At 35.6% G+C, this 72,089-nt stretch overlaps 2 protein-coding genes across 2 annotated transcripts; both read left to right on the top strand.

The window, feature by feature from the left end:
• Positions 1 to 43,891: 43,891 nt before the first annotated feature.
• Positions 43,892 to 44,446, top strand: LOC145114208 (uncharacterized). Its single transcript, XM_079050201.1, has one exon. The coding sequence runs from the start codon at positions 43,892 to 43,894 to the stop codon at positions 44,444 to 44,446; it is 555 nt and encodes a 184-aa protein (XP_078906327.1).
• An 8,279-nt stretch (positions 44,447 to 52,725) lies between these two features.
• LOC145134484 (Protein kinase superfamily protein) lies at positions 52,726 to 55,267 on the top strand. Its single transcript, XM_079069350.1, has one exon. It carries the CDS (start codon positions 53,144 to 53,146, stop codon positions 55,088 to 55,090), a length of 1,947 nt encoding a protein of 648 aa, XP_078925476.1. The 5' UTR covers positions 52,726 to 53,143; the 3' UTR covers positions 55,091 to 55,267.
• Positions 55,268 to 72,089: the final 16,822 nt, after the last annotated feature.

The following is a 72,089-nucleotide window of genomic DNA, read 5'->3' as shown; positions in this document are numbered from 1 at the left end:
AACCTAATAACAATACAAGTAGATTGTCGGTGTTGCTCGTCTCTCTTTAAATTTTCCAAATCCCACCGGTGCTTAGCTTCTTTCTCTCCCAGGCTAAATGCCCATTTCTTGAATGATTTATTTATAAATTCATAATGAAGTTAAAGAATAATAAAATAGAGAAAGTAAAAAAACAATGTTCTTGTTTTTCCTTACATATAGTATATTGTCTTGTGAATTATGTTTATCACTCTATCACTTAGTTTTATAGCTTTAGTTTTTCAGTGTTTGGTATAGAGGGGTTAGAATAGAGCATTAGCAAATTTTAGGGTGGGGGTGGGAGAGGGCAGCAATGGACTTCCCATTTTTTGGCTTTTAATATTAATATAATATAATACTATGAATATGTCGTTCGTGCTCTCCTTCTTTCTGTTAGCCATCTAGACGGTAAATGTTTTGGTTAGAGGTTGGGATTTACATTTGATTAGATGTTTGAATGCATGACTAACAAAACTCCTCTCCGCACCAGAATCGAAGAGAATGCATGCATAAGAGTTGTCAAGGAGGAACGTACCCGTAACAACGGTAGGATCAGCGACTGCTTCCTCTTGGCCCATCGCCAGCACTCTTCTTGTATTGCCACCAGTTGTTGCCTTGGGGCAGTTTCTCCTGAAGTGCCCAACCTCTCCACAGCCATAGCAGGCTTGACCAGCACCCGCCCTAGGAGCCTGGTTGGTTGGTTGAACAGGTGTCTTGCAGTATCGAGCCGTGTGTCCCTTCTTTCCATAATTGTTGCATTTCAATTCACGGCAGGGTCCGTGATGATGAAAGTTACACTTGTTGCACAGAGGTAGGTTTCCAGCATAGCCACCGGTAGGAGCTTGGGTGGTTGGAACAGTAGTAGGAGCAGCAGTAGGAGTAGTAGCAGTGTGGACTGCTACTGTTTGTTGCTTATTGGAGGGTTCCTGAGGAGACTGGCCCTTGCGTTTGTTCTAAAATCTCTTCTTCTTCTCGCCACTCTCCTTCTGTGGCTCGGCGACCGCTGATGCCTCATCCAGATCGATCCCATGGTCGATCAGAGTCCGTTCCAGATCCTTGGCGCTCTCAAACGTGGCCGGTCTAGCAGCAAGACATTTCCTTTGGTTGGTTGTGTCAGTCCCCAGATGTACCTCTCGATTTTCTTGCTTTCCGGGGTGACCATTCCCGGATAGAGGAGAGCCAGATCACAGAATCTAGCGGTGTAGGCAGCGATGTCGGAACCCTTCATCTTCAAGTTCCAGAGTTCGTGTTCCAACTTCTGCACTTCGCCCCTCGGGCAGTACTCCGCAAGCATGAGCTCCTTCAGTCTTTCCCAACCCATGGCATTAGCCACTGGCAGGGTTAGGGTTTTGACTCGACCATTCCACCAGGTCAAGGCTCTGTCGGTGAAGGTGCAGGCGGCGAACTTCACCTTGTTGGCTTCGGAACAGACGCAAATTTCGAAGATGGATTCAATCTTCTCGAACCATCGAGTTAGAGCGATAACACCTCCATTTCCGTCGAAGGGCTTGGGTTTTGTGGTCATGAAGTCCTTGTAGGAACACTCCTTTTGATGTCCCTGACTTCCATCTTGCCATTGGGGGTCGGTTCCACCTCCAGCCCCACCAGAGTTTACTTGTGCCATTGTTGCGGTTACGGCGGCGGTAACTGCTGCCTGGAACATGACGGGATCGAACTGAGGGGGTGGTGGTGGTGGTGGGGTGTCGTCATTTCTTCTGATGGGTCTTGGTCGGGGAGGCATCTTGTTCTAGAAACAATCAGGAAGAAGAGGATGGTAAGTCCTCGAGATATATATATATATATATATATATATATATATATATATATAACAAGATATATCTCATCCTGATAATAAAAGTATACTACCGAGCGATAAGCACAGAAAGGTTACTAACACAAGTAAGTTAGCGCTTAAGGGGAAAGTGGTATCAACACTTGGAATGAATCTGTATACTGAATTTGGCTCTAGCTAAAATACTCCTATAGTATTTTATGTCGGATGTTTTTGTTCTTGGTAAGTTTTAGGCTTGCTGTAACACCACAGTCACTCCCAAGCACATGTTGGTCATGTATCGAATGAATATAGTTGATCAGGCTATATTGACCTTAGACATGATTACATAACTGCCCAGGCTTAACCGCAGCGTCCCAACATCCAAATACTTTTGTTTCGTTCTATCTATGACTCTGGTTCTGTTATGTATGCATACTAGTATACTTGTTACAAAATACTTTATATTTCGAAAATATACTTTTAGTTTAGAGCACTTAGGCCCCTTAGTGTTTATAGTTGTATACCACGTAAGGTTCGGTATACTAGTTCGCTATAAACAAGGGCTCTGATACCAATCTGTCACACCCCGAAAACCGAAATGGCGGAAACGTTATGGGGTGGAGGAGGTCATGTATAGCATCACAACCAATGAATAATAGCAATCATAGCAACACAACCATTACAATGAATATTAAAGTAAAAATGTTTACATCAATTTGGAATTTGTCTGAAACTTGTTTGAATTACATCAGATAAGTTGTATGAATATAAGCATAAAACTCTTATTGCTCCAACTCCTCAAAAATCCAGCAGGTACCTGTCTACTGATTTCCTGAGAATACAAGCATTTTGAAAGAATATCAGCATAAAGCTGGTGAGTTCATAAGCGGTAGTAAGCGGTAGTTTGTAATGAAAACTTGTTGATGAGCTTGTAAAAGTGTTTGTATAGTTTCAAGAAAATCCGATATTTTCTTTAATGAGAATGTAGTGTTTTCAATTATGTATAAAACCATGAATGTTTGTTACTGAAAACTGTAGTGATGTGCGAAAATAATACTTCGTGTGACTAGCTAATGCTAATCATGATGTATAAGTATTTCGTACGTGAAACCATTGTATGTTCAGTTCTGTTTGAAAACCCTGAAAGTTCTCCAGTTGTAGTGTGTATTAGTTCTATTTAGTATAAATAAAACTGTTGAAGAGTGCCAGGTTGTAAACTAAAGGTGATTTATACATAATGTGCGTCGTATAACCATACTTGATATGACTAGAGACCTTTCCAACGTTCTTCAGGCGTCGAGTTAAATGACATTTGTACACCCCAGGCGTGCCCGCCTAACTGTAGTTGTGACAACCCGGAAACTTCAATCTTGTACCCTTAGTCAATTCAATCAATATTCAACTTGTTTTTCTGATTTCTGGAGCTAATTAAGGGTTCGTTTAAGTGTTCTAAGCTTGTATATAACCAAGGTTGAGTTTAGGAATGAGTCAGAGTGTTGAATAGTGAGAAAATCGGGCCATACACACCTCTTGGAGGAGTGTACGGCCGTACACATGGGTGTGCAGCCGCACACCCACTCCCTGGCAGCACACACTCTTTTGGGCAGCACCCTCACTCCTATATAAAGGGTAGACCCCTTTCCTTTCATTCCTTTAACACCTTGGCAGCACACAACACCATTTCTCTCAAGCTTCTTCAACCACAAACCCTCCCAAGGCTTCAAAAACGTGAGTAATCCATCCCTTAACTTGTTGTGCATGAAGAACCTCTTGATCTAGGCCTTGAATCATGAAAGTCCCGTCATGTTCTTCATCTCTTTGAAGGAGTGCGGCAGCACACTCCTGTGTGCGGCCATACACACACACCATAGGACCACAAACCCATTTCTAAGACCCAAAACTTGTACTACAACCAAGTATGAGCGTAGGACACTTCATGGATGCAAGTATGGACCTTGAAAACACCTCAAAGGCACCTTTCCATCATGAGTGTACGGCCGCACACCCATTGGGCCGCACACCAATGGCCGTACACACCTTTAAGGTGGCCATACACCTCCCTCATGCAATCCTTTGAGGTCCTAACACTTAGTGCAAGTAGTCCCAAGTTCTTGGAGTGGTTCTTCATCACATCTAGTGGTGAAATACCATCATTTGACTCCTTTATGTGTCATTACTTGTTGATTAGGATCAAATCGTGTTCAAGGCTTCACTTGAACATCCCGCATTTCTGTATCGATCCTTCATTCAAATCACCCGAGGTGAGTTCATACCCCACGCTTTTTCCGAGTTTTTCATGTTTTCAGGGGGGGAATACAAGCAAAAGTACAAGGAAACTCGTGCTCAAAATATATTATTTTGTTTAAGATAATCATATTTCAGTATGCTTTTAACACGGAAAACAGTTTTACCAACCGATTAAGAAATCAACACGTAGAAACAATTTTCAAAAATAGAACAATGAACTCGTGAATCATGTAGTAAAATGTATTATTTTATAAAGGATTCATGCAAATCATAAACAGGATTTTCTGTATTATTACTTCTAAATTGTTAGGCTAAGTTTGAGACACGTCCTTGGTAACACCCCCACAGAATCAGGGTGTAGGACTAGCACTTGTGACCAGAGTCTCTTGTAGGGAGAGCGTGACTGTTGTGTATAGATCTATACGGGACTGACAATCCCGCACCTCACTGCTAGCTACAGTCGGACCGGCAGGTCTGCGGGTGACAAAGTCATTAAGGATACAGGCCGTTGCGGGCTATATCCAGTTAGTTATGGTCATGAAACTCAAAACCTAGGTAGCAGAGATTTACTTTTGTAATAATGATTCAAATGAACTAACCTCAAAGTAATAACTGATTTAATTACTGAGAGGGTATTAATAATAATATCTTCAGGACTTAGTTCATCACGGTTTTCTTTTATTTAGTTTTAAGACTAATATACCTCTCTGGGTGTAACCAGGGTTTTTAAAAGAAAACTGCTTTTATCAACACGAGTATGGTAGATACTTGCAAACCTCAGTTTAAAACGGATAATCAACCATCACCCTTTAGGGAAAATATAGGATTTTCCCGGGATAAACCGGCAAATTCAAAACGGATTGTTTTACAACCAACGAATATTCATATTCATTCCACGACTCCTTGGATTGTACATGCCATGTATGAATCTGGAAGTCATGGAAGGAATGGTTTTTCAAACATGCTTTTCATAAGAAAATATAGGATTTTCTTGAGGAACACTTTTCAAAAGAATCCAAGAACATTTTTCCACCAAAACTAAATGCTTATGAACTCACCAGCTTTATGCTGATATTCTTCAAAACTGCTTGTATTCTCAGGGAATTAGTAGACAGGTACTTCCAAGGGTTCGGAGAAGTCGGAGCGTTAGAGTCACGTCTTTACTATTTTACTTTTGATATGAACAAAACTATGTAGTAAACAATGTAAACCTTTTTCGTATATGTATTCGATGTCTGGTTGTGTTTACTATGCTTGCTATGATACAATTGTTATGATACTACGCATGACGTCCTCCGCCCCGGAACGATTCCGCCATCACGGTTTCGGGGTGTGACAGATTGGTATCAGAGCCCTTGTTTATAGCGAACTAAGTATACCGAACCTTACATGGTATACAACTATAAATACTAAGGGGCATAAGTGCTCTAAACTAAAAAGTATACTTTCAAAAATACAAGTATTTTTTTATATATAAGTATACCCGAGTATCATAATCCGTGTCGTAAGTAGAACAAAACAAAAGTATTTGGATGTTGGACATTGCGGTTAAACCTGGGCATTTATGTAATCATGTCTAGGGTTAATATAGCCTGCTCAACTATATTCATTCGAGACATGACCAACATGTGCTTGGGAGTGACTATGGTGTTGCAGCAAGCCTAAAAACTTACCAAAAACATCTCACATAAAATACTATAGGAGTATTTTAGCTAGAGCCAAACTCAGTATATAGAATCACTCCAAGTGTTGCTACCTCTTCTTTCCTAAGCGATAACTTACTTGCATTAGTAACCTTCCTGTGCTTACCGCTTGGTAGAACACTTTTATCATCAGGATGAAATATATCTCGTTTCATATATCTTGAGGACTTACCATCCTCTTCTTCCTGATTGTTTCTAGAAAAAGATGCCTCCTCGACCAAGACCCAACAGAAGGGACAAAACTCCGCCACCACCACCACCTCCCCAGTTCGACCCCGTCATGTTCCAGGCAGCAGTTACCGCCGCTGTAACCGCAGCAATGGCACAAGTAAACTCTGGTGGGGCTGGAGGTGGAACCAATCCGCAAAGACAAGACGGAAGTCAGGGCCATCAAAAGGAGTGTTCCTACAAGGACTTCATGACTGCAAAACCCAAGTCCTTCGATGGAAACGGAGGATTCATCGCTCTGACTCGATGGTTTGAGAAGATCGAATCCATCTTCGAAATCTGTGCCTGTTCCGAAGCAAACAAGGTGAAGTTCGCCGCCTGCACCTTCACCGACAGAGCCTTGACCTGGTGGAATGGTCGACTCAAAACCCTAACCCTACCGGTGGCTAATGCCATGGGTTGGGAAAGACTGAAGGAACTCATGCTTGCAGAATACTGCCCGAGGGGCGAAGTGCAAAAGTTGGAGCACGAACTTTGGAACTTGAAGATGAAGGGTTCTGACATCGCCGCCTACACTGCTAGGTTCTGTGACTTGGCACTCCTCTGTCCGGGAATGGTCACCCCGGAAAGCAAGAAAATCGAGAGGTACATCTGGGGGCTGACACAACCAACCAAAGGAAATGTCTTGGCTGCGAGGCCGACCACATTTGAGAGTGCCAAGGATCTGACTCAAACTCTGATCGATCATGGAGTCGATCTTGACGAGGTGACGGCTGCTCCTGCACCACAGAAAGAGAGTAGTGGGAAGAAGAGATTTCGAAACAAGCGCAAGGGCCAGTCTTCTGAGGAGCCCTCCAAGAAGCAACAAATAGTGGCAGTCCAGGCTGCTACTACTCCTGCTACTACTCCTGCTGCAGTCCCCGTTACTTCAACAAACCCCAGTCGCTACGCTGGAAAACTACCTATGTGCAACAAGTGCAACTACCATCATCAAGGACAGTGCCGGGAGATGTCGTGCACCAGCTGTGGCAAGAAGGGACACACAACTCGATTTTGCAAAGGACCAGTCCAACCAACCAATCAGGCTCTTGGGGCGGGTGCTGGCCAAGCCTGTTATGGCTGTGGAGAGGTGGGGCACTTCAAGAGAGATTGTCCCAAGGCAAAAACGGGTGGCAATGCAGGAAGGGTGCTGGCAATGGGCCAGGAGGAAGCGGTCGCTGATCCTACCGTTGTTATGGGTACGTTCCTCCTTGACAACTCTCATGCATGCATTCTTTTCGATTCTGGTGCGGAGAGGAGTTTTGTTAGCCATGCATTCAAACATTTAATCAAATGTAAATCCCAACCTTTAACCAAAACGTTCACCGTCGAGATGGCTAATGGAAAGAAAGAGAGCGCGAACGATATATTCATAGGCTGTACTCTTACCTTAGGAAATCATTCCTTTCCTATCGATCTTATGCCTGTATCTATTAAGAGTTTCGATGTCATTATCGGTATGGATTGGTTGAGCCCCAATCATGCTGATATCCTTTGTTTCGAAAAAGCTATTCGCCTAAACCTTCCCTCCGGCGAAACCCTCGTGATTTATGGTGATAAACTCAGTTCGAACCTTCGTATCATCTCGTGCATCAAAGCTCAGAAGTACCTGCGGAAGGAATGCCATGCGTTTCTAGCTCATGTTGTTGATGAGACACAAAAGAGTAAAGACCTTGGGAGCATCCCCGAAGTCTGCAACTTTCCTGACGTCTTTCCTGAAGATCTCCCAGGAATTCCTCCCGAGCGTCAAGTCGAGTTTCGTATCGACTTAATCCCCAGAGCTACTCCTGTAGCTAAGTCTCCTTACCGTTTAGCGCCAGCAGAAATGCAAGAATTATCTAGCCAGCTCAATGAGCTGATCAGCAAAGGGTTCATAAGGCCAAGTTCCTCACCCTGGGGAGCTCCGATCTTATTTGTGAAAAAGAAAGATGGATCCTTTCGGATGTGTATTGACTACCGAGAACTGAACAAGCTGACCATCAAGAACCGATATCCCTTACCTAGAATTGACGATCTCTTCGACCAACTTCAGGGAGCAAGTTATTTCTCAAAGATCGATCTAAGATCAGGGTACCATCAGTTGCGAGTCCACGAGAATGATGTGCCCAAGACACCATTCCGAACTCGCTATGGACACTACGAATTTGTAGTAATGCCCTTTGGTCTGACCAACGCACCGGCAATATTCATGGACCTGATGAATCGAGTGTGCCGCCCTTTCCTGGATAAATTTGTAATCGTGTTCATTGATGATATACTTGTCTATTCACGGAGCGAGAACGATCATAAACAGCATTTGAGGCAGGTGCTGGATACATTAAGGGCGGAGAAGCTATATGCAAAATTTTCAAAGTGTGAGTTCTGGATCAGGAAGGTGAATTTCCTCGGTCACGTGATTAGCAAGGAAGGCATACACGTGGACCCTTCCAAGATCAAAGCGATAGAGAATTGGTCTGCACCAAAGACACCCACAGAAATCCGACAATTCTTGGGTCTCGCGGGCTATTATCGCAGGTTTATCCAAAACTTCTCCAGAATCGCTAAGCCTCTAACTACCATAACACAGAAAGGTGTAACCTTTAGTTGGGGAGTCCAGCAAGACACTGCATTTCAAACATTGAAGAAGGCCCTATGCAGCGCACCTATCTTGTCTCTACTCGAAGGGACGGAAGACTTTGTGGTCTATTGTGATGCGTCCAATCAGGGCCTAGGCTGTGTACTCATGCAGCGAGGAAAGGTCATCGCCTACGCCTCGAGACAGTTGAAAACGCACAAGGTCAATTACACAACTCACGATTTAGAGTTGGGAGCAGTGGTCTTTGCGTTAAAGATCTGGAGACATTACCTCTATGGAACCAAGTGCACAATCTTCACCGGCCATAAGAGCCTGCAGCACATCTTTGATCAGAAGGAGTTAAACATGAGACAGCGACGATGGGTAGAGCTACTCAGTGACTACGAGTGCGAAATTCGCTACCATCCCGACAAGGCCAATATGGTAGCAGATGCCCTCAGCCAAAAGGAGCATTCAAGACGTAAGGTGAAGGCACTAACAATGACCATCCGTTCCCATCTGTCCGCGCAAATCAGAGAGGCTCAGCTGGAAGCTTTAAAACCCGAGAACATGGCAGATGAAGCTTTGCGGGGAATGGACAAGAATTTGGAGGTCAAGGGAGACGGAGTGTACTCCTTCATGAACCGGATCTGGACTCCAAAGTTTGGCGGGTACAGAGAGGTTGTTATGAATGAGGCTCATAAGACGAAATACTCCGTTCACCCAGGGTCGGATAAGATGTACTTGGATCTCAAGCAGCTCTATTGGTGGCCAAACATGAAAGCAGAAATTGCAACCTTTGTGGGCAAGTGCTTGACTTGCGCCAAGGTGAAGGTGGAGTATCAGAAGCCCTCAGGTTTACTTCAGCAGCCAGAAATACCTGAGTGGAAGTGGGAAATGATAACAATGGATTTTATCACTAAGTTACCTAGATCCCCGAGTGGGCACGACGCCATCTGGGTAATTGTCCATCGGTTGACAAAATCCGCCCACTTCCTGCCAATCAAAGAAAACTTCAAAATGGAGAGACTCACGCAGATCTACATTCGAGAGATAGTTCGCCTTCACGGGGTACCTGTATCCATTATCTCCGACTGAGACAGCAGGTTCACCTCTAGGTTCTGGCAATCACTTCAGAAGGCTCTTGGAACTAAGTTGGATATGAGCACAACTTATCATCCTCAGACCGACGGTCAAAGTGAGAGGACAATTCAGACATTGGAAGATATGTTGTGAGCCTGCGTCATCGACTTCGGCGCGTCATGGGACACTCATCTTCCTTTGGTTGAATTTTCCTACAACAACAGCTATCATACGAGCATCAAGGTTGCGCCGTTTGAAGCCCTCTATGGCCGCAAATGCAGATCCCCTATGTGTTGGGCTGAAGTGGGTGACACACAGCTAGCCAGGGGTCAAATCCCCGACAGCACTCTCACTGGTCCCGAGATTATCCGAGAGACGACTGAAAAGATCGTGCAAATCCGAGAACGACTGAAAGCCTCTCGAGATAGACAAAAGAGCTACGCCGATAAACGACGAAAACCCTTGGAATTCCAGGTCGGTGACCGCGTTCTTCTGAAGGTCTCGCCTTGGAAAGGCATGATACGTTTCGGAAAGCGTGGAAAGCTAAACCCAAGGTACATTGGACCATTTTGATCCTTGCTAGGATCGGCCCCGTAGCATACAAACTCCAGTTACTGCGAGAGCTCAACAACATCCATCCTGTCTTCCACGTGTCGAACCTAAAGAAGTGTCTGTCCGATGAGACACTTGTGATCCCTCTCGACGAGATCGAATTGGACGAGGGTCTGCACTTCGTGGAAGAACCTGTCGAAATCATGGATCGGGAAGTCAAGCGTACGAAACAGAGTCGCATCCCGATAGTGAAGGTCCGTTGGAATGCCAAGTGGGGTCGTGAATTCACTTGGGAGCGCGAGGATTCAATAAAGCAAAAGTATCCTCATCTCTTTCCAAGTTCATGATTTGTACTCTATTCTTGAATTTCGGGACGAAATTCCCTCTAACGGGGGGATGATGTCACAACCCAGAAACTTCAATCTTGTACCCTTAGTCAATTCAATCAATATTCAACTTGTTTTTCTGATTTCTGGAGCTAATTAAGGGTTCGTTTAAGTGTTCTAAGCTTGTATATAACCAAGGTTGAGTTTAGGAATGAGTCAGAGTGTTGAATAGTGAGAAAATCGGGCCATACACACCTCTTGGAGGAGTGTACGGCCGTACACATGGGTGTGCAGCCGCACACCCACTCCCTGGCAGCACACACTCTTTTGGGCAGCACCCTCACTCCTATATAAAGGGTAGACCCCTTTCCTTTCATTCCTTTAACACCTTGGCAGCACACAACACCATTTCTCTCAAGCTTCTTCAACCACAAACCCTCCCAAGGCTTCAAAAACGTGAGTAATCCATCCCTTAACTTGTTGTGCATGAAGAACCTCTTGATCTAGGCCTTGAATCATGAAAGTCCCGTCATGTTCTTCATCTCTTTGAAGGAGTGCGGCAGCACACTCCTGTGTGCGGCCATACACACACACCATAGGACCACAAACCCATTTCTAAGACCCAAAACTTGTACTACAACCAAGTATGGTAGATACTTGCAAACCTCAGTTTAAAACGGATAATCAACCATCACCCTTTAGGGAAAATATAGGATTTTCCCGGGATAAACCGGCAAATTCAAAACGGATTGTTTTACAACCAACGGATATTCATATTCATTCCACGACTCCTTGGATTGTACATGCCATGTATGAATTTGGAAGTCATGGAAGGAATGGGTTTTCAAACATGCTTTTCATAAGAAAATATAGGATTTTCTTGAGGAACGCTTTTCAAAAGAATCCAAGAACATTTTTCCACCAAAACTAAATGCTTATGAACTCACCAGCTTTATGTTGATATTCTTCAAAACTGCTTGTATTCTCAGGGAATTAGTAGACAGGTACTTCCAAGGGTTCGGAGAAGTCGGAGCGTTAGAGTCACGTCTTTACTATTTTACTTTTGATATGAACAAAACTATGTAGTAAACAATGTAAACCTTTTTCGTATATGTATTCGATGTCTGGTTGTGTTTACTATGTTTGCTATGATACAATTGTTGTGATACTACGCATGACGTCCTCCGCCCCGGAACGATTCCGCCATCACGGTTTAGGGGTGTGACAGTAGCTAGCAGTTCAGGTGCGGGATTGTCAGTCCCGAATAGATCTATTCACAAATCTCACGCTCTCCCTCCAGGAGACTCTGGTTATACTATGATAGGATTTATCCCTGTACACCTAAGGGTACAGTATTGAAGTAGTGCCTCACAGTATCGTACAATCTAGTTTACATGTAGTGTAGTAGCGTTCTACCATAGTGAAAATCCGTATGTAGTGATAATTACAGTTATGAATACCATGATAAAGTAGTGATGTAAACTATAAACTACTTCTGTCTTAGTGCATATGTTTAGTAGTGAAAGTTTCTGTACTTGTTATGTTTAGAAAATCCCAAACTATACCGATTATAGTTTGCATGTATAACGTAGTGAATAGCGTGTCCGGAAAACTATGCAATTTTAGTGAAAACGACCCTTATGCTCAACACAGTACAAAAGGGTTAAAGTATGAGAATTGCATAAGTTTTATATTATTGAAAGCATTTATGTTTAGCTTGTATTCCACCCCTGAAAACATTAAAAACATGGAAAATGTAGGGGTATGAACTCACAGTTTGACGTAAGACCTGAGCGTAAGGTCGGTGTGGATGCTGAGTGTCAACTGATGTTTCGTACGCAAGCGGATGTGTAAGAGGCTTGGAATGATGTTTTTAGCCACCAAGAACTAGTGTGTGTTCTTGGTGTTCTTGGTGAGAGAGAAGATATTTTGAAGATCCTTGAGCAAAACTCGAAAATTGTAGAGAGAGAGTAGAGAGAGAAAGTCCTTTGAGTGCTTAAAGCTTGAAATGAAAGCCACTCATCCCTTATATAGGTGTGAGTTTTCGGCGAAGGGGCTGAATTTCGACGCAGAGCTTTTTGGTTGTTAAGTTATAGCAGCACTCAGCAACATCCAACAACTCCAGTCCTTCTGGTTTGCACTAAAGTGGCTTAAGTAGCCAGGGTTGGATTTGGTTCATTCAAAAATGGATTTTTTTAAAGGTTTTTATGTCATTTCATATTTAAGGATATTAACAAAAAGATGTCACTTTTAGGAATAAGATATATGGTTAAAGTCATAAAAGTTATTACTTCTACGACATTATTATGTCTTAACCACAACTTTTATTTTTGTTTCCTATTTACTATTATATTTTGCATAACTTTTCATTTTTTATTGCGAGAGTTTTTTTTTTTTTTTGGTACATATTTTGTTTCATATTGTTTATGAATTACAAACTTTTTATATTAATTTATTTTATAATTATAATTATACTTTATTTCTTTTATCTTAAGCTTTGCAGGACTTATAAATAAGGTTTGTGAAAAACTTTATTATAATTGTAATATTATAAGTTTTTTGATTTGTCGAGCTAAAATTAATATGACATTAAAAGACTTAGTGAAAAAGTTTTTGATATATTCATCTTAAACTAAGATGCCCATAAAAAATGAATGTGTGATTAGGGACTAATTTTTTTCCAAAATTTAAGAAAACAACTATGATATTCTTGAAGAGCAAATCGCAAATTCACAATAATACCTTTTTGGCATAAAGCTAACGTAAACTCTCGCGATAATCCAATATTTTTTAATAATAAGCAAAGTTGTTATAGATATTTTCATAAACAAAACAAATATTACAATACACAATGTGAACAACCATGAGTAAGATAACATTTGTAAATTTATATTCTTTTTTCTTCGGACTACTTTTTTTGTTACTCTTTAACACTAACTATATTTCCTTCAATTTTCACTGTTTATAATATTATATTATAAATGAAACATTTTTCTTTTCACCATATTCATTTGAAACTTCCATTTTTTTCAATTTCTTTTTAATAATAATTATAAGTTGGTTAATAAGGTTAAATAAATATCAAACCTAAAGTGTAATCATATATAAACTAAATTTCAATATTAAAATAATATATTACTTCTACTTATAAAGTTATGTTTTTTAACTTTTAACATATTATACTTAATTTATTAGTTTTAATATATTATTCGATGTAAACCATTATCACTTTATAGATACAATTTTGGAACAATTTGGATAAAATACTAAAATTATTAATTTGAATATAACATTACAGAGTCAACTTAAATATAAATTTTAGTTTAACTTAAACAACCCAAAAAATATTTTATAAATAGTTAAAAGTGATTAATTGTAGTGTCTTTCTAATAATGATTATAAGTTGGTTAATAAGGTTAAACAAATATCAAACCTAAGGTATAATCATAAATATACTAAATTTCAATTTTAAAATAATATTTTTACTTCTATTTATAAAGTTATGTCTTTAACTTTTAACATATTATACTTAATTTATTAGATTTAATATGTTGTTGTATATAATCCATTATCAGTTTAAAGCTACAACTTTTGAACAATTTAGACAAAATACTTAAATTGTTAATTTAAATATAACATTACAATATCAACTTAAATATAAATTTCAGTTTCACTTAAAAAACCAAAGAATATTTTGTAAGTAGTTAAAACTTATAAATTGTAGTGATAAATGCAAAAACTAAATTGTAATCTCAATTTAACTAAAATATTTCCTAAAAATATTTTTATAATCGTTAAAAGTTTTCAAATAAGTAGCTTAAAATAATATACAATAACAATAGTTAAAAATAACTCTATATAAATGATTATATTGTTACTTTTAAAATCAAAAAACAAAGTTTGATATTTTAAATAATTATAATGATAGAAATTAAAACATTAAGCAAATAAATTTTAAAAAATTAATTAACAATAACAACTATAAATAACATTAAACCATATATTATATTTAATTTTATTAATGTGTAACTCACAGGTAGAAGTCATTCAAACGATTGAGATTATGCAGTTATAATAAATGTATATATTATAATATAATTCAAAATAATCAATATATTATATCAATTTAGTATACGAATTGTTATATCAAATTTAACAACAACGTTATTGCTATATATATATATATATATATATATATATATATATATTAAAGACTTCAACTATATATGTGTTTATTCGCAACGCGCGGGCATTCGTCTAATATTTCATATATGAGTGTATTTCAAGAAGAAAATATTTATATTTTTATCATTGTTAGTTTCTCACCTATCCATCTCAAGCATTTATAGTATTTTCGCTTCCTTTTTATTAAAATATCACATTAACCATAGTTGAAAATTATGGAATTTAACTATAATATACTTTTTAGCTAGAATTTATACGTACAAACCTTGAAATAAACCTTCCAGAAACTTCTACCATGGTTCTACACACTCAATGACAAAAGTAATGGAGCTTTCACATCACAATGATGTCTTTAGATTTTACCATTTCTTAAGCTTGACGGATTGGGGTGTAGTCTCACCACGGTGGCAAGGGAACGCCGCTCTGCGGTCTAGCCGCAATGTGGTAAACTTTGGCCGCAGATCTCTCTCTCTCTCTCTCTCTCTCTCCATATAGATTCAAAGCGATAAAATGAGAAAATATGAGTTGACGTCTACGTGACGTAGGAGAGAGTGCGGTTTCTTTGGCACCCCTTATCAACATCTTCCTTCTACACATAGGGGGCGTTGAGGGGTGGGAAAGTGGGCAGCTGCACAGAGCCTAATTTTTTTTATTATTTAATTTTATTTAAAATAACAACTTATAATAACGACGATGACCCTTTTTTTCTTGTTCGTCTTGGGCCTTTGAGTATATTTAAATCCTCAGGACCGGTCCTGCTTCTACACAATGTTGATATATATATATATATATATATATATATATATATATATATATATATATATATATATATATATATATATATATATGTAGAGAGAGAGAGAGAGAGTTCAATTGAGAAAAAAAAGGTTGAGAATGAGTGAATCATTCTCAATCATACATTTATTTTACCGCAAAACACTTAGGCGTACCGGCGGAAATGGATAACGGATACACATGTGTTTTCTAACCATACATGTTTCCTTAAACTATGCTAATCATTACCTTAATATACTCAAAAACATTTTTTTTTTGTTTTTTTGATTTTTAGAAAGCTATTTTTATCGAATAATTATTTTAAATATATCAAAATTCATAATTTTTTAATCTCTATAAATAGACATCCATATTGATATGGTTTAAGATAAAATAATTTTTTTTAGAGTTTTAGCTCTCATTATTCATAAGTGAATAAAAATTCATCAGATTTTTATTACAGTACATTCGTTATTCACTTATGAATAAAACGTATGCTTAATTTTTTTTATAGTTTGAGTATCGTTCATATATGAATATAACACGTAATAAAGTTTTCTTACTTAAAATATATTTTTTACATCATATTTCGTTATATTTATATTTATATATGAATAAAACGTATATTAGTTGTCATCATATTTTATATTCATATATGAATAAAACATTTATCAGATTTTTGTTATAGTTATGTTGTTATTTATATATGAATAAGTAGTATAAATGATATTTAAACCGTAAAAAAAATTAAAAATATTTTTTTATTCATAAGTAAATAATGAATGCACTGTAGTAAAAATCTGATGCATTTCTATTCACTTATGAATAACGATAACTGAAACTATAAAAAAAAAATTTAATTTATCTTATAACTATATCAATATAGATATCTATTTGTAAAAAATAAAAAATTATGAATTTTGATATATTTAAAAATCATTTTTCGATAAAAATAGCTGCTTAAAAATTAAAAAACGAAAAAAAACTATGTTTTTGAATATATTTAGGTAATGATTAACATAGTTTAAGGAAACATGTTTTGTTGGAAAACACATGTGTATTTCTTTTCCATTTCCGTCGGTACCATAGTGACTTTTGCGGCAAAAATAAATGAGTGGCTGAGAATGATTCCTCAATTCTCAACCTTTTTTATTTTTTCTCAATTGGATTTACCCCCCCCTCTCTCTCTCTCTCTCTCTATATATATATATATATATATATATATATATATATATATATATATATATATATATATATATATATATATATATATATATATATATATATATATATATATATAGGGAAAGGTTATTTGGAAAACAAAAAAACCTAAAAAAACCCTAAAAATTATAAAAATGCATAAAAAAATACCAAGACATCACAAAACTTTTTTTTGAATTTTTTATCAAAAAATCGCAGCATTTTTTACAATTTCGCTGAAAAAAAAATAAAAAATCAATTTTTTTTTTCTGTAAAAAAAAAAAATTTTCAAATTTTTTTTTCAGCGATTTTGACCTAAAAGTTGCGATTTTTTGATAAAAAAAATTCAAAAAAAAGTTTAGTGATCTCTAAGTATTTTTTTTATGCATTTTAATGATTTTTAGGGTTTTTTGTTTTCCATAGAACATATATATATATATATATATATATATATATATATATATATATACATCCGGTAAGAAATTTTTTTTGGTAGGAAGGTAATAAGTTTTTTTTTCTACATATTTTTTTGACGAACAAAATAAATGAATCACTAGATAATTCATTTGTAAGATGATTCACAAGAAAAAATTCCCAAAAAAACATCTTTATGATTCATTTTTAAGTAAATTAAAAAAAAATTTATTTTTATGACAATTTTAGTGAATAACAACGAAATAATTGTATAAATAAATCATCGAGATGTTTTTTTGAGAATTTTTTCTTATGAATCATCTTACAAATGAATCATGTAATGATTCATTTTGTTTGTTCGCGAAAAAAATATGTAGAAAAAAAACTTTTTACCTTCCTACCAAAAATTTCCTTATTATTTGATCTTGACTCTATATATATATATATATATATATATATATATATATATATATATATATATATATATAATGAAAAAAAAACCTTTAAAAAGAATAAGATAAAGAACGATCGATAAGGTTAATATATAATTATGAATTAATACATTCTCCACTTTAAATTAAATCGGGGATGCAACACAAACATTTTATGGGCTAGGCATCATCAAATGTTCAATGGCAATAACTTTCGTGAAGAATTTAAGCACAAACCTATCGAAACATTTGCTTCGTATATTTATGAACATGAGTGTTTCCCTCCACACAATTTATATACCCAACTTAATGCAAATTTCTAACTTAATGCAGGGGAGGAGCTACTATGTAGCCCAGGGTAGCCCGGGCAACCCCTCCAATTTTCCCGTTAAATATAAATTTCGTGTTTTTTTTTTTCTAAAATCCTTCATTAATCTGTCTGCAATCCATCACAAAGTCTGATAATTATAAATTTAGTGTAAATTCACCGGTTTAGTGACGATTTTGTGACAGAAACTTCTTTCGGAAACATTTTTTTAGTAATGCAACCGCTAAAGATTTTGTGCAGCCCCTAGTTTTTCTTTTTGGATCTGCCACTGATTATTAATGCACATAGTTTGTTGTATATATTTCCGATTGTGAGCGTCTCCCATGCAATCGTTCGTATCCCCAACCTAATGTGAATCGCTAACTAAATGCGAACAATATTGTTTTATGCTATATTTTGTGTATATAGTTCGTTGTAAAAGTTGTTTTGGATGATCCATACATACATGTGAAATGTTGATTAATCATAATGGTGCATTCACTTAAGACGTGTGGAATAACTATTGATGTATGTATATCTTAAGGCTAAAAGGAGTGGTAACACTTTTAGCATGTTGTCACATAGGATTTTTTAGTTTTTTTTATGGCACATAGGCTTAGCATGTTTTGCATAAAAAAGTAGGGAGTGGAAGTGTGACAATTTAATAGGTTTAATTTTGAAGAAAAAAAATTAAAATGTATAAAGAAATACAAATTAACCAATCACAACACACATTCATACTTTCTCTCTCCTCTCTCTTCTCACCACACACATAGCACCCCTTTCTTAGCACCTTCCTTAGCATAAGGTAGGAAGTGGTATAACATATTTAACATTTTCTTTGACACCTCCCTTAACACCTCCACTCCCTTTAGCCTAATAATCTATCTTCCCTCCACTTTCACCTACTACCACCAAATCAACTTCCTGCATCACATCTACTCCTTCCGGCCCAATTTCTACCTTCCATATATATACATGTTTTTAAGTAAAAAATTAACTAAACTAGTTGTGCGACCCGTATGTTATCCGGGTTGAATAAAACAAAAATATTAAATATGAATGGTTAAACAAAAATTTATTTAGATTTGAAATTTAAAATTTAAAAGGAAACATATTAAATACTATATGAGTAGTAATATTGTAATTTATTAGTTATTTTTAATCAAGACAATTATTAATTGAGGTGTAGATATGATGTATTAATTAAGAAAATATAAAAAAAATGAGAAAATGACAAATGGAAAAACATTTTTATTCAGAAATACCAAAAAATGACATGTGTCCAAGTTAATGAGAAGATGACATGTGCCAAAATTATTTTTATTTATTAGGGAGGATATGTTATATAACTAGGTGTGAAACCCGTATGTTATACGGGTTTGATAAAACAAAAAATTAAATATAAAAATTTAAACAAAAATTTATTTAAATTTAAAATATTAGATTTGAAATTTAAAATTTAAAATTTAAAATTTGAATTTAAAAGGAAACACATTAAATACTATATGAATACTAATATTATAATTTATTAGTTATTTTCAATTAAGACAATTATTAATTGATGTGTAAATATGAGGTGTTAATTTAAAAAAATATAAAAATAAATGACAAAATGACAAATGGAAAAAAAATATTTAATCAAAAATACCAAAAAATGACATGTGTTAAAGTTAATGAGAGAGTGACATTTGGCAACATTATTTTCATTTATTAGGAAGGATATGGCCAAGAACGCAAGATTATCCCACATTTCTCAGTATCCCTACAAAATGGAAAAACAATGTTTTTTTATTTTGTAAAATGGCAAAACGTTTGACCATTTCGCAATACTTTATATCATATGCAGTGGACCTTCGAAATGTATATTTTTTGGTGTCAATGTGAAATAGCAAAACGATATTGTTTTGATTATTTTGCAATGTCGTGTAACATATTTTGCAGTGGCTTGCAAAATCCATGGTCTCTAGGTAATTGACTTAATCGTTGACTAATTTTATGAAAAAAGAAACTAGAATAAAAAAAACCTTAAGAGTTAAGACTAGTGGCTGGTTTTGCTTTTTCTTTTTTCAAAATGGGCCAAAAAAGTGTTTGGGATTACATGTATTGGTCTCTTGCTCATTTTGACCTAAGTAATAAATAAACTTGTATAAGATATAATTAGTGTTTTTCAGATAAATCAAATACTTTAAACCATTTGGCCAATTAACATAACTAATAAATTATAACTAAAAGTTAAAGGAGTTTGAAACATATAGCATATTGGGGACATGGGTACAAATATATTTGTCGAACAATTTGGCAGGGGAAGCATGGGGGCACAATGTATTGTATGTATGAATGAAAATGAAAGTATCCCACAGTGTGGTGGGGCGCACAGTCCATATGATTAATCTACTACACATCTTAGTGGAACCACTTGTTGCATCATATGAATGAACTTGGTGTTTTTATTATTTATGTTGCTAAATTTTTTTTTTTTATAAAACATGTATTAAAATTAAGACAAAACTTCAAAAATGGTCCCTGTGGTTTTCAAAAATATCAAGTTTAGTCCCTAAGTTCAAAAAACCTCACAGATGGTCCCTGTGGTTTCAAAACTTTTAACAAATAGTCTTTTTCGTTAACTCCGTTAGCTTTTGGCCGTTAAGTGAAGGGTATTTCTGTCATTTCACTGTCATAGGGACCATTTATGAACATTTGTCTTATTTAAAAAAAAACTAATTATTTAATATTAAAGGCTCTCTCTCTCTCTCTCTCTCTCTCTCTCTCTCTTGGTGCTTGTTTCAGCAAGAACACCAAAACCACCACTCTTAAGCCTGCTTCCCCCCAATCCGACCTCAAATCGAGCCCTCAACAACCACAGAACACGAAGAATGATCAACAGGTTTTGAAGAAGGAAATTTTCGTCATCAAACACCAAATCAACCATGAACTCAAAAGACACGACGATGAAGACGACCCCAATGCGTTAAACCCTAGTTCTACCGCTGGCGACGCTCAATCTCAGAGTTCAGGAGGAGCCGGAGTAATTCCTCCGGATCTCAAAACCCTAATCGCGGAAGAAGATACTCTCGTTCCAAGAGGAGCTTCGATTCCGATTTGGACACCAGTTTGAAGAATGACGATGGTGATGATGATAAGACTGAAAACGATGAGGCACTGCACAACCACCACCACCGGCACAGGGAGGAGGTTAGGGTTTCGTCTCCTTCTAGAATGCGACGCCACAGGTCTTGCAGTAAAGAAAGAATAATAAGTATATCCCCTAGTAGGAGGTCTGAGTTACCTTTTCGTAGTCTAAACATCGGGGCGACCGACGTCGGCAGTACCAATAGGCCGGCGAAGATGGTTTCAGTTCCGGTAACTAACAAGAGCAACAATGGTGGTGCCTAACAACCAAATACCAGTACAGTGAAGAGGATTCACGTTAAGCAAAATGTATCTCCGACGAGGACACACCTTCAGGTTTTCACCGACAACCCAAGCCAAGAGCAAATCGACAGAGGGGAGACTGATCCTTTGCGTTATAGAAGGAAATCGTTAGCAGAGATTGACAACAACGCCGGTAGAACTCCACAGTCCAGCAACCCAAAAATGGTTGCGATGGTTCCTCCAAGAACTCGAAGGTTATCTCGTGATCTAGACATGAATACAGAAACGATATCTGATCCTACTCCACCATCTTACGCTAGTTTGCTCTCTTCTTTGAAAGAAACCATGGACTATGATTGATGGTGGTGACAGGGTAGAAGTAAGGTGAAGGGAACGAAAATGGAGGTAGGAGATACTTATTTTACTGTTGAACAATCGAAATAAAAGGGTTGCTGAAGGGAAGGGATGACGGTGGATCTGTGTGTTTTGATCGGAGTAGAGGCATGAAATCACTTACCTTGGTCGGTGTCACCTGGTGGTGATGATGGTAGAAGGAGCAGATAACAACTTCGATTCTAATGGAGAAGGTGGTTCGATGTTTTTGAGAGAGAGAGAGAGAGAGAGAGAGAGAGGAGAGAGAGAGAGAGAGAGGGTGGGACCCTTTAATATTAAATAATTAGTTTTTTTTAAATAAGACAAATCTTCATAAATGGTCCCTGTGGCAGTGAAATGACAGAAATACCCTTCACTTAACGACCAAAAGCTAATGGAGTTAACGAAAAGGACTATTTGTTAAAAGTTTTGAAACCACAGGGACCATCTGTGAGGTTTTTTGAACTTAGGGACTAAACTTGATATTTTTGAAAACCACAGAGACCATTTTTGAAGTTTTGTCTAAAATTAACGTTCCTCGTATAGATTAATATTAAAAAATAACAACCAATAATATTTAATTTGTTTGTTGGGGCACTTATCTTCTAGTTGTATTTAATAATACATTTTTTAGGTAATTAGGCATAGTGTTATACCTCCCCCGAAAGGGTGCGAGGTGTTGAGGTTGTCATCGGGAACACCATGTCGCCTTGGGCGGCCCCTCTCCCTATTGTCCTTCCTTTTTTCTCTTGCCTGTGAATTAGGATTTGTATATTGCTTTTAAAAGATGAAAGATAAGTATAACATGGTATGTAGATGGTAGGGGAGTGATGTAGAGCAAAAAAAGTGGATGATGAAAAATAAGTATAACACATGGTCTAAGTGGATTTAATAAAAGATGAGTATAACACATGATTTAATTGGATTTGAATCGGGTAATTTTGTCATTCTGGATGTCATTTAGACATAAGTGAACAAATTATGTCAAATTGGATGTTATAGTGCACACAATGTAGGATTCGACACCAATTTATCTGGTTGAAATCTACTCCAATAATGTTACGGGAATCCAAAATATTGTTTATTAGTCTATTGAGTATAGTTTAAAAAATAGTTTATATTTAACAAAAATAACCAGCTTATTATTTTATCTTCTTTTTGAAAAGTAACCATTGTGTTTGGAATGACCATTTTGGACCAGACCAAAATAGGCCACGCCCATTACTGTAGCCCAATGTTATATATATATGTGCTCCACACCAAAAAATCTGGAATAAACATTTTGAATTTTGAAATTCTGAAGCTCGTGTTACCCGCGTTTCGGACAGAGTTTTTACTATGGATTCATCAAATTAACTGAGTTCTACTCTTTAAGCTACTTGCATTATAGTTTACAAACAATTATATGTATTCCGGACTGCGTAGATCATGTCCGAAATACGAAGAACAAGTCCGAAATATATATTTTATGTATTTTTTTGTTTTAGACATATAATACGCATATAAATAACTTAAAATCTGTTTAACACCATTTTTAGTCAGTAAATAAGTCTACATTAGACATTACAACTTACAAGGGATTTCGGAATGGTAGTATCACTCCAGAATACCAAGAACATAGTTCGGAATATGAAGATTAATTCCAAAATGATGTTCTGGAATAAACCTGGAATAAAAAATCATTATTTATTTTTTAGTTTATGATATTGTTAAATAACGTGTATTAGTCTGAAGACGAATTTGCTTGGATGCTGTTAAAAAAAGTGGGTTTTATAGACGAAGAAATTGTATTCCATTTACAAAAACTTTCAGAATTGCGTCCGATAAAGGTAAAACCAAATTTAAAATGTTTTATTAAAATTTTTATTTTATTTTTATGGTAATATATTAAAATGTTGTTGGAATTTATTTTTGCAGATAAAAAAACAAGATGTTGAGTTAGAAAAAAAAAATAAACCACTAAAGGCACCTATTAGAGAAATTACAATGTACTACCAAGTGACTTGAATTAGTATGAGGTGGGAGGAATTGGAGATGCATATGAGGTTGATTTGGAGAAGAGAACTTGCTCATGTAGGTTATGGCAACTCAATTGATATGGTTGTGTCCATTCTGTTGCTAATGTAGTATATCTTAATAGGCATGTGGAGGATTATGTGGACAAATTTTCAATAGCAATACCTACATGAAATCATATAGGAATAGAAATTGAATACACACCACCTTTACCCCATGTGAGTAGAAGGATGCCTGGAAGACCAACTATTAAAAGGAAGATGGATGGCACAAAAAATAATGGCAGAACACAGACAAAGAAGAGTAAGAAGTCAACTGCCAATAATGGCACCAAGAAGGTTTCCAAAAGTGGAAAGGGGGTATCAAGTGCAATATTTTCAAGCAACCGGGTCACAATAAAGCAACTTGTTCAGTTGGAAGACCCCATAAGCTAATTGTTAAGAAGAAATGGAAACAAAATGTTAATGTTAACCAGAAAGAGGATGTAATACACTAAAACCACTTCAATTGTTAGTTGTTTCTCATTTATTACATACCCATATTTTTCCATTCTATACAGGTTGAAGGAGAACTCCAGGAAGATATACAATTCACCCCATTTGAGGTGGTAGAAACTCAAACACAGGCAAGACAAGTTCAAGCTAAGGTGGATTTACATGAATTGTCTGATGAGGTGCTACTTGAAGAGGCATTAAATGAGGTGGATGTTCAAGAGGCAGTAGTGGAGGTGGGCGTTCAAGACACAGCAGAGGAGGTGCAAGTTCCAGAGGTCCCAGTAGTACCACACATTTCTGACTTGTTGAAGAGTATGAGAAAAAGAAAGTCGAATAGAATCTTGAAGTTGAAGTTGGGTAAAAGAGTTGGTAATGATGGTGATCCAGGGAATTCAAAGGAAAAATCTCTAAATATAGAGTAACATAGTTTTTGGTAATGTGGTCATAATTGGTTGTTTGTCATTTAAGAAAGTTGGTTGTCTAAATTGGAATGTTTGTATGAAAGATGTTTTATTGTAGGACAATGGTCTTTATCATGTAACAAAGTATGTTGCCTAAATTGGAATGTTTTAGTTTCTTTCTATGAAAGTTGTTTTAATTTACTTCCAATGAATTTATCATGTTAGAAACTTGGTTGCCTAATTTATTGCAGGCATGCATACGAATGGGCAATTTGGTACATTAACAATATTTGTGCATGATATAGATGCACCAAAACTATGTGGTCCCAATTGTTTAATAATTACTCGCTTTCTGCACATTTAAAGGGAGCATAGTGGTCCACTCCTACATATTCCATGTACTGATACACACTTTCACAAACAAAATAAGTTTAAATAATACAACATTAGTCATTATAATAAGGTCAAGACAACTTTCCAAGTACACTTTTCAAGTACAATTTCCATTAACTTACATAGAGGAGTATCTTACAAACATATTTCTAGGACCAAAACACTACCCAATTATCCAGAAGCTTACATTAAACCCACCACCATAATCTAACAAAAGGCATGCATATTGGTTGGAATTATACATCAACCGTACAAAAGACATGCATATTGGTTGGAATTTTTACATCAACCAAACAAAAGACTTAAAAGTTATGTCATCACTTCCATAACTTTATAAAACACCAAACCAACCTTACAAACAAGCAGATACAAAGAAACACAATCCACATCAAGCACATCTTCAACCTTGCAATGCTAGCTTCATGCTTAACCACCAACCTTTCCAACTTAGCAACTCTTTTGTCGTTCTTGGCCTTGACAATCAAACCCTGCAACGACTCCAATTCCTACATTATGCCATACAACTTCTCCTTGTAGTATCCTGGTTGTAGCCAATCATATATCCAATGGAAGAACCTATAACTCATCCTTTCGGTCATCTATCGAAGTCAAAAAGCAAAATAATAATCAAACATCTAAAATCGATCATGAAAGTTCAAACATCAAAGAAATTAACAAATGTTAGCTCAAAAAATCACAGATCAAACATCGCAAGTCACAAAACATCATTGAAAATTCAAACATCAAAGAAATTTAACAAATGTTAGCTCAAAAAATCACAGATCAAACATCGCAAGTCACCAAATATCATTGATCAAGATTTCAACAAACCTAAACATCATAAATTAGAATCATACATGACATGTACCAAAATCGAAGTTAGCTTTTATCATATTCTAAAGAAATAAACAATATTGCTCAGATCAGAGATTACTAGTGAGTTGGGACAATTCAAAAAGCGGCGTGTAGGGTTTTTTGTTGTCCACAATGTCCTTTGTAGCGCTTCCAAGTCACAGTGACATTTCTGCACTTCGTCCTCGCTACCAAAGTGAGGAACGGTTGAGTTGTAGAAAGAATACGACAACATTGTGCAAGAATGGTTTTGATAGTTGTTAGGGTTTTTACGGTTTCGAATACGTGAATAAATGTGAAGGATTGTGTCGATTAAGGGTTTCAATTAATAACCCATGATGTCGTGTCTTACACGAGGGATGAAGCTTCCATGTCAGCCTTGTCAACAAAGCATCGGAACCAGCCGAACCTTTAAAATTGAGGATAAAGGTGTAATTAACAAGTAATTTGAAAGTTAAAGGATTAATTGTGCAAAAAAATAAGGGACAAAGCCTAAAGTCTGTTGTGCTACAGTGTCAATTTCCCATTTATTTTAAAGTATGAATCTTTTTTGTTACTCATTTCCTTATTCAATAGTTCAATGTGTATTAAACTTCAAATCCTTTATTACCACTTGACATGAACATTGAACTCAAAATTCATAGTATGTCAACTATAAGTACCTGGATTTTCTCATATAATATTCTAGGGATTATCAGAGTTTTCTATAAAAATTGCGAAATTCTATCACTCAAAAACAATTTACATCCCAAGTTAATATCGAGTTTACAATAAAATCATACTCATCATTTAAAGCAACAAGAAAAAACTAAGAATAAAAACTACTTCCAGTCCAAGTCCTCGTGCTCCTATCTCCTCTCGTACAACGGCTACTACCTGAACCTGCAATACATGAAAAATCTACAATATCATATCACAAGTTTGGTGAGTTATATGGTGCTCTGTTTTCATGCAATCATACTCTACTTCTATCTTTCTTTACTTTCATACTCTACCATTCTGTCATCTTCTTCTCATACTCTTACTATATTTCACCTTATGCCTTATCATCTCTTCATTACTTCACATGCTCGTCTCACCTCATGTTTTCTCTCCAATCTATCTTTACCTCTTCTCGGGCTCTTACTGAGTCTTCATCTCATCTCCTAACCTTCTCTTATTCTATATACACCTCTTCTCACCTCATCCCATGTTGTAACACCCCGGTTTTCAGGTATTTTCAAATTCATCCCTTGGTTTAAATTATAAGTCAATTTGATCCCTAAGTCCAAGAATTATACATTGAAGCGCTAGTGGCATTTTGGTAATTTTGAGATGGATAAGTAGGCTAAGCGTACATGTGTGTACGATGCGCGTACTCACGTCAGAAGGAAACCCTAAATTTTAGTGTTTGAAGGGTATTTAGGCATCATGTTGGCTAATTTCCTTTCCACCTTTCACCTCCACTCCGTTGGAACGTTTTGCAAACCCTAATCTTTGAGTGTGCCTTTTTGAGCTCTAGTGTGTTCTTTTTGGTGTGTTCTTGGTGTGCTAGAGGAAGAAGAAGATCCTTGGGGAAGCTTTGGTGAAGGAGAAACTTGCAGATCTAGGATTTCTACCTTCTTAAGAAGCTCCAAAAGGTATAAAGCTTCAATCTTTCCTTGTTTTCTTTTAGATCTTGCCATGGGGGAAATCTATGTGTTTTGGTCCCTTTTCTTGGTGTTAATGAGTATATGCTACTCTAAGACCAAATGATTCATCCTTTCTGAAGAAACGAGGTGCAATAAGTCATAAAAATGTTATATTTGGTCCTTTTGGTGCATGCATGAGGTCTTTAGTGTTTAAGACAAGCTAGAATCTTGATGTTGGGCCTTATTAAGACATGTATGACCATAAAGTTGGAAACTTTATGGTTTGGAACACCTATTTGGACCTAGATATGAAATTTGGATGTTGGACTGGATGGAATAATCCTTAATCACATTTTGCATGGCCACCGCGTACGCTGGGCGTAGGCGGTCAAGGGCGCGTTTCCGGTCAATGTAGTGTACACTGAGCGTACAGCTGAGTACGCCCCACATACTCAGCTTGTTGGGCTTTCGAGTTGGGCTTCAACGTTTTGGGCCACCTTTTTGGACTTGAGTGTTTGGGCCCTTATTGGTCCATCTGTTTATGAGTATTTTAGGTCAAGTGAAGTGTTGAACGTAGGTGTAACAACCCGTTATTTTTCAAGTCAATAAAAGTCAAACCCTTTAAATAAAAACTCGAATTTTGTTGATTTGGTTGGGAACATAAGGGTTGAATATGATTAAATTATATAAATGATGTTTTTATATAAGTATTTGGAATAAAATACACTTAAAGATCAACATTTTTCCCTTTGGAACCGAGAACCCTCAGACCAAAAACCCCTTTTCGGCCGAGAACCTTCGGACCGCGAACCCTTCGGACTGAAAAAGTCTATCCGGCCGAAAACGCAGCCGCTATATATATATTTTTCCTCGAAAAATAAGTCATTTTCTCACTTTTTCAATCGAAAACACTCCCGTTTTGCTCTCAAGTATCATACAAGAACCTTCAAATCTTCAAGAAAAATCCTTCAAATCTTCATAATTTTCACCAAGAACAATCATCAAATCTTCAAGCTGACCGAAAACACCTTAGACCGAGAACACGTTCCCGATTGAAAACACCATAAGACCGAGAACCTGGTTCTCGGTTGACGTTTTTAAGACCGAAATCAAGGATTTCGGTGAAGGCTAGACCGAAAACCCTTACCAACACTCCAAATAATTCTCGGTAATTATTCCTTACATGAAATAAGTGTTGTCTAACACTTTAATTAATTATTTCGCTAATTTAAATACGATTATGTGTTTAAATATTATTAGGATACCATTATTTCCACATACGCTAGCCCGATGATCATCTCTACAGTTCCACTATCCAGACGCGAACACACTATAGGTGAGTTCATACCCCTACGTTTTCACTATTTTCAATGTTTTTAGGGGGGAGGGGAATACAAGTTAAACACAAGGACTCTTGTGTTAACATTCAAGCGAATTCGAACAATTTCAAACCATTTGTAATGGTACCAATCCGATTTATCATTGCATTTACCAAAATATATTTTTATATATTTTTAACCATTTTGTAGCATGTCGAGAAAAAGAATATTTTCACAAATCTCTTACTACAACTTTATACACACTATTAGATTGCAAATGTTTCAGCTCATTACAGGGTATACATTTAAATTATAGTTGGTATAGTTTATGAACCACTACACTATTTTGCTAAGATCAATAAACATTACAAGAACATACATTCAAACTATAATAGGTATAGTTTTGGAGTCACTACACTATTTTACATGCTCAAAGAACACTATACAGGAACAAGAACATACATTTAAACTATAATAGGTATAGTTTATGGAACATTACTCTATTTCACTAATTCAAGGATACACTACTAAATAATTATTTAAGTATAATTATTTTACACTACAAAGTAACTACTACAAGGTTACACATACATTTTCAAGTACAAGAGAACACTACTACACTACACGTAAACTAGTTAATACAGGGTTGTGAGGCACTACTTCGGGGTACCCATTAGGGTACCGGTTCAAGTCCTATAAATTATAATCAGAGTCTCCTGGAGGGAGAGTGTTAATTTGTGTATAGATCTATATGGGACTGAAAATCTCGCACCTGAGCTGCTTGCAACAGCTAGGCCGACAGGCCTGGGGTGACAAATGTCATAACATTTTGACGCCTGAAGAACGCCGTAGAGGCCACTAGGTCATATCAAGCATGGTTATATGAAACTCACAATAGTATCAACTAAAACATTTTTTACGGGATTAACACAACTTCAAATGGTTTTATTTTAAATAATGAAACTACAGTACACTATTTTACTCTACAGCTGGTGGATTCCAGACTCTCATACAAATGATTTTATTTTAAATAATGAAACTACAATACACTATTTTACACTACAGCTGGTGGACTCCAGGCACTCATACACTAAGGTTTTCATACAGACACTACTACAAACACTACTACATACATTACTATAGTACACTACTTTTCTAGTACAGAATACACTAGTACAACATATAATTTCAAGAAACATTCGTGACATAGTTTTATTTATTAATAAGACTACAGTTTACTAATACAGACTACAATTTACTATTACGAAGTACAGTTCACTATTTCAAAGTACAATTCACTATTTCAGAATACAGTAACTACATACATTTTGGTCTTAAGGTCTAAGACTACTTTTCATTCACTAAAGAAAATATTGGATTTTCTGGAAGTACACTATAACATTTTCAAAGAACAAAGACAAGCTTTCTATCTCAAATACATACTTATGAACTCACCAACTTAAATGTTGATACACTTTCAAAACCACTTGTATTCTCAGGGAACCGGTAGACAGGTACACCCGCAGTTTTTGAGAAGACGGAGCTTTTAGAGTCGCGTCTTTTATACTTTTGTTATATACTTTTGATGTCATACAAACTATTTATTGAACATATGTAAATACTATATTTTATCAATGTAATGGTTGTGTTTGTTTTGATTACTATTATGCAATTGTTGTGATATTGTACATGACATCCTTCACCCCCGAACGTTTCCGCCGTTCCGATTTGGGGGTGTGACACTAGGAGTAAGGCCTAAATAGGAGTTGGGCCCAATTTGGAAAATTGGGCCAATTATGGGCCTTGTGCGATTATTTTTGTTGGGCCTTTTGGATCAAGTTTTGGGCATGGGTCTTATCCTATCTAGGGAAAGGGTAAAAGTGGTCATTTACCCTAAGTGTGGTTTTTTAGTTAAGGATTGTAATCCAATTATTAATTGGATGTTTATTTTGTTGTGTTAGTGCGGGGATTTTAGTGAGCTAGCAACCGGAGACTTTCAGTTTGATTCAGCAATGTGAGGTGAGTTTTCCTCACTGTACTTGCGGGTCGAAGACACTAATGCCGACCCTTGGATTAATATCCTATTGTGCATGTTATGATATAGTGATCTATTAGATCAGTATCCCGTTAGATCGGATGATGCTATGCTTAGTGATCTGTAAGATCTGTTTATTTGTTTGCTAGTTGGTTAATAGTATGGTTATCTGTATTATGTGCACATGTTTGGTTGGTGGTTGAGGCTTCACTGCTTTGTGCGTAAGCCAACAGGTCGGGGCATTACAACCCGATGGTTGAGGGCCTAGGGTATTTGTCACAACTAGAAAAATTTGGGTCAAACCTAGTCTAAGGGGTTTTGTGTACAAGCGTATCCACAATGTAAGATGTAACCATATTGCAATAAAACACTTGAAAGCCATATGAGCATTGATGTTATAAGCTATTATATATATGAATGGGTATATAAAAGCCTTAAAGAGCCATGTTGTAATTAGCCTTGACAAGTCAACAAGAAAACACCCACTAAACAATTTCCTAGGACTTGTAACATGACACCCCACTAAGGCCGAAAACCCTTTCCATGGGGGACCTCAAGACCGTAGTCAACCCAAAACCAAGCACCATGGCTGAAAACTACCTTGATGACTCATGTGTTGGCCGAAAACTCTAAGAGAAAGGATTTAGAACCGCGAACACCCTTAGTGGGCCACATTTTGGCCGAAAACCACTTCACTAGATCAATGTTTGGCCGAAAACTCAATGGGAAAGGACTTAGGACCAAAAAACAAAAGGGAAACCCATCTTAGGACTGCAAACACATGTGTTTGCGGTCATGCTTGGATATATTAATGTGTTTACGGTCTAGAGTATAGAAAAATCAAGTATAGTTGACTTTAAGGTGTGACATTTCACCCATTTCCAAGGCAATCACAGTAAACCACGTATTAACCACCAAATAACAAGGCATTAACCTCCAGTAATCCAAGTAAATATCATGTCAACCTTCTTTCTTTTATTATGGACGAGAACCCTTCTCACCATACTACAATTCCACTTTCACTTACTGTGAAGTTCCAAATTTACTCTCAAGGAATTCAAGTTTCAAGCTTTAAGAAGACTCATTTCTTCAAAGCATTCTCTAAACCCTCGTAATTATTTCAGGTTTGGCTAGTGATTCTACACATTATCTTATTAATTCCATTATATTTACACATAATATTATGTGTTGACAACTTTAGGGTATCATAATCTTCAAGAGTTCGTCAAACACTCCAAGTGTTTTAGGCTCAAAACCTTCATCTCACCACCTCAACTACACACCCCAAACACCCAAGGTGAGCTTCATACCCCTATCTTTTCGTGTTTTTCATCCTTTTTTTTTGGGGGGGGGATACAAGTCAAATCTCGTTACTCTTTGTAATATTTGCATGCTTCATGGTTATGGTTTGAAAATGAAACAAGTTCTTGAACAAAAAGGTGCTTAACATGTGATAAAATCATAAAGTAAATGTTGATGACTTCTTTGTGTTATAAAAGTTTTGTGACCATGATTTTTCACTCAAAATGGCGAAAATATGGGTGTTATGCCCAAACATGTTTAACTCTTGGACACATGCATTTTAACTCTTATATTTTACATAAGTATTTGAAGATAATAGACCTCAAAGTTATTATATGTGTTTTGTAAAAATCGTGATTTACTAGAGTCACAACCAAAAATATAATATTTTATGTACAAAACTTTCAAAACCCATTTTGGTATGCTAAGCAAGCTGTAAAGCTCGATATTTTGCTAAAAAGAAGTCTTTTTTTGTAAAATAGTCGTAACTAAGTGTCACTATTTTGATGGATTAAAACTTAATATATTTAGCTATTTTCACATCATATGTGAAAATCATACATGTTCACTAACGATTATTTATAAAAAGTATTATAAATAATTTAGTCCAAAATAGTATACAAAACAGAATTTATGACAAAAAAATTCGTGTGTCATAATCTGCATATCATAAAGTTTTTAAAGCATGAGTAATAAGCTGTATGTCATAAAAGCTGAAAAACGCGTTCATAAAACTTCAATCATAAATTTACACAAGTAATATCATTTTCATTATTCAATAATGGGAGTTAGAGTTCGCGTAAATACGTTAAGGCTCTAGTGAGACACCGTCTTCACCGTACCTACCTAGCGTACACATTAAGTCCTTCTTTATAACCAGAGTCTCCTGGAGGGAGAGCGAGACCGTTGTGTATAGATCTGTACGGGATTGACAACCCCACACATCAACTGTTCGCTACAGTTAGACCGACAAGTCTAGGGTGACAAAAGTCTACCAATTTCGACGCCTGAAGAACGTCGTTCATGCATAGCAAACATATCAAGCATGGTTATAAGAACTCACTTAGGGATTACCAATACTAATTTGGTTTACGGGAAGCTTACACTTCACCGGTTTGATTAAAAATATAAAACTGCATATCATTTTTCAGTACACAGTCACTTACACTTCTGGTCTTAGGGTTAAGACTACCGTTTACTTATAAGAAAATATTAGATTTTCTGGGTACATACTCTTTACAATTATAAACAAAAGAAAACAAAGGACATGCATGCATATATTCACAGTTTTGGAACGAGACTTACAAACCATTTTCATAGAAAATATCGGATTTTCTGGAGTCATATGAACTATTACAAACAAGGATGTTACAAATCTTTTCATACAAACATGCTTATGAACTCACTAACATTCAATGTTGATGATTTTCAAAATGAATTGTATTCTTAGGGAACCAGTAAGCAGGTACCTAAGAACCGGATTGACTACATTTTGGAATTTCATACTTTATGTCACTTTTGTGTAATTTCATGAACACATACAATATGTAAACAATGTAAGTGTGTTATCTCAGTGTATCTTGTTTTGCTATGTTTCATTCATATTTAATTATTGTGATACTATACAATGACATCATCCGCCCCCGGACGTTTCCGTCGTCCTGGTTCGGGGGTGTGACAGTATTCCATCCCGAGAATGATTGGACCCATAGTATGTCGGCATTCCAACCCAATGGTTGAGGGGCCTGGGGTATTCCAACCCGATGGTTGATTGAACCCATAGTATGTTGTTATTGTGTATGTGTTATTTGTTTTGTTGGTATTTTGGGGGAACTCACTAAGCTATGGGCTTACATTTTTGGGTTATGTTTTAGGTACCTCAGATGATCGTGGGAAGGCAAAGGCTTGATCGTGCACCTCCTCATGTTGTGTTTTGTGATTTTGAGAAAAACTCTAATGTTTAAACTATTTTGAAAACTACAATGTAAACAATTATGATTTTTGGTTGGTTGAAAAAGTTTAAATTTTTATGAATTTTTATGGATGTTACACTTGCCCTTCTCATACTCTATCTTCACCACTTCTCGTAGTCTTCCCTCTCACCTCATACTATTTTCTTATCACTACTCCTGTTCTTGCTCTATCTCCTCACATGCCTTCTCCTTCTGTATTCACATAGACCCAAATGGTCTAATCACTTATGACAACTTCACATGTCATATGTAACGACCCGCAAATCCTTTTGTTAACGACGTTAGTTTTCCGTTACTCGAAAATTAATTGTTGTAAAGTTATTTCGATTCTAAGGGTATATAATGAAATAAATTAAATATATGCTTAAAGTAATTGATCCATGAAAGAATTGTTCATATATGCTTAAGATTTAAGAATAAAACTCATACTCTTCTTTATAATTCGTGTAGTCTCACCTAATCTACTATTGTATTGATTGATTTGTCATCCGTCAATGGTTTCTTATATGAACATAACAGTTGATTTTCTTTTAACCTACTTTTAGGTAGATTGTACTAAGGTGTTCAACAAATAATTTGAATATCTTATAATACTTGTAACATAAATTTATAAGGGAAATGGATTATATGGATGATAATGAGTTTAATATGATGCTAACGTCATTGCTTTGTGACAAATAATTGGTTATAGAGGATCTTTAATTCTTAGTTTTATGGAGCTTAATGACGTTTATTCTTATTTATAATTTCAACCAAGAAATTTCTAGATTTTTAGTGAAAGGATAAAAAAGTTGAAAAAAAAAATAAGACTTTTGTTAGGCCAAATAATGAGACTTTTCTGGAAGCATCCGGATAAAAAATAGTTACCGGTAAAAAAATGCTGATTTGATTTTTTATCCGGTAATCAAAACCTTTTTGTTAACAAAATAAAATTTGGGACTTTTGCGTAAATTTGGCCAAAATATTAGGATTTTTTTGAAAATTTTCCAATATAAAAAACAAATCCAAATACGTATATTATTCTTTGGTTTTGTCATAATCGCTTTGGTTTTTTGGCGACGTTATCTTTTACTTTGGTTTCAGATTGATGATCAATCAGAGTCGATGCGTAGTCCTCCTACATCGAACCAAACGTTTAGAGATGTATCTTCTTTATGAACCTGTTTATTTTTAATAAACAGCATGTATTACCAATTAGTCAATTTATAATAAAGCTTGATTTTGTTCATTATAATTTAAAAGTCATAGCTTTTGATTCTATATGCATTATACAAAATTAAAGAAGCTTTATAATAAAGTATGAGGAGCCACGCTTTTGGCTTTAATATTGGAGTTCCTTTTCTCTGTCAATTTAACCTATGAAGCTAATATGCCAAAACAGTGTTTTTTTTTTTTTTTTTTTTTTTTTAAATTTTAAAACAACATGATTAGACAACAATCAACAACGCACAAAAGCCGAATCAAACGGAGTAACTTTACAAAAGTAAGCCATGAATCTATGTTTGGATCACATTTTAATTTAATTATCTGTCTTTGAAAAATGACTGATTATAAAAAAATGGCAATCATTTTTTTTTTCATGTCTTGAATTTGATTACGAGTTAAAAGATCATGAAAAAAATGTTTGTATTTTGTAAAACAATTCATTTTAGGTTATATTTATAAAGTTGGTTGTCATTAATATATAACATATTAGTTTCGTTTCTAAACATGTATTTCTGATTTGACAAACAAACAATCTAATGATTAGTATTATGAGCTAATATTAAATCATTAGTAAGTCAAACGCAAACAAGCTGACAAATAATATTTGGGAATAATATATCGAATCATCCCAAATAATAAATCATATTATTATTATTTAATTGTCAAGTTTTGTCCGGAAATCAGATTAATCGTTAACCATCAAATATGATTGTAGTAAGTAGAAGGAGAACAACCCATTTTGAGAACAAATTAAAATATGAGACATCTTATGTTAAAACCAACATGAAGATCGTTGATTATTGATTGTTGAAAGTTGCACGCAATGACTTATGTCCTTAAAAGATTTTATGTCACTCAATATCTGTAGGTTTCAATGTAAAACTCAAGTTTATATCGTTCTTTCCATCAGCCATGGAAGAGCCGATAAACACAAAACATATGATATGACATGTATCACTTTGAGAAAATCTATATTTTACTCATCTTTGGTAATTAGTCTCAGTTAACTACTATTTTTGTCCTTATCTTTGTGCTTTTGCCTAATCTTTTTTCAATCCCTAATCACATAAGAAATCATTTCTAATGAAAAGGATTCAACTAAACCCATTATTCAAATTTAACTTTCATTTATGTCACATATTTTCCCATTTTATGAACTTGAATACTAAATGTTAATTTTAATATGTTAATAGTTGTGGGTAACATGTTTATGTGCCTTAATTCATCAATATTGATACTCTATTTCAAGTGTCTAAGTCAATTATCCAAACTAGGTATTAGGTCCAAATTATCATTTCATCATGTTATATATATTTCAAGTGTCTAATTCAATTATCCAAACTAGGGATTAGGTCCAAATTATCAATTCATCATGTTATATATAATATGTCTCATCCTTGGTGTTTTATGCTCAAAAACATGTTCTTAACACTTAATCATCATCATCATCCATAAAAGATACAAAATCTAGGGTCATGAGGTTTCTTCCATTATAGTAAATAAATGCTTTAAGAAAGAGAGCTTACATTAAATCCAAGTGTATGAATATTAAATTTCGTTTCTTTCTCTTGAAATCACTCGGTTTACTTCACTTTTGAGCTCAAGATCTCCACAATCGCACATCTCATGCTCTAAGAATACTTTAACTTTTAATATTAAGTCGGTCAAGTTACTCGAACCGTGTTTTTTGTGCCCAAAATTACACGGGACGTGGAATGCTAATGAACAAATGCTTAGCCTATTTTCTATTTACGCGAGCTATGTTTCCCAAGGCCTTAATTACATGGATCATGTTTTTTATAAAGTTTCCCATTTAACCAACATACATTTGGTTAGTCCAATTTTGGGTTTTATACGAGTCATGCTTCACAGGGTCTTATGTACATGACTCGTATAATGCTACAAATTTCCTTATTAACCAATGTACTTTGTCAACCCAAATATCATGTTTACACAGTTCATGTTTCCCAAGGCTTCTTTTACACAGGTCGTGTAATATTGTTTTGTTTCCAAATTAAGAAATATAATTTGGTAACTTTCATTTCTTGAAAGTTTTGAATTTTATATTAGCAAAGCAAAAATATAATATTTATAAGATCATTATCAATTTCACAAATAGTTTTCTTTTATTATCTTAGCATTACATGGAATAACAACCTACTTGTTGTTTATACAACTGTAGCAATCTACTTTTCTATTCTTTTTACAATTACATATTATAACATTTTAACTAAACTTTCAAAAAAATTACATTCCCCACTTTATGATTGATGTTGTAATGCTTCCATACGTCAAGAGAAATATATGAGCATTGAGTCATCACTATCAAGACCTTAGTCGTTATCGACGAGTATATCACAATATGTATCCTTGGGGTTAGCCACAAATATCACCATAGGATCGATCGATACCATCAATTTTTGATCAATCACGATATACACAATATTAGATGCTGACTTTAAGAGGGAGTTCTTCGTCGATTGGATGATGGATCACCGTATACAACTCTAGTTTAATATATTGGACCGCCATTATGGTTTATCCCTATTTTAAGGAATATGTACACATTATATACTTGAAAATGGCAAATATTATTGACAAAATATGATTCTCTATTTGGGAACATTTTAGGACAAGATACAAACTCCTCTGCGAATGTATGCCATTTTGGATGATATTAGTCTTGAAGGTATAAATTTTGATGTTATATGGTATATTATCTTCATGGATTCATTTTCTGTTGCAGGTGTCCTCATTACAATTTACTTAAATTGTGTGTGTGTGTGTGTGTCTATATATATATATATATATATATATATATATATATATATATATATATATATATATATATATATATATATATATATATATATATATATATATATATAGAGAGAGAGAGAGAGAGAGAGAGGGAAAATGACTCTTGAGGGTAACTAACTGTTGCGTTTGTTCTCATTTGGTCAATTTCCTTTTTTTGTACTCAATATATCATCGAACTTGTTGTTTGTGTTCACCATAACCCTTTTGGCCGGCTTTTGACCTGTGATAGCCGGTCAAAGGGTTATGGTGAACACAAACAAAAAGTTTGATGGTATATTGAGTACAAAAAAAGGAAAGGGACCAAATGAGAACAAATGCAACAGTTGGTTACCCTCCTGATTCATTTCCCTTTACTCATTTACAGCAAATCGCACGTCATCTCCTACTGATATTAATGATTTTATGAGATTCATTCTTGCTTTTCTTCAAAACATAACCCACAAAAGAACATTATTCATACATGTACAACTTTGTAATGCACTTGAATATTTATTAGGGGAATCTTGACTAAGCAGGTGCATTTCATGACTATATTTACATTTCCAATCAAATGACTTATCGTATCATGGATTCTAGACAAGTCTACAAATGAGTGGAATCACAAGTGCTGTGATTTTTGAGTTTATTTAACTTTAAGATCGAATTCATGGGATAAGATACAACATCAATATGCACAATATCATGCAGTTTTTGCAGACACATCACCATAATATACCTTGAGGTAAATGTTTATGCTGATAAATATACCTCTCATAAACAGTCATATCTTTTGCAGAGAGGTGTTGACAGCTAACCACAGTAAGCATAGCATAGACCATGTTTTAACGAAGTTACCCCTCTGAAACGCTCTTCATATACATTATAGCCAAAGAAGGTTGCAGTCTTTGATAATTTTGCAACTTTAATTTCATTTAACTTTTCGGGGAAAATGACTCAGGAGGGTAACCAACTGTTGAGTTTGTTCTCATTTGGTCTCTTTCCTTTTTTGTACTCAATATACAATCGAACTTGTTGTTTGTGTTCACCATAACCCTTTGACCGACTATCACAGGTCAAAAGTCAGTCAAAAGGGTTATGGTGAACACAAACAACAAGTTCCATGGTATATTGAATACAAAAAAAAAATGGGTCAAATGAAAACAAACGCAACAGTTAGTTACCCTGAAGAGTCATTTTCCCATATATATATATATATATATATATATATATATATATATATATATATATATATATATATATATATATATATATATATATATATATATATATATATATATATATATTCAACACATAGTCTAACCTATTATCTTACTCACCAAAAGGAAATTATAAAAGTTCCGAAAAATGATAATGGATACATTGATTTTTCGTCATCAATAAAACAATGTTTGTAACTAATACTAGTTTCAAAACCGTCCATGTTTTCAATAAGTTTAGAAAAATACATATCAACATCAAACCAATATTCTAGTAATTCTTTCTTAACATCAATAACCTATTTCATAATTTTTTGTATCTCTTTAATGAGAGCCTATTTATGTGCTTTAACTTCCCGAGACTTGTGTTGTTGTTCTTCAATGACCTTCATACCTTCAAATATATTATTAGGCATTTTGGATGGAAATGATTCATGAGAAGACGTGTGTATGATCAGGTAATTGGTTAGGATGAGATCCTTTGTCTTCATAATGATACTCACCATATTCGTAGGTATCAAAAGATGTTACAACTATTTTTTCTTTCTCGAACTTCTTGAATTGCTTACTAGTCATTTTATTATAAAAAGAGAAATAAAAAAGTAATTGAATTAGTATGAATTATGTTGTTGTTGGTTGAATAATGTGTCTTTGAGATATTTAATATCAGTGTAAGATTGGAAATAAATAACAATATTTATAGAAAATAAAGTTAGGCTGGAAAATGTATAAAATATAAATTTTTTTAATAAAATAAAAATATTTATATTTTAATAAATATTATATTTTACTGGTCCGGGCCCATTTTTAAGGACCCGTAAAACCATTTCGCACGTAGATTTCATATCAACAAAAGGTAGAGATCTGCAAGATAGAGGACCTGAATACGACCCCACAAAAACTCACCCCATGTGGATTTTACATCATTAAAAAATGACACAGTTATTTTAGAGGCAGAGACCACTCCAAAATAAAGGACCCGGATACAACCCCACAAAAACCCACTCCATGTGGATTTACATCAATAAAAAAGACACGGTTAGTTTTTTTTTAATCTTTGTGTATAGAGTGTAAATTGAAGCAAATTAACTCATTCTTTAACTTCATGTATGATGTATAAGATACAACATAGAACAAGACCCCACAATCCTATCTCTATCTCTTTGTTCATGGCATGGTCCCTATAACCTTCCTCAGCCATGTTCTTTTGCTTGCTACCACCAAAACATTTACAAAGCACGCCTTATGACCGCTCTTTGTAATTGTTTATCGGTCCTCTTTGCTGCAAGGGTCTTGGTGACTAATTAATGGTAATTCACACATCTCTTATTAATCAACCTTGGATCTATTGCAGTGTATTTACACACGTTACGTTTTGGATATTAAAAAGTAGGTCATAATGTACTTTTTTTTAATTTTTAAAAAGAACCATTTTAATATATATGAATTTCTACTATTTTCTAACTTTAACAAATATAGAATACTATGAGCAATAATGAGACGTGATTCATAATGGAAAAAAGGTTTACTACCACTTTATAAAGGATCCCATGATGCTTCTTTTGACATCATTTGAAGAAGACAAAATTGTCATCATAGTACATTTATAACACCAATTGAGTTAAAAGTGTATGTGCTACTAAGTTGTGAAGTATGTAATTTAATTCTCAATAATTAATTTTGCGAAATGAAGACATGGACCACAATATTGTATTAAATTTTGAACAATTGATATAGACAAAAAAAGGTTGGCTTAAATACAGGCCTATCACTATGTTTGGAACCGAATGCTTGATATTTTTATAAGTTTTAAATTTTTAATTTTAAAAATAAAATTCAAATTAAAAAGAAAGAAAAAACTTTGTAATTTTTATTTCAAATAAAAAACTAATAATATACAAGCTAATTCAAGTTGTTTTTAATAGCTTTTAGCTTTTACTATGTTTTATAATTTACGTATTTCAAAAACTTATAATTATTTTTATCGAACATGTTTACTTAAATATAAACAATTTCATGTTTAAGTTTTCAACTATCGGTGATCAATTAGTTTTGTCAAATGTACTTTTAGTCATTTGTATCCAATCTATAATCATATTTTCATTATACGCTTAAGGGTTATTGAGTAAATTTGTAATGATAAAATATTTGCCTCTTTGATTAACCGATATGTTTATTTTCATTTTAGAAGATCAAACTTTTATATGATTATGAACTTACGAAGTAAAATATAAACTTTGATTTGTAGATTTGTAAAAAATCCATTGATACCTAAAATTAAAATTAATAGAATATAAATATATCACATTTATGTATAATTGGTCTTGTACGTAATTTACGAATATGGATATTATATTTTAGAAAGATTAAATATGTAATGTGAGGCTTAGATAGATGCTGAGCATTCAGACGACAGTCAATCACTAAAACCAAACAACTTTGAGGTTTGTGAGGACCCACTCATCTCCCATCACATTCACATGCATATTCTCCTCAAACACTTCTGTCATTCACTTGTACCCTACAGTGCAAGTACCTCATGCATCCTACCTTAAATATTTTAATATTAATATTGTTTAGTAAAAACAAATAAATTCGTATTTGTAACGAAAAGTGTACGTTTTGTTTTCAGTTGTCACGGGAAAAATATCAAAATGATAGGTTTTTTTTAACAAAGTGATTTTTTTTATCTATATAATAAAACTATAACCAATTTAATAACATTAATTAATGGTTGCTAAACGCGGAATTTACAAATACCATTTTCTCTAATGAAACATTTAGGTTGAACTGTTAAGACTCAAGAACTTGGTACATCACTTGGATAGTGAAGCAGAGTCGAGGCAATTGACTGAACAAGAACTTGCTGACAGGAATCTGGGATACCGGTCCATTATTGAGTTGGAGAAAAATAGAAGTTTGGATCTTAGACAGAAATCTAGGATCAAATGGGCTGTAGACGGGGACGAAAACACACGCTTTTTTCATGGATGCATTAATAAAAATAACAGGAAAAACCTTATTGATGGTCTAAAGATAAATGGCGTATGGTGCACTGATCCGACTAGCATAAAACAGGGGATATTTTCATTCTTTGCGGAGAAGTTCAATGAAAAATGGCCTATTAGGCCGAAACTTGTTAGTCAACATTTCAAGAAAATCTCTCATGCAGACACGAAAGCTTTAGAAGAACCCATTTCATTACAGGAGATAAAGAATGCGGTGTGGGCATGTGGTAATGAGAAGCCCCCCGGGCCAGATGGATTTTCTTTTAAATTCATCAAGAAGTATTGGGATGTCCTCCTCGGTGACATAGCTGTTGTTGTCAAATATTTCGAGCTCCATGGTAAACTCGAATCCTCTTGCAATTCCTCCTTCATCTCTCTAGTACCCAAAGTCAAGGACCCTCTATTGATTAGTGACTATAGACCCATCAGTCTCATTGGATGCATCTATAAAATCATATCAAAGCTCCTCTCGCTCAGAATGAAAAAAGTGATGGGGCAGTGTATTGACGAGGTGCAATCAGCATATGTCGAGGGTAGCATATACTTGACGGGCCCCTTGTGGTCAATGAGATCTATTCATGGGCAAAAAAGTCAAACAGGAAAATTCTTCTATTCAAGGTAGACTTTGAGAAGGCATTTGACTCAATAAATTGGGAATTCCTTGATTCGAACCTGTTGCATATGGGTTTTGGGAACAAAATGAGAATGTGGTTAAGAGGTTGCCTCGGATCTGCAAGATCCTCTGTTCTAGTCAATGGAAGCCCGACTGAGGAGTTCCCATTATCGAAAGGTGTCCGGCAGGGTGACCCACTTTCCCCATTCCTCTTTATAGCAGCCATGGAGGGCCTTAGTGTTGCGATGCGGTCTGCCTGTGAGCTAGGCATTTTCCAGGGTGTTAAAATTCCAAATGGAGGCCCGGTGATCTCTCATTTGCTATACGCAGATGATGCACTATTCCTAGGGGAGTGGTCGAGAAAAAACATAAACAACCTAACTTGTATCCTTCATTGCTTTCATGTCGCATCAGGGCTAAAGGTAAACTTCAATAAATCAAAAGTTTTTGGAGTCGGATCAGAAATGCAAGAAGTATCAAACTGGGCCAGTGCCCTTGGGTGTGAACCATTTGCATTACCTTTTACATATCTAGGTGTTCTTGTCGGAGCCAACATGAATTTAAAGAAGAACTGGGAGCCGATTATTGAGAGATTTCAAGCCAAACTCTCAAAATGGAAATCAAAAACCTTATCTTTTGGTGGTAGATTGACCCTAATCCAATCAGTTCTTGGTAACCTTCCAACTTATTTATTGTCACTATTTATAGCACCTGATGGGGTAATCCAAACTCTCGAAAAACTGAGGAGCAGATTTCTATGGGGCGCTTCGGATGATAAGAAGAAAATACATTGGGTCTCGTGGGACAAGGTGGTTGCACCCAAGGATTCGGGAGGCTTAGGGATTGGTACGATAAAAAGTCTCAATATTTCTTTATTAATGAAATGGTGGTGGAAGTTGAGAACTGAACCACATCATCTTTGGGTAGAAGTCATATCAAGCCTGCATAATCTTAAGTCGAAACCTGATGATATCTACTCAAAGAAAACATTAACTGGAGTGTGGAATTACATTGCTGGCATAAGAAAGGCCCTTGTAAAAAAAAGGTATTCCTGTCAGTTCTGTGATATCTAAACAACCCACAGCTAATGGGGTAACTTGGAGATGTGGACTTACCTCGACGGGAACATACATGGTCCGTGATCTTAGACAAAGATGGGATTACAAGCCCCCTGTCACCGATGGCCAATCCTGTTGGCTTAAGGAAGTCCCATTGAAAGTCAATTGTTTTATTTGGAGGGCGAAAATGGGAAGGATATCAGTCACTTCGGAGCTAGCAAAGAGAGGGGTACTTTTGGAAGTTTTGACTTGCCCCATGTGCAACGAATCTGAAGAAGGTTCTGATCATGTCCTGGTGGATTGCACTTATGCTAGGAGTGTCTTGGAAGGGGTATCAAGATGGTGTAATACACAATTGGTACCACTCCACACGGTAAAGGATGTACTGGATTCCATCTCTCGATGGGGGATGTGCAAAAAGAGGAGAAAGATAATCTTAGCTATCTATTATGGAACATTATGGAGTATTTGGAAATCAAGGAACGAAAAGGTCTTCAAGAAAAACCGGCTACCACCGGATAAAGTCATTGATATCATTAAATCAGTGGCTTATCTTTGGGTGAAAAACAGGGGAAATTTTGACAGGCTGAATTGGGCATCATGGTCTCAATGCCCTTTGTTTTTTTGAATATTCTTCGTTATGCTTTAATTTACCTGTTTTATTTTGCTTCTGTGTTTGAACTGAACTTGTGTATGCCACTGACTGTGGCTGCTTTTTTCTCCTTCTATTAATATATCTCATTGACCGGTTCCAAAAAAAATATGAATCATTTAACAGTCCTAAATGTCTTATTATTATTATTATTATTATTATTATTATTATTATTATTATTATTATTATGAATCATGGAACATTTAATAACATTAATTAATGGTTGCTAAACGCAAAATTTACAAATACAATTTTCTCTAATGGAACATTTAGCAACATATGAATCATTTAACAGTCCTAACACTAAGGTGCTGTTTGTTTTTTTGTAAAAAAACATTTTCATATCTCTTATTGTTGTACGAAGCAGTACATGTTCAACACTTTTCATCTCGCAGTTGTTTGTTTTTTTAGAAGTCTTCAGAGTAAAAAACTTTTGCGCGTGTTCTGTTTGGTCGGCACTTATATTGCTTCTTCCAACGTCTTCTTCTTTTTTTCTTGTTGAAATCTTGATTATATGTTATTGACATCTTGATGAATTATTGTTTCACATTTTTTTTTCCTTTTTTTTGTTTATTCTTGCTAAATGGTTTTTTTTTCTGTTTTTTAATATTGAATAATAATAATTTATTGCTGAAATATCATTATTTTTTGTTGAAATATTATTATTTTTTTGCAAAAAATATCATAAATTCTTGTTAAAATGTCATACATTATTAAATTTTCAGTATTAAAAAACTATTTTCATTATATAAAATCAATTTATTTAATTTTTTTAATATCTGCAGCAGCATCCAGATGTTAAAAAACAAGCACGATTCTTATTACATTCTACAACCGTTTGGTCCACCTCTTCTGTTGCAAAGGGTTGTAAAGAGGTCCACCAACTTCATTAATATTTGCTTGAAGAAAACAAACATCACTTAAATGTTCATACGTTGCAAAATGTTCCGCTATAAAGAATGTTGATATTTTGGTAAATGTCTTTTTATTTACTTATTTGAGGAGGATTGAATGTTATCTTTTTGATAAGGTTCAAATTAAGATTTATATATTTAATCATTATTGATAAATCTAAAACTTTTGTATAAATATATCAATATATTGCAAATGTTATCATTTTGATAAGGTTCAAATTAAGATTCACATATTTAATCATTAATAATAAATTAAAACATTAAATATATATTGTTTTTATAAATATATCAATATATTGCAAAAGTTATTGACTTTTTGCTATGTTCTTCAAATTAAGATTTCTTTTACTATACCACTATTTTAGTAAGGTTCCAATTAATATTCACATATTTAATCATAATTAATAGTTTACATATTTAATCATTATTGTGTAAACCATTTTTTTTCAAACTGAAATCGGCATAATTCATATTGTTTTGTTCTAAACTAGGTATAACATTCATATGTTACATTGGTTAATTAATATATATATATATATATATATATATATATATATATATATATATATATATATATATAAGGTCTAAATATTTAAGAACTTTGGATTTATAAGAAAATAAGAAAAATAATGAATTATTAAAATTGATTTTTTTATCTTTTAAATTTAAATAAATAAACAAAATAAACTAATGAGCTTTAATTTGTAAATTTTGAAGTAAGAAGGTAAGTCCATTAATGAAATTGATATTTCATTTATTACTACATTTATTGTAATTATAACATTAAAGTATTATGTGGAATTTATCAAAATAGAAAACCCATAAAATGACATGTGGAAAAGAAATTAATTCAAAATAACCATAAAATGACATTTGACAAATTGAATGAGAGTGTCACATGTAGCAAAAAAACCTTTATTTATAAGAGTATATATATATATATATATATATATATATATATATATATATATATATATATCATGGTTGTAGAAATCGCTAATCGGCCGCTAATCGGTGGACTAACGATTAGGGATTAATCGGCTAGATGGGATTTAATCGGGAGATTAATCAGAGACCATCAATTATTAAGAAAATTATTCAAAAATTTATAAATCTAATTTTAATCCTACAAAAAAGTGATCAATCGGTGATTAGGTCCGACTTTGACCTGCGTTGACCAAACCCGATTTGGTCCGATTAAAGTCTGATTAAGCCCGATTAGGTCCGATTAATTCCGACTTTGACCTGTATTGACCAAATCCGATTATAGTGACCGATTAACAATAAATTTCATCGGTGGAGGTCCGATTAGCGATTAATCGCCGATTTTACTCTCATAAAAATACATTTTTACTTGTCTTTATTAAAGAAAATTAATAGCTAACTATATTTTAGTAAGGTTCCAATTAATATTAACATATTTAATCATAATTAATAGTTCAAATTAAGATTCAAATATTTAATCATTGTTGTGTAAACCATTTTTTTCTCAAACTAAAATCTGCATAATTCATGTTGTTTTTTTCTAAATTAATATAAAGTCATATATCTACTTAGTTTAGATCTTGGGAAATCAATTTTGGTTATATATATATATATATATATATATATATATATATATATATATATATATATATATATATATATATAGGGAAATGATCAAATGACAACACCAAAAAGGTTGAGAACGCGAGAACACTTCTGGACCAATCATATTATAAGGGTATATTAGTCATTTTGTATTTATTTTAAATTAAAACAAATTAAATTCAAATCTTAATTTCCTAAAATTTAGCGATAATGATTATCTACCTAAAATAAAATATGAACTGATTTTTTTATTTCTTTTATTAATGGATGATAAAGATAATTTATATTATTTTTTTTTGTCAAATAAAAATTCATTTTTTTTCTAATTTAATATTCATCAAAATATTTTCAATCATATATGAATAAAACATTTGTAATTATAAAAATATATATTTGTAATCCTAAATAATAAATCATAATTTAGAGATAACATTTATAAATGAATAAAAATAAACTAGTAATCATACATGAATATGCTAACAAATAAAAAAAATCAACACATTAAAAATTATATTCATAAAATAAAATTTTCAAAGATTGAGTTTATACAATTATATATTTATATTCATAAAATAATATATACCAAGACTAGTTTCATACATTTATACATAATTATATTCAACAATGATTAAACCGCTTCAAATGATTTTTTTTTTTGCAAAATTCATCCCTATATCAGCCATTTTCTTGAATTGGTCACAACCCCTTCCTTCTCTTTGAATCAAATGGCTTGCGAGCTTGTGTAACGAGCAGGAGCAGACACGATATCTAAAAAATTCTAGCATTCCTTCTTCTTTGATTAATATCTACAAAAATGACAATAACATGTAAAGACAATAAAAAGACCAACATAATATTAACATGAATGATTAGTAGAAAAAAATACGTAGTTATAATCATAAATGATTATTACAGCGTCTTTTAATCATATGTACAACCATGTTTATAATCATAAGTGATTATAACGAACACAATTGACGATGACATGTCCGCCATCATCAAAATTGAGAAAAATAGAATGTGATTGAATCATTAAAGCATATGGGAAGGTAGATAATTAGTGTATCAAAAAGTATCAACAACGTGGCAATAACAAGAAAACTCGACCGAGAGGGCTTACCCTCTTCTAGTTATGATTATTAAAAACTTCATTACCCAAAACATAAAGTCACCAAAGTAAATGTCCACCTGTTTGTCAGAAACATCACAAAAAGGAATATGTTAATATAATCAATGGCTTGTGTATTAAGTATTAACTATGAAACATAAAGGGTTTGTGACTTGTAACAACTTACTGAGTGTAAAAGAAAAGTACTTCGAGTCCAACAGTTATCAGATTAGCAAGAAGAACTGCTCATGACACCAAATGCAATTAAATCTGTAAATAAGCAGCCAAACATGATGGATTGATTTCAAAGAGGTCTTCCAAGTTTCATCTTCATACAAGATCCCAATTGGAGAATGAACACAAAATTCAAGCTAATTCCCATGGAGATCCTAATTGTTTTAAGCTGTGATAATTCCACCAAATTTGATACAACCATGTTTATAATCATAAGTGATTATAACGAACACAACTGACTATGTTGATTGAATTTATTCACCACTGTAGTGAAGGATATCAGATTGCTAGAATTTGACCTACGAACACAATAGAAGGAAGAATCAAAACTTACCAATTGTTGATTTATAGCTTCAATTTCATACGAAATCCTGTCAAAATTTCCCCCTCTTCTTGCATCGCCAAACACGCACCCCCCTTCATGATTGCAATTACCAATCGTGATTTTTGTAGTCATTCTTCAAGCCCTGAATCGGGATTGCAAGTCCTGGGGCTTACGAGAAATCGAGGTGGTCTCTTGGCCTTCGATGGAATTGGCGATGGTGGAAGTCAAAGGGGCAGAGAGTGTGAAGGCTCACCAGCGACGACATCAATAGGGCGACAGGAAGGGAAGAAAGGCTCGCATCGAAGGTGTGCTGTCCGATATTCAGGATGTTGTGTCCAATTGCGATCGTCTCCGGGGTTCGAAGAGGTTGAAGAGACAGAGGGAAGAGGGGAAGGAAGGGCGTCGATTCTCCGACGACCCTTGTGGCTTAATCGTCGTCATCAGCAACGCATAAATGGGGGAAGGAGCAAACAACAAAAAATCGACATTTGGGGTGAAATCAGGAAGCATCATCGTTCGATGTGGATGGTTCATCTGTCGAGCAAGGGAAAAGGAAAACGGAAGTAGTTGGGATCGGCTGTGTGATTCGGCTGTGTGATGAAGGTGTCGATTGTATGCTGTATGAAATTAGGTCAACGAAATAGAGAGGCAGGGAGTAATTATAGGAGTTTACAAAATTAGGGTAATGTTTATTTACCTGAATACCCTTTATAATTTTCTTTAATTTGAAATTTAAATTTTAAAGGTATTAATAATTAGAAAAATAACAATTAATTATAGCCACACATCTTAAAAATTAGATGATCCAGATCTGTTCTCGCGTTCTCAACCTTTTAGGTGTTCTCATTTGATCCTACTCCTATATATATATATATATATATATATATATATATATATATAAAAGATCAAATGAGAACAAATAAAAGTTAAGAACCATTTTCATTAAGAGTGTTTTTTTAAATTTAACTTAATGGTATAAAACATACATACATTTCATTTTTACAATCAGATCTAACTTACAATATTTCAAACTCTTTCAAAAACTCTCCCACCATTTGTGAAGAACACAAACCCAAAGATCACCACCACCACCAACTACCGCCGGTGGCACCACCACCACCAACTTCCGCCAACAGCAGCACCGCAGGAAGGCGGAACACCACCAAAAGATCGACGTGTTTATTTCATCCTCGCCTCCACTTCTCCAAATCTACGACTACATCCATTTTTTTATCTGTTTTGCTCCCGTAAACCATCAGGTTTGCATCAAATTTCACCAAATCTGATGTGTTGTGTATATTGAGGTTAGATATGGCACTGCCCTCTCCTCCATCCCGCACTGATGTTCACCTGCCTTACTCCGATCTACAACCGCATCAACTCCGACGTTACATTCTCTAACGACTTCACCTTCATCATCCTCTGCCTTTACTTTACCAAATCTATGATCGTATCCATGTGTTCCTCTCTTTCACTCAGATGAACCACCAGATTTACATCAGATCTCACCAGATCTGCATAAGATTTCACCAGATCTGCGTTAGATGTCACCATATTTGCATCAGATCTCACCAGATCTGATGTGTTTGTGCATTTTTATGTTAGATTTGGCTAACCACCACTTATGACGAGATTGAAGGAGTTACTACGAGATCTGATTTAGTGTTCTTCAAGTTATACATCTGGTTTTGTGTTCTTTATCTCAGATCTCTGGAAAATGTTTGTTGTTTTTCATCTCAAGATCTGGTGAACCATTTTTTCTCCAGATCTACGATTGCATCCATTTTTTCTCTGTTTTGATCCGATGAACCATCAGACCTCCACAGTCGGACCTCATCGGAGAGCCAAAAAAACGTCGCCTGATGTCAAAGATGATGAAACTCTTATTGTTCTGTCCAAATCTGATGTTTTATGCGATCTGAGGTATGTGGTGCACATAAAGTGTTTGATGAAATACCTCAACGAAATTCGGTAAGTTATTAAGCTGTGAATATGTGTTTTTTATGTGTTGATTTGTGAATATGTAAGTTATTAAGCTGTGAATATGTTTTTTTAATCACTAAGTTGTGATTTAGTGTCTAAAATGTTGAATTAAGCTGTGAATTAGTATCTGAAATGTTGAACTAAAGTGTAAATTTTGATTTTTTTTTATCCAGATATGAGTTCTGAAGGAAGGATGTTGGCAAAATATGGTAGTTAGCAGTGTTGATGTTGGTAGTGATGGTAGAGTAAGGACATTATATATTTCTCTCATCTTCTTCATTAATTTCAGATAAGTTATCGTCTTTTATGATTCATGTATATGTTTTTTTTATGTTTGTTTCTGAAATATGCCATAATTATGTATGTATTAAACTGTGAATGAGTTGTTTAATACACTGAAATATAAGATTATACTTATAAATGAGTTGTGAATGTATTCTATTAAACTGTGAATCAATTACGTAAGAACATAGAGAATAAAAAGTTGAATTACATGTGCTAGAAAACATGGATGAAGTTCATGAAGTTGTGAAAAAACTTAGAGAATAAGTTCATGATGTTGTGGAAGAACCTATAGAAGAAGAATTTGAACTGTAAGTGTCAGAAGATATGCCTTGTGTGGATGAAGACATAACCGCCTTGAATGATAATGATGATGACAAAGAAGATACTCCAATGAACACGTATGATCCTAGAAACTAGAACATCTAATGAGTGGATACATATGTTCTAGTCATGAATTTACAAGATGTTTGATAGTAACTTTGAGTTTTGAATTTAGTAAGGCTAAATGGTGTCGTAATGTTTTTACCTATGAAAAAAATGTTTCACATAGGCACCACGTAAGCTTTTATAATTTTTGCCACAGTTTACCTATGAGTGTGGTGTGGTGATGTTCTTACCTACTATTTTTTTCTTTTCTTTTTTATATATTGAATAATATAAATCCAAACTTTTCAATTTTTTATTTACGATAACAATTAATTTAAAACTTTATATAAAAGGTTGTCATGGCATTTAAAAATAAATATATAAGTTACATTTGAAAATTACATAAACAAAAACTTTTAAAATACATAGATTTGTTATAGTTTTTAATCGCTATCCTTTTTCAATAAATTACGTTTATTTTGGTATTTAGGTTAGTAAATAAGGTAGTTGAAATAAAGATACGCAGATAACATTTACTCTTTTTATATTGATTAAACAATTCATAGAGAAAAAAACAAATCACCATATTAATCAATATATATATATATATATATATATATATATATATATATATATATATATATATATATTTGTTTCCAATAACTCAACGATGGAAGCTAAGCGATGGGTAACAAATGTCATATCTTCTATTTGATCGGTTTAGAGTGATAGGAGTCGGCAACGCCCACAGGCGTTATTAGCAAAAAAAAAAAAAAAAAAAAGGAAACGCTGTTACCAAATATTGTGGTGGTAACGGGAAGCAACGGGAATACCTTTAACACGCAATAACTGTAGATGGGGACGGTGTTCATTGGCGTTATTAGCCGTTACTAAGCACAATAACGGGAGTGGGCGTTGCCCACTCCTAGTAGCCTAAACAAAACGGTGGAAACATACCTGCGGTTTATTACCACTGGTAAAAATGTGATTACGGTGTGGTGTTTACCGCCGGCAACACCTTTCATGTAGAATTACCATCGACATAAATCTCTCCACGCCGTTTAGCCTGATAGCCAATTTACTTAATAATACCGTACAAAAAAAATTATGAGGCCTCATTTTGATTTTCGCACAAGTCGTCCGACATGTGCTTGGACAAGGATAGATGATAATTAAAATAAGAGCATTTTATTATAGTCTATCTTAAAAACTATTTTAATAGTCTCACATAATATTATATTATTGTAATAATTTAAAAAATTACAACAAATATATACACTAAATACAACCCTAATATTCTATTATTTTAATTTTTTGGTTTTTGATTGCGTTATAAAATAAATTGAAGTATTATATTATTTTATATTGTTTTGCTATTTTTTCCAAGAATATTTATATTTAAATATATTGTATAAATTTTTATTTGAGCATAAATTAACTACAAACCTGCCATCCACCTGTAAGTGTGTTCCCGACTTCCCTCCATTTTCCTTCATCTCTCCCCAAAAAGTCGTTCTCCTTACCTGCAAATTCTTTCTCTTTAGTCAAAAGCTACACTGCCTCATGGGTCCCCTCTTAATCTCCCCACCAAACAAACAAATTCTCAATCCAAAATCTCCATCATTAACAACAGATTTGAAAATTCTTTCAAAGACCAATCAATACGAAAATTGGTAATTTTCCATGATTCATGATTATGATTATTCCAACTGTAAAGCTTAACCTCCCTCGGATACTGAGTCAAGCATCAGCTCCCAATTCCCATGGCGGATTCATAACACTATAGAACCCTAGATCCTCTATTTGTCCTTGTATACCTGTTTTTAACTTCTTTCTGGAGTGGATAATTGGGGAGATCAACAAACACAATGCCTTCAAGACAACCTTCTTCGTTCCCACATCAACAGCCCACAAAACACAGAGCTACCATCATCTTCCTCGTAATCACTGCTTTTTCATCAATTCTTATACTTATTGGAGTTCTTTACTTGCTTTACTACCTGTGGTATACGTTGATTCATCGGACTCGTACTAGTCCGCTTGATTCGTGTCCAGAATTTTTGAAACTACGTCGTTACAGCTACAAAGAGCTCCACTCCGCCACCAATGGCTTCTCCGATGATAATTATATCGGAAAAGGCGGTTCAGGTACAGTGTACCGTGGTATACTCAGAAATGGAAAACTCGTTGCTGTGAAGATGCTTGATTCGGAGTCGTTAGACGCCGAACGTGAGTTCCAAACCGAGCTTCGAATCCTCGGTGGATTAGAGTCGCAGTTTATCGTTTCATTGTTAGGGTATTGCTTTGATAAGAGGAAGCGATTGGTGGTTTATGAGTACATGCCGAATCGGAGCTTACAGGAATCTCTTTTCTCCGATCGTAGCTTGAATTGGGAGAGAAGATTCGATATCATCCTAGATGTTGCTAGAGCACTTGAGTTCTTACACCGGGAATGTGATCCGCCGGTGATTCACGGAGACGTGAAGCCTAGCAACGTTTTACTCGACACTGAGTTCCGTGCAAAACTCGCCGATTTCGGCTTGTCGAAATTGAAGATCGAGCCGGAATTCGGTGTGGATTTGTTCAGTCAGGATCTATCAGGAACTTTAGCTGGCGGTGGCGTCGGAGAGTCTCCGGCGATTGGAACTCCAGTCGATAGTAGTACCGCTAATGAGGTAGATTTCGCTCTTGCTCTACAAGCTTCCTCCTCTTCGACGCCGACCAATAATAAGGTTGTGTGTAATAATCCAAAATTTGGCTTCACAAACGATAAAGGAAAGGACATTGAAAACGGTGGTGGTGATGATTGGATTAACAATAAATTCACGAATTATGATGACGATTTAGGTCTTAATTTCGATAATAATCACATTGGAGAATCCAATATGAATCCCTCCGACGATCGCAAAAATGGCAAGAAACAATGGGGGAAAGATTGGTGGTGGAAACAAGAGGGCAGCGGTGAGCTTTGCAGCAAGGACTACGTCCGAGAATGGATCGGAAGTCAAACCTGTCCATCGGCCAATCCAGATTGGGATGATGATAAGAACTTTGAATTAAAGGATTCCAACGACAACGAAAACAAACCAGAAAACGAAGAACAGAGTGGCTGGAAACGACACCGGAAAATGCAAGAATGGTGGAAAGAAGAACACCTCGACGAACTCAGCAATAAGAAAGTCGAGAAGAAGAAGAAGATGAAACGAAAATTGAAGCTCTCGATCTTCCGAAAAAAACGAAAAACAAACCGTCATAATCACGAAAACGAGATCGATCCAAACACAGAGTTCAGTTTCAGGAAGAACTCAAAGAAGAACAGCGAAGATCTCTTCAGCCGCGAACTCAGCAGCACAACAAGCATGCGAGGGACACTTTGTTACGTAGCACCAGAATACGGTGGTTGCGGTTATTTAATGGAGAAAACCGATATTTACAGTTTTGGAGTACTGATTCTGGTGATTGTTTCTGGTCGAAGACCATTACATGTTCTATCATCACCAATGAAGCTTGAGAAGGCGAATTTGATAAGTTGGTGTCGACAATTGGCTCAAGGTGGTGATTTGTTGGAATTAGTGGATGAGAGATTGAAAGAGGGTGAATTTTATAATAAGGTGCAGGCGATTTTGTGTGTGAATTTGGCTCTAGCTTGTTTACAGAAGATGCCGGAGTTGAGGCCGGATATTGGGGATATTGTGAAGATTTTGAAAGGGGAAATGGATCTCCCGGTGGTTCCGTTTGAGTTTTCACCATCGCCGCCTTCCAAATTGGTCGGAAAATCTAAATCAAGGAGGAAGAACAACAACAATGCCGATTGAAGGTGTAGTGTTCTTGTTGCATTTGTATATTGGTTAAATTGGTTGACTCCTAGATAATTTAGTCTAAAAGTTTAAAGCTGATCAACCGATTTTTATTTTTTATTTTTATGTGAAGTTGTAAACGTATGGTTCTTCAATTGAAGTAACTCCAACAAATATCTGGCTGACGAGGATCAAGAGGTTGTTCAATGAAACCCTAATATGGTGAAGAGGATTCTTGACCATATAAGGAGATTTTTTAAATAAACCATAATTCCAAACCTTTAGCTTGATATATTTGGTTTCGTCATTGATCATCTGCCATAACCCTCCATCACAAAGAACTACGAAAAAAGGTCATTATACTTTTTGGTGATTAAAATTCCTTTGAAATTTGTTTTTTTGTTGCCTGGAAACTTAACCTTAGATAAAGAATATTAAGGACATGTTGGGGTATATTTTGGCAATATGCCCACCCATTTTGTAATGGGTATTTTCATAGTGGCCCTACCTATTTTGAAACATATTTTCACGATAGAGGAAAGAGGCGCCCCCGCCCGCGCGCACACACAAACTCTCTCTCTCTCTCTCTCTCTCTCTCTCTCTCTCTCTCTCTCTCTCTCTCTCTCTCTCTCTCTCTCTCTCTCTCCTAAGACATGAGTTTTGGGTTGGGATCTCAAATAATCCAAGGAGAAACCACGAGGAATCAATCAACACAAGAAATCTATTATATTGATCTTAACTTTCTAGGTTTTAGTTTCGTTGCATTGAATTGATGAACTTGCGATCCTCTTGGATTATGGAGTTTAATTTGCTTCCGTTGCGTTTTTTTTGTGATTTTAAAAATCACTATATTCCAATAATAATTTCTCTTGTTCTTCATCTAGAACTCAAGTTAAGGTTTGTGGATTTTTCCACATCGGAGATTCTTATTCATTAGAAAGATTTAGATAAGTTTTAAGTCTAGATTCAAGCATTAGATCATTAGGGAATCATCATTCCACCATTGAAATGGTTGATTCCACCTTCAATGGTGAATTTAGGGATTCATGAACCCTAGTTTGATGGAGTAATATTTTGAAGTTATTTATAATGATTTAATGATTAATCTATTGTAAAAAATTGTTTTATAAACTTAAATAAATGGGTCATTAGTTGTGATTTGAAGTTTATACAGAGATCATGAGTTCTAGAGATGGTTTTGAACTTAGCTTTAGTGTTTGGTTAGAATTGAGCAATTGGAATCTCAATTCGTGATATCATTGCATGAAAATAAATTCTAAAGAATCTAAATGCATTTAATAGTTGTTTGGATATTGATTTCGATCAAATGAACTCATGTTGAGGGGATTAAACTTATTCTTATGATCTTTATGTCTAATTTGTAAATCATAACTTGAATGATTGTTTTGGATGTTACATGGCGTATTTAACAAGTTTTTGGAATGATATTGAATACTAAGTCAAGTTGGAATAGTTAGATAACATTTTTTAAGTATATGCTCGAAATGGAGTTACATCACGTTTTGCACAACCTTACAAATAAATTTAGACCATGCATATTGTTCACAATTGGAGGAATTCTCCGTTGAGTTTGCATGTAGCATCCGGTTTCTGGTACGTGTTTAAATTCAAGTAATTTTGTATTTTACACTGGGACTCGGCGAGTTGGAGGCCCAACTCGTCGAGTAGACTCGACATTATGCGGGGGTTTTGGTGGTCTACTCGATGAGTCGGGGGACCGAATCGACGAGTAGAAGCTGTCTGGATGAAACCCTAATATTTAGGGTTTGCAACCTATTTAAACAACTTAACTCGTCCCAAGCCAGCCTTCATCGTCCCTCTCACTTCTAGAAGACCCTAACTCGAAACCCTAACCATTCATTGAGTGTTCTTGAGCTTTGTGGTTCCATTTTTGGCGTGTTTGAAGTTTAAAGAAGAGAAGGAAGTTTGGAAGATCAAGAGAAGGCTAGTAGATCCAGAAGTTTTGCTTCATTTCCACCTCATTCAAGGTAAAAAGCTTCAACCTTGACTTCTCATTTGATGGATCTTCTCTAGGGTTAGATCTTATCATTTTTGGGCATTTTTAAGGCCATATTCGGATTGGGTGTGTATCATGGAGTTACACTCCAGATCTGGAAACATTGAGGGTTCCCATGGCATAAAGGTGCCAACTTTATGGCCATGGGAAGCCCATGCACCACATAAACCCCATTTCATAGCCTTTTGAGTCAAAAACCCCATGCATGGACATCAAGGTTATAGCTTTACGTATAAAAGGGACCCAAGGAGGTCAGATCTATGATTGGGATTCATTAAGACACGCTGAAATCGACTGTATAATTTTGGACAAAGAGAGACTCGGCGAGTCGGGTCGTACTTCCCATCAAAACCTTTCTGTTGATGGACCAGATGCTAAGATAGAATAACACTCAGTTATCTAGGCTCATTAGGGACCTGGAAATCATGGAACTCAGCGAGTGGATGAACAAACTCGGCGATTTCAAGGCAATGTCCCAACCTCATGGAGACGGACTCGACGAATTCAAGGAGAACTCAGCGATTCATAGACTGGACACATTCATACGGATGAAGATGAACTCGACGAGTTCAAGGATGAACTCGGCGAGTCGGTTGAAGATGGTCCCAATGTAATGGTTGAAGGAGAACTCGTCGAGTTCTTGCTAGACTCGACGAGTAGAGTCGGGGTTGTAGCATTTTGTGAGGATAGGGACTCGATGAGTTGGTGGACCAACTCGGCGAGTCGAGTCAACTGAATGTTGACTTTGACCAAAGTTGACTTTGTCTAGGGTTTGACTTTGACTTTGACCTGGACTTGAGTTGACCCTTGTAATGGAGGGTTGTGTGTATGAATTAGTAATCGAGAAAGGTCGTTGTGTAGGGATTGAGGAGTTGAGACGAGTGGATTTCCGTACCGAGGACTGTGCAGACACTACACGACATCGAGGTGAGTTACCTTCCGGTAGGAGAGGGTCTACGGCCACAATGACGGCCCATTAGTAGGAGTTGTTTGCTAGATGACTGTCTTTGTGATAATTACCTAGGTTTGCTACTATCTGATATGCTTTATGTGTCATGATGCTCTATTATATGTGTTAGTAGTAGTAGGGGTGAAATAGTCCCCAGTAGTCGGTTGTGATAAACCGACGGGTAAGTCAAGCACCCCAGAATGGCTTGACCAGGGTAAGTCAAGCACCCCAGAACAGCTTGACATGGGTAGGTCGGACACCCCAGAATTGCCTTGCAGTATGTATGTTGCATGGTATGTGGTATGATGGGGGGACTCACTAAGCTTTGTGCTTACGGTTTTCAGTTTTGGTTTCAGGTACCTCTTCGTCAAAGGGGAAGGAGCCGGCCCGGTAGCGGCGCATCGCACACACATGATTCCGCACTTTGAGATCCATGAGATTTGTATTCTGACATTATTACTACTTTCTGTTATGATTTTTGAGACATGTGGTTATGGTTTGATGACTTGAAATGATGATGATGTTGTTTTTCAGTAAATGGTTTATAAGTATTATATTTAAAACGAAAATTTTTGGTCTTGAAAATCGGGATGTTACATTGCACGACCTGAAAAATATTCTTTAGTCTTTACAAAATTTTAATCGATCTTATAAAGTAAATTTACAAACCAAGAAAATGATGCACTGATTATAATTTTTGTAATATTCTTTCTATTTGTTAAAATGACTCGTATTATAGTTTAATAATCTCAATCTAAGTAGTATAGAGTTAATTATTGAATAATTATTATAGAGGTAATTATTGAATAATTACTTAATTAATGTTCATAATTAGGTGACCGCTAGACTAGACATCTAAACTTCACTTAAAGTATAGTCATCAAAAGGCGGTATCCGAAGGTGACGGATAGGTGCCCATTAGCCAAAAGGTTGAGGATTGAAGTCTCGATGGAGACAAAATGTGTAGTTTTAGGAGTAGAATAGTGTGTACGCGTGTAACCATTCTAAAAAACATAATGTATAGTCTTCCGATCTTTCTACATTTAATGGAGGTGGGTAAATACGATGAATACATGTCGTTAATCATATTTTTGTGATTTTAAAAAGCATCTCATTACATGATAAATTATGTGTGTTATTATTTGTAATACTATGTATAAACTTTGTGGGTACATGGGACTTGTGTTGTAAAGTGTTTTAAGTATGGAGAAATATAATTGTTGTTTTAAATTGATTTCTATCATCAACATGTGTATTCGTATTAGGAAAAGGTTAAGACTGGTATGGTGTCCAATATTTACAATGAAAACGTTTTTCTTTTTATAATCTAGACATGAGCTAATTTGACAATGAGAACATGTTTCCTTTTTGCAAGCTAGGTGTGGGTTTATTATAGTTTTTTGGAACCTAATTCTACAACAAAGTTTTAAAAAGTTTAAATATTTTCAAAGAAAAATACTAATAAATTTTAGATCATACGAGGGGTGCTTCATATACACATCTTTAATCTTTCACCTATTATTTATTTTATTTAATACAAATAATAGTTACTAATTTAAGAATAGCTAACTTACTAAATAAAAATAAAGTAAATACAACATTAATAATATGAAAAATTCATTAATTTAAACTAAAAAGTTTAGAAATTACATAATAAAAGAAATATATAAATTACATCATTCTTAAATCTTAATTAAGACAACATAAACCCCTTCTACATCTCCCGCTAAACTAAAAAAATGGAATTTTTTCTCCAAATTATGAACTAAATGTAAGAATGGTTATCTGCACATGCGGAACTGTCGTCTAAACATGTTAGCATAATATATGACATTCTCGACAAAGTAGCCTTATACGAAAGATCGTGTTTGGCTTCACGATCTTTGTTTAAAGCAACTTTTCTTGTTCTTGAACGTGAACTTTCAGCTTTATCAGTCAAAACAATGGTTGTTGCTTCTACGATTTTGGGAAATTGTCATAAAAGCCCTTAAGTTTTCCAAAAAGTGACGGTTTTACCCTTGGATGAGTTTTGGGGGCATTAAAGCCGGATACTTTCATTAAACCTATCAAATATCTCATTTAACAAGTTGGACCCTTTGTAGTCGGTTACCATGTGCTGATTTGGCACTTAATTGACATGTTGGCACGGACGTTACTCCGTTACATCCGTTTACCCACCACCTAATCTCACCCTTTTGCACATATACGTACACTTTCTCAGAATCCTTCAGAAAGTCGACATCATTCATCGCAAAATTAGGGCTTATGGTTTTTGAAGAAGATTAGGTTATTGGAGAGTCGATTTCACAGGGTATGTGTAATTTCTTTGAAGATTGTGTTATTACAGTTCTTTGTTCTTCAAAGGTTAACGAATAACGACAATATGTGTTTGTGTTTTTTCAGGTTGTTATGATGGATTGGGATTCAGAACACGAAGGTAACACAGACCCATTTTTTGGTTTACGCGAGCCCTTCTCTGGTCTTAATGAGATGGATTTTGAGCTTCATGGCATCTACATGGATCATGAACCAGACGAAGAGTTCATTACTCCACTGGACAAGTGTAAGGATGCATTTCTTAATGTGTTACTAACTGATGAAAATATTAGAAACTCTAGTTTGACTAATGATGTAAGAGCACAAGTGTATCATCGTGGTGACTTGCAAAGTGATGAAGATGAAGAAGATCAAGAACAGGTGATAAACAAGTACAGATTACATTATCCAAAAACAAGATGGGACAAAATGGAACCAAAACTTGGTGACATTTTTGAGAATGTTACACAACTGAAGTTTTGTATCCAAAACTACGCAGTCCACAATGGGTATCAACTCTACTTTGAGAAGTGTGACAGTACAAGAATACTTGTAAGATGTGGGAAAAGAAATGAGGATAATTGTTGCCCTTTTAGACTATATGCCTCATGGATGTTCAATGAAAGATCTATTCAAATCAAGACTTTAGAAGCTACTCATGTTTGTGGTAAGAAGTTCAAACTTGGCTCTATGGTTACTCCTGAATGGATAGGTAGACACTACATAACTGAAATTGCAAATAAACCTAAGGTGAAGCTTAAAGAGATGATTACTGACATCAGACAAAGGTTTAGGTGTGTTGTGTCTATAGGCCAATGTCGTAGGGCAAAGAAATGGGCCAAGGAGCTAATTGAAGGTAAATTGACTAAACATTATGCCAGAATATGGGATTATGCACAAGAGTTGTTAAGATCCAATCCAGGTTCTACATGTAAGGTGTGTGTAACTATCAATCCAGATGGGATAAACTATTTTCATAGGTTTTATATTGGTTTCAAAGCTATATGTGAAGGCTGGAAAAGAGGGTGTAGAAGAGTTATTGGTTTGGATGGGTGCTTTCTGAAGGGAGCAGTAAAGGGTGAGTTGTTGACAGCTATAGGTAGAGATGCCAATAATCAGGTCTACCCAATTGCTTGGGCTGTTGTCGATGTTGAGAATAAGGCTAACTGGACATGGTTCCTTGAGCTTCTAAGGGATGATTTAGATCTTGATAGTGGAAGAGGTTTGGTAGTGATATCAGATCAACACAAGGTAAAATTTAACATACTTGTCCTCTACTTAATTGCATAATTATCTTATTATATATTTGTCCTCTATTAAACTAATTAAATGGTTGTCTGGTAGGGTCTACTTGAATCTGTGAAAGATATACTGCCTCATGTTGAACACATGAATTCTGCTAGGCACATTTTGATGGGTTTTGAGCATTCTAACACTTCCTAAGTGTACATGCAACCCTAATAACCTTGGATCTATGTTTGTCTAATAATCATGCAAAGTTGAATTCCAAGGTTATATTCCTATCTAGCATACATGGGGAACATTTTTTACTTGAATGAAAGATAGAATAACTTACCTTGTTGTTGATTATGATCCTTGAAACCTTGTGAGCCTAGCACCCCAAGTGTGATGCCTCAAATGCTTCACACAACACCAAATGCAAAGGAGTAAACTTTGAGAGAATCTTACACTTGCAAAATCGGCTCTAGCCCTCTTGTTTCTTATGTGTAGCCTATTTTGGTGGAGAATGGGTTTCTTATATAGTGTTGACACATCTAGGGTTACACCATGTAAACCCTAATGTGTCATGACTCTTCATTTCCATGACCCATGGGTTTGTAACTCCCATGGAGCATCCATGGAGCATCCTATGGGTGGAACCCAACTTGATAATCCATGGAGCCTCTTAGCCCACTATATAAGATATGGAAGATTTACATAATCTACCCATATATTTAATTAGTTATCTTTTGATCACTTAATTAATTCTAAATTAATTCTTGATCAAACTAATTAAATAATATTATTAATATATTAGAACTTATAATATATTAATAAACCATAAGTGTTATTTCTCTCATTTTAGTTTATCCAATTGCATGGTGCCATGCAACCCAAATGGACCATGCCGGGTCGGGTCAAGTACATACCAGAAATAGTTATGGACTTAGACACCTTATCCAACAGTCTCCCACTTGGATAAGTCTAATAACTATAACTGCAATACTTCAGGAACCGATCGGCAATCGTAGCTCTTTCAAGGTCTCTCGGAACTGAGAAGATGATGATACGCCATTTAAGATAAGTGATCATATAATCCTCTGTTCTAGATATCAGCCGGACAAATACATGGAACAATGTCTTACTTATTGTCCAGCAGTTTGTTTCCCGATTTCCAATTTGTTTGACAAAGAACTTAATTGGACACATCAACTTAGTTCTGACCGGGCCCGGTACATAGGTCAAAACAAAATCATCGAGGGGCCCATATATCAGCTTCTAATCCAATAAGGAACAGATAAACTTCGACTCATATGTTTGTTCTACCACTCATTGAATTATACACAAAAGCACGTTTTATAACATCGAGTTACCAATGCGTTAACGTACAATCAATGCATAACCAACTCATAAGTAACAAATCATATCTCTAGGTTTGAAGACTTATATGATATTACCGTCTCACGATCACTCGAGATAAATTCCATGAAGTGATTCCAGTGAGCGTGGGTTGAGTCCAATGCTCAGAACTTATGAGCACTCATGAGTGTTGTAGCCATGTCCAACAACTTAGACCTCTGCAACTAATCATGACAGTCTTGATTCATACCTACTTCCGACATATGACCGACTGTGGAGGTTCGAATAATATGATATACCAAACATAATTATTCTGGAAGTCAAAACATGCAAAAGAAATATAGTAAACGATCGACAAGAGATAGCAACACTTTACTCATAAATAAAACACCTTTTATTCATCATCTAATGTCAATTACACTTTACAAATTTCAAGGTTATCTAACTACTAAATCTAATATCATCCTTCAGCCCTATGCTCCGAGCATGCTGGAGATGCTTAACCCGAGTCAGTCCCTTCGTGAGGGGATCTGCTGGATTCTCATCCGATGATACCCTCTTTGCCACGAGGAGTCCTTCTTCTATTCGATGTCTGATGAAATGGTATTTTCTGTCGATGTGTCTGGATCTCCCGTGATCCCTTCGTTCCTTGGCTAAGGCAACTGCACTTTCACTATCACAGAAAATTTCCATTGGCTCTTTAATAGCTGGTACAACTCCAAGGTCTCCAATGAAGTTCTTCAGCCATATCGCCTCCTTTGCTGCCTCGCTAGCTGCTATATACTCTGATTCGCAAGTTGAATCAGCCACTGTCTCTTGCTTGGAACTCTTCCAAGAAATTGCTCCTCCATTTAAGGTAAAGACCCAGCCTGACTGAGAGCGGAAATTATCCCTATCAGTCTGAAAGCTAGCATCACTATACCCTACAACTATCAAGTCTTCACTCCCACCGAGGGTAAGGACCCAGTCCTTAGTCCTCCGTAGGTACTTGAGGATATTCTTTACCGCAGTCCAGTGTGCCTTGCCAGGGTTCCCCTGATACCTGCTAACCATGCTCAAAGCAAAGGCTACATCAGGTCGAGTACACGTCATAGCATACATGATCGATCCTACAGCCGAAGCATAAGGTATTCTACTCATTTCTGCTATCTCAGCCTCAGTACTAGGGCTTTGTGTCTTACTCAATCTGGCATTACTCTGGATGGGTAACTCTCCTTTCTTGGAGTCCTGCATGCCGAATCTCTTCAACACCTTATCCAAGTAAGTACTCTGACTAAGTCCAATTAGTCTTTTACTCCGGTCTCTCAAGATCCTTATCCCTAGAATATAGGCAGCTTCTCCTAGGTCCTTCATAGAGAAACACTTCCCAAGCCAGGACTTAACTTCCTGCAGAGTTGGGATGTCATTTCCTATGAGTAGTATGTCATCCACATACAATACCAAAAAGCTAACTATACTCCCACTAGCCTTGACATATACACAAGATTCATCTTCACTCCTAGAAAAGCCAAATTCTTTGACTTTCTCATCAAAGCAAAGATTCCATCTGCGAGGTGCTTGCTTTAACCCATAAATGGATTTCCCAAGCTTACACACTTTACTAGGGTACTCTGTATTGACAAAACCCTCTGGCTAACTCATGTAAACATCCTCAGCCAACTTTCCATTAAGGAAAGAGGTTTTGACATCCATTTGCCATATTTCATAGTCATGAAATGCAGCTATGGCTAACAGAACCCTAATAGACTTAATCTTGGCCACTGGATAAAAGGTCTCATCATAATCAACTCCCAGAGTTTGTGAGAAACCCTTTGCAACCAGTCGTGCCTTATAAGTGTGTACATTACCATCCATGTCGGTCTTCTTCTTGAAGATCCATTTGCACCCTATAGTCTTACGACCTGGTACATTCTCAACCAAGTTCCAAACTTGATTGTCATACATGGACTGTATCTCGCTGTCCATTGCCTCTTTCCACTTGGCTGACTCAGGGCCTGCCATGGCTTCCGCGTAACTGTTAGGTTCATCCAGACCTATCAGTGTCTCATCACTTTTAAGTGTATCACCTTCCGCAGTAATATGGAATCCATAGTAATGCTCAGGTGCATTCCTAACCCTTGTGGAACGCCTCAGAGGTACAGACTTCTCAATTGGCTCAACAGGAGTTTCCTCCTCAAGTTGAGTGCTAGGGTTTGAAGTTCCTTCACCACTTGACTCTTGAATTTCTTCAAGGTCAACTTGCCTCCCACTGTCTCCTTGGCTTATGAACTCTCTCTCTCGAAAGAAAGCCCTCCTAGCTACAAAGACCACATTCTCACTAGGTCTGTAGAAGAGGTAACCAAAGGATTTCTGTGGGTAGCCGATGAAAATACACCTCTCACTTCGAGGTTCGAGCTTATCATGAGTCTCGCGTCTCACGAAAGCCTCGCAACCCCAAATCTTAATGTGGTCTAGTTTGGGTACTTTACCAGTCCACATCTCATGAGGAGTTTTGACAACTTTCTTTGTGGGAACTAGATTAAGGATATGGGCGGCAGTCTCTAAGGCATACCCCCAAAATGAGATTGGTAGCGAAGCTCGACTCATCATGGAACGAACCATATCCAACAAGGTTCGATTACGCCTCTCAGCTACACCATTCAACTGCGGTGTCCTGGGAGGTGTCAATTGTGAGACAATCCCACATTCCCTAAGATAGTCGAGGAACTCTGAACTAAGATACTCACCACCTCGATCGGATCGAAGCATCTTAATGTTCCTGCCCAATTGATTCTCGACTTCCTGTTTAAACTCTTTAAACCTCTCAAAAGTCTCTGACTTATGCTTGATTAAGTAGACATATCCATATCTACTGTAATCATCAGTAAAAGTCAAATAATAACGATTAGCATCCCTTGTGGCATGTTTGAAGGGCCCACACACATCCGTGTGTATAAGATCCAACAAACCTTCACCCCTCTCACAAGAACCTGTGAAGGGTGACTTTGTCATTTTTCCAAGTAAGCATGATTCGCAACTATCATATGACTTTAGGTCAAATGACTCCAATACTCCATCCTTTTGGAGTTGGCCTATACGTTTCTTGCTTATATGTCCAAGACGACAATGCCATAATGATGCTTTATCCAAGTTATTATCATTAACAGAGTCAATACACAATACATTATTTCCTAAGTTATCAACCACAGATACAGTTTCATACACACTATCACAAGGTAATGCTTTAAAATAAAGAACATTATTAAAGAAAGCATTAATCGAACCAACTTCATTATCAAATGAAAATGTGAAACCTTGTTTATACAATGCATGAAAGGAAATAATATTTCTTGCCATTTCTGGCGAATAACAACATTTATTCAAATCTAAACTAAACCCACTACTTAGCGATAAAGTATAAACTCCAATCTTGGTGACAGGTAAAGCTTTCCTATTCCCCATGATTAAGTTTATTCTTTCATGCTCCACATTCTCACTTCTTCTTAGTCCCTGCAAATCAGAAAAGATATGAATACCACAACCGGTATCAAGGACCCAAGAGTTAGAATGGGGTGAGTTATTAGATAAGATAGTGTAAATACCTGCATGGTTGGGTTTAACTTTCCCATCCTTCACATCTTGCTGGTACTTTGGGCAGTTCCGCTTCCAATGTGACTTTTCATGGCAATAGAAGCATTCAGCCTCTTTAGGGTCAGAAGAAGGAGTGACAAAACCTTTCTTGGTTCCACTTGAAGAAGAGCCATCAAGGGTCCTAGCCTTGGTACCTTTCGAAGAGCTCTTTCTCTTCTTCCCTCTACCTTTACCGATTGCCAAAACCGGGGCGGAGTTTGGAGTAGGAGTGTTAACAACTGACTTACCCTTAAGACCTATTTCTGCGGTCTTGAGGAGTCCCTGAAGTTTGCTGAGTGTGACCTCTTCCTTATTCATGTGATATTTCATGCGGAATTGATCATAGCACGATGGTAAGGAGTGCAAAATGATATCTATTGCAAGCTCCTCAGGGAAGTTCACATTAAGCTTCAGCAACCGATCCACATACCTTTGCATTTTCTGCATGTGGCTCGTGACGGATTCCCCGTCCTTCATCATGGTTGTTATGATAGAGCATATGATTTCATACCTCTCTTGTCGTGCACTTTGATGGTATCTTTCCATCAGATCTTGGTGCATTTCAAAAGGGTAGAAGTCCTCATAGGACTTTTGGAGTTCCGCTGTCATGGTGGCCAACATGATGCATGCCACTTTTGTAGCATCCCTTTCATGTGCCCGGAAGTCAGCGATCTCCTGGGGAGTTGCAGTGGTCTCATCAATCTCCTTAAGCTCCTTGTCAAGGACATATTCTTTGTCCTCATAGCGGGTAATCATCCTGATGTTTCTGATCCATTCATTGAAGTTGGATCCATCAAAAGTGACTTTCCCACACAAGTTCATAAGGGTAAAGGAGCCATTAGGATTAGAGCCAGAAGCAGCATTGTTTGAAGACATCTGAAAGAAGAGGACAAGATTAGTTTAGATATTAAGAGAGTCCTTAATAAAACACCTAAATGTAATATTAAGGCTAGGATCCAATCACAATATATTATAACTTAGAAGAGGTATGCCGTAATCCAAGCTATAACATATTTGAAAGGTAGGTGAATGACGATTCACCAATTTCCACCATGAAAAACGAAATATAAATATTAGGTTTTTAATTGGTTCTTAGAAATTCCTAGATTCTTTTGAGAATCAATGAACTTTTCAAAGGCATGTTTCAATCTCGAGTGTGCCCTCCAAGTTTTGTGACTGGGATACCGAGGATCACAAAACGAGGTGTGAAGTAACCATGCAAATCACTTGGTACCCTCAAGGTTTATCACTCAATCGATGTGCCGGTAAACCACACACGCTCCACCGATGCTATGGTAAACCTTAAGTCACCCTTTACCTACCTTGTTAAGTCCAAGTTAGTGTGCCGGTTAACCACACACGCTCCACCAACGACTTAAACAAAGTGTAAAGTGTAATTTCATGGATTAGCACCTTATTCACATTTTCCTAAAGTAACTAAGATTGGGAATTTAATAAAAGCATTTAGTTACTTTATAATATTCATCATACTTTTAATGAGAATTTATAAGTCCTTGTCTTACCCGTTCGGCTAACGACCCTCCACCGATCAAGGAAGCGGTGGGTGAGAGTGGACACCCATTAAGTTGCCATTTTATAGGCAACAACCTTATACCCCCCTTATAGACCGGCTTCGTGAATGAGGCGTACTAGCGGTAAGACGACTTGTTGTTATACATATATATATTAGTAACTTATAATATTATAAAGTATAAGGGTTGAATTTTAACTTTTAAAATTCTAAGGGTTGGAACTAAAGTTTTAATCAAGACTTTACATGTTCCAAAACTTGAGGGCAAGTTTTGTAAACTTCCAAAACTTTTCATTTCTTATAACTTATGAATTAATTGAGTAATAAAAATGAAGACTCTTCATTTTTATAATTCTTGTGTTCTTTTAATGGCTTTAATAAAAGTGAGACTTTTGGTTTTCCATAACTTGAGGACAAGTTATGGACTCCATTAAAACACATTATGATCATGAATTAAACTACCATGAAGGTTACAAACAATTCCTATGATCATCTAATCTTCATAAGTTCAAGAACATGAATATGAACACTTTCAAGAATTAAAAATTACACTTAAAAAAAACTTGTAATTTAACGATTTTTTTCAAGCTGTTTGCACACAAAAAAAAAACAACAAACAAACCTAGGCTCTGATACCACTGATGGGTTTTGAGCATTCTAACACTTCCTAAGTGTACATGCAACCCTAATAACCTTGGATCTATGTTTGTCTAATAATCATGCAAAGTTGAATTCCAATGTTATATTCCTATCTAGCATACATGGGGAACATTTTTTACTTGAATGAAAGATAGAATAACTTACCTTGTTGTTGATTATGATCCTTGAAACCTTGTGAGCCTAGCACCCCAAGTGTGATGCCTCAAATGCTTCACACAACACCAAATGCAAAGGAGTAAACTTTGAGAGAATCTTACACTTGCAAAATCGGCTCTAGCCCTCTTGTTTCTTATGTGTAGCCTATTTTGGTGGAGAATGGGTTTCTTATATAGTGTTGACACATCTAGGGTTACACCATGTAAACCCTAATGTGTCATGACTCTTCATTTCCATGACCCATGGGTTTGTAACTCCCATGGAGCATCCTATGGGTGGAACCCAACTTGATAATCCATGGAGCCTCTTAGCCCACTATATAAGATATGGAAGATTTACATAATCTACCCATATATTTAATTAGTTATCTTTTGATCACTTAATTAATTCTAAATTAATTCTTGATCAAACTAATTAAATAATATTATTAATATATTAGAACTTATAATATATTAATAAACCATAAGTGTTATTTCTCTCATTTTAGTTTATCCAATTGCATGGTGCCATGCAACCCAAATGGACCATGCCGGGTCGGGTCAAGTACATACCAGAAATAGTTATGGACTTAGACACCTTATCCAACACATTTATGCCAACTTTAGAAAGGCTTTCACAGGTGTGGAGTATAAGAAGTTGTTTTGGGCTGCCTCTATGAGTTGCACAGAAGGTGACTTCAAGAGGCATATGGAAAGCATCAAGAAATTCAGCCCTTCTGCATATGAATACTTGATGTCAAAGCAACCAGAAACATGGTGTAGAGCCTATTTTGGAACATGCTATGCATGTGAAGCAGTTGAGAATGGGATCTCAGAGTGCTTCAACTCAATAATATTGGATGCTAGGAAAAAACCTTTGATCACTATGCTTGAAGAGATACGGATTTATATCATGGACAGGTTTGCTTACATGAATGTGGAAAGTGAAAACTGGAATTCAAATGTTTGTCCAAAAATTTTGAAAAAAATGAATAGATTTGGGAAAAATATGAGGTAATATTTTATGCTTTCTAAAACTTATCTTAATCATTAATTATTGTTACTAACTAGATACTTGATTGTAGGTTCTGGGGAATAATTCATAGTCAAGGGCATGTGTTTGAGGCCAAAAGAGGGTGTGACAGTTATAAGGTGGACTTAGATGATATGACATGTTCATGTAGGCTGTGGGATTTGGCTGGCATCCCTTGTGTGCATGCAAATGCAGCAATTAATTTTATCCATCAAACACCAGATGCATACATCAATGCATACTTCTCTAAAGAGAAATTTAGGCAATGTTACTCAACAAACATTGAACCTGTTAATGGCAGCAATCTTTGGGCCCAAACTGAATACATTAAGCCATTGCCTCCAATGTCTAGGAGGATGCCTGGTAGGCCTGCTACCAAAAGAAAGAGGCATGCCAGTGAGAAGGAGAGCAAGTTTTCAACAACAAAAGTGAAGGTTGCAAGAACTACCAGATGTGGTAATTGTTTGGAATATGGTCATAACAAGAGGGCATGTAAGAATGAGAGAAAACAATATGTGCCTCCCCTACCAAAGAAGACAGGAAGGCCAAGAAAACATCCCATCCCCCATGTGTCTACAAGCCCTGGTCAACCAAATGTCCCAAGTCAACCTTCATGCTCTAACACAGTGAGGATGAGTCCAAGAAAACATAACACATTGAGGATGAGTCCCAGAAAACATCAGCAACAGGCAGGTTCTAAAAGATTTAGGAGAAATAGTATTGATGTACCAAGGAAGAAGTTGTGCACAAGGAGAGGTGGTGGGAGGATTGGTTCTGCAACTATAGGTACTCAAGAGAGTGTGGTTCAACAAGTTCCAGTTGTTGATGAGGGTGAAAATGTGATGGGTGATAATGTGGGTCAAAGTGTGGTTCAACAAGTTCCAGTTCTAGAAGAAGGTGTGGTGCAGGAAGAAGGTGTTGTGCAGGAAGTTCCAGTAATTCATATTCAAGATGGTCATATGATGCAAGAAGGAGAAAGTAGTCAAGCAAGTGTGATGGAAGGTAGTGACACTTTTGGGCAAGTAGGATCCAGTATTGGTAGGAAGCTTAAATCAATAAATGATGAAATTGAACAAGGTATTGATGCAATTTTAGAAGGGGTTAACTTCACAAACAAAACAAAGTCCAGTCCACTAAATGGTGACAATGAGGTGGAAGATAATCAGTTTATTGAGTTTACTGAGGGAAAAGAGGATGATATTCTCCCAGAGAATATACAATTAGGACCTGAAGAAATTGCCAGTATGCTAGAAGCCGGTTATAGCATGGCAGAAATAGAAGCTATCCAGGGGTACAAGTGGAATTGGATGATTCCCCTACCAGTTGAACTGGTAATACCTATTATTTTTTATTAATTAACAAATTTTCTAGTGATTCTTGTGACCTAATTATATCTTTTTACACTAGGATGTAAATGATTTCATTGATGGTCATCATTTTGATGATGATGTTGGTATGGATGGTGGAGCTGAAGGTGCTAGAGATGAAGCTGCTGGTGATGGTGGTATGGATGATGATGTTGGTCTGGATGCTGGACCTGATCATGGTGCTGGATATGAAGTTGTTGGTGATGGTGATGAAGAAGGTCCTGGTGGTGGAGATGTTGATGATGGTGATGGGCCTGAAGGTGATGGTGATGAAGAAGGTCATGGTGGTGGAGATGTTGATGATGGTGAGGAAAACCAGGGTGATGATGAAGGACATCAGGTTGTCCCAATGGTTAGGAGGAGAACAAGGAAAACTTCTGAGAGGATTACCAAGATAAAGCTAAGGAAGGGTGTCTATGACAAAGATGGTGGTGGTTCTTCTTCTGTAAAGCCAATCAACTTGGAGTAGTTTGTTAGCAAGAAGGGGGATGGGGGTGTAGGGGGAATGGTATAGGTTGCCACTTTTGTAAACTTTGTTTTTTGGCATTTTGATTGTAGCATGCATCCAATTGTTAATTTTCTTACCATTTAGGTTGCCTTTTTTGTGCATTGTTTAGGCATTTTGGTACAAATGGATGGCTGCTACATATTGGTAGTATGTAATTAAACTATATGTAATGGATACACCCCCTTCTATATTATGTTCAATCTTTTAGAATTGTTACCATTCACTAATTATTTCTGCAATATACCATTTTATGCAATGTTATTCAAACTTGCAAATACACACCAATTGTTAC

This window comes from Lactuca virosa, chromosome 1 (genome assembly GCF_052849685.1).
Source record: "Lactuca virosa cultivar CGN04683 chromosome 1, Lactuca_virosa_CGN04683_v6, whole genome shotgun sequence".
Classification (NCBI taxonomy): domain Eukaryota; kingdom Viridiplantae; phylum Streptophyta; class Magnoliopsida; order Asterales; family Asteraceae; genus Lactuca; species Lactuca virosa.
This window is presented reverse-complemented; position numbering and strand designations above follow the sequence as displayed.

Bases quoted from the DNA above. Each gene is read 5' to 3' on its own strand.
- LOC145114208 (XM_079050201.1), top strand. From the start codon at position 43,892: ATGGTCCGTGATCTTAGACAAAGATGGGATTACAAGCCCCCTGTCACC.
- LOC145134484 (XM_079069350.1), top strand. From the start codon at position 53,144: ATGCCTTCAAGACAACCTTCTTCGTTCCCACATCAACAGCCCACAAAA.